The following is a 67,291-nucleotide window of genomic DNA, read 5'->3' as shown; positions in this document are numbered from 1 at the left end:
CACTAGGGGGCCGCGGCCCACAGGTTGAAAACCACTGGCCTACTGTAAATAGGATCTATTGCTAAATAAAGTATGTTAATTCCACGTATTTTTCTTACTCTATTGGCAGATCATTTGTAAAATAAGAAAAATGGACTTAAAATATTATTATTAATATTATTATTTTATATACATTTTTTTGCCCATGAGATACCATTAAATGATAGTTCATTAATCTAATGTTCTGCCAGTTTTCACCTGTGATATTATAACACTGAGAAGAATTACATTTGTATCGAGTCTGAAGTATGCAGACGGCTTTTTGGCAGGAGCTGTTGCCGTGGTGAATCATAATATCGGCACTCAATTGATAATGGCTTTTTATAGTTGTGGTCCATGCGCTTAACTCAGTCAATTTAGAGTTGATTAAACCAACTCATTTCAGCTGTTCTGTAACCGAAAACTCAAGAGTTTCCCATCTCAGAGTTAGTCAATTCAAGAGTTCAAGTTTAATCTCAGAGTTGGTTGAACCTCCTTAGTGAAACGGGGCCCTGGCGTGACACTCACGCTTGGACTTCAGCGTGAGATTGATGCTGAAAGCGTGAGTGTCACACCAGATGCGTGAGAGTTGGCAACCCTGTCCATATTATTTTTTATCGATGCCATTCGAATTTACAACGACGACAGGGTAAGCAACCATGGGTCTCTATTATTCATAAAAAAAACAATGCCTATATACATAATTGTCAGAGAAAACAAACATATCAACTAACATCTAATTACTTAAAGTAATATCATATGTTATGGATGACCAAAAATTAAGCACGGATCAACCAGATTAAATAGAAAGTAGAAGGACACGTTTCTTTCCTTCAAAACGTACAAAAAAAGATGGTTTTCACTGCAAGTGACGTCACTTGCATTCAACACTAATAAACCGGAAATGCGTTTCCAGCAACAGTTCGTTCGCCTTGTCATACATACCCTAGTGAAAAATAAATATATCCTAATTAAATTTATTTGAAATACATATATTTTATGCTAAGTATAACTTACTACACAAACAAACGTATAATGTAGTCTATATAAATACCCTGCTTGGAATACTTGATATGTTTAAAGTATACTCTCATTCATTTTCACGAACGAGATGAATCAGTTCATTCAACTCTTTCACCTATGAGAAGATCGTATTCGTTCACTACATTCAACAAGTCACATGCTCCGTCACATCTTGAGTAACTCTTTTTGACAGGATGAAACAGTTCACAGAGCTGTTCACGAGCTCCACATGCACTGCTAATAGCGCCGCGCTCGCGCGCTGCTGTGGGAGGAACTTCATTGAATGAGAAATTAGTCTTTACTGTCTGTGGTCAGTGGATTACGTAAACGAGAACGATTCGTTCACCTAATAGATTTGTTCACGAACGAACCATACGAAGGTCTAAGTGGCAACGTAACTTCCGTGATGTCCCCGATGGGCGGGTCGGGGCGGGTCAAGAAATTGTACTTTATTTGCAGGGTGGGCTGGAGCGGGCCAAATAATTTAATAAAAGCGGTTCCCGGAGGTTGAAAAAACCCCGACCCGCGCATCACTACTGCACACACTGCTTAAAACATGTAGTTATAGAGAAATTATAAATATAATTAAGTATTGATACTTTGCAGAAAATATCGATACCAAAATAGAAGCTTCTGAGTATCGATATATTGATACTGCAGCATCGATGTGCACATCCCTATTCAGGAGTCACCATGGAAACTAAGGATGAAAAGTTACGTGCCAAGTACTTCTCCGAAGCAGAGTTAGAAGTTTAAATGTTAGATTATGAGGAGTTCAAGCCCATTATAATGATGAAAAAATAAAATAAAAATACAGCTGCATATGTGAGGGAAAGACAATTGGCGTGGCAAAAAATAACTGACAGAGTAAATGTGCAAGTTTACTTATTTGATTACATTTTAAATATGCTTACCTTACTTTTGTTAATTTGCAAAACAAACAATTGTCTTTTTGAGCATGTGGCATGACTCGACAAGCATTTACTTTTCTCTAGATCAGTTTCTTAAGAATACAGTGCAATGTACATTGACAAGAAATATTTAGGCCTCTTGTTTTATAAGGTGTAATCCTTCTGGAGCCAAAATAACTTTCCCAAGTCAAAATGAATCCCAAAAACATTCTCCAAAAAGTTAATATTTTATTTTAACTGTTGTAAGATCAATGTCTTAAGTTTCTTTTACAGTATTCTTCCTATATAGCTAATAGAAAGAAGGCTGAGGCCGTCTAACAGGAGGGGGTCCAGCTCCACCTCCTCTCACCCCATCTGAGGAGTTGGCTCTTTCTCTTAATAAAGGTCACCCTGTGGCACTTCGTCAGACTTCGCTTCCTCCCACAACTCAAGTGACATGGTACAATGTAGGTATACCATATTAGTACTTATGATTATTTAGTCATACGTTTGGACAAAATGATCATTAACTCTCTTCATTAGGAAGAAGACTAAATGCTTCCCAAATGCAGTCATTGTTTCACTTGTGCATTATGCATACATTTTCTATTTTACAGTATATGCTGTATACAGTTATCTTTTTTTTATTAAGTTGGCTTGAGAAAGCCAACTTACTGAAATCCTATTTAAACTTATTATGTTGGCTTGGCAACAAGCCAACATACTGATATGCTATTTAAACAACTTCTTTTTATTATTATTTTTCTGAGACTAAAAATTCCAAACGTATCTCCTCCTAGGGCTTTAAAGCCACAAGCCCCAAACTCGGCAGACACCTGCGGGATAGAGCGGTGGTGTGTGCTATATCTTTTCAGAATGATCAGACTTAAAGTTTTTTTTTTTTTAATTAATTTTTAAATGTTTAATACATTACCCATAGACTTACATTGTCTGAGGAAAATTGCGCCCCTACAGTTGCAATACCCGGTCTAAGGTTTCATTTCACTTTTAAATCGGTCAATACAAGTAGATAATACTATTTCCCTCAAACTGACAAGCTAAACCAACATATCTGATTATTACAGGGGTCAGGGCTCATTAATAATTGATTTCTGGGCAGAGAGCAGTCAGAAAGACGAGAGAAGAATCACGGCTGGTCAGCTCAGGCATTGTCTCCACGGAGCTCACAACGAGCGAATTTATTCTTATTTAAGACCTTTTTAAATTAAATTATATCGGCAATTGCAGGAAATCTACCCGTTAGAACACACCAAGAGCTAAATTGAGATGTTTCTGAACTGTTTAAAGTAATAACATGATATATTCGCGGCACCCAACTGGCCGCGAGCTCGCGATGTATTCTCTGAACACTTGAAGTCCACATAGAGAATTTACAGCCTTTCACATTAAAACACTGCAGCGAGACAGCACAAAACAATTAGAAGAATATATTATACACATGAAAATGACTGTTTATATGTGCTTGTGAGATTTTCTCTGTCAGGCTGAAGGTCACAGCAATTGATCGGCACTGCACAACAAAGCAGGGAACTACACTGCGACCAAAATGGTCACATATGCATCACTGATTATTTTTGTACCTACTTATGTGTTATGCTATGATTTAATATGAGCATTTATTAAAACAGAAATGTGTATTTTAAGAATACGTTTTATAACGTGCTCCGAGCATTCAACACATCAAGTTGGCTTCAGCCCCTTCAGCGATGCGGGAAAGCTGAACTGAGCAGCTGGTGACTCGCGCGGTGTTCGGTCTGCACGAGAGAGAGACCCGCGTCTCACGAACAGCAACACTGAACCGAGCTCTCCTTCAGGACACTCACGTCCTCCTGCACCTGAACGAACAAATACAAATCGCAGTTTAAACATGCAGAAAAGGATGTGAAAGAGATTAATTCAGCACCGCGGTATTCTGGTGTTCAGGGAGCGAGACGCGTCTCAAAGTCTTCTTGCTTTTGTACCGACAACAAATACAAACAAAATATGTTGAAATACCCGTCTTGGAAAGTGTTTTCGAAAAAGTATGTGGTTATGTCTCAAGTGAAAGTAAAGAGTTGCAAAACAATCGTATGTGTATCATTATAATGGATGCGTTTGTCTCTTAAAGTGACCGCGCCTAATTTACTAGCTCTGCTGTCGGTGTCTTTAATGTATGAAAATGAAAGTAAATCACTCACTGCTCTTGATTGAATTACTTTGTAGTTTTAACAAGAATTTATCCACAGTCAATCCAAAAATCAGATAGAATTATTTTACTAGTGGGTGCAGGACCTGCTAAATTTGCATTAAAATGTAAAGATAAATTACAACTGTTTTATTAGTCTTCTTAATGCATTTTAATTGTCCATAAATAGTGCTACAATATATAAACATGTAATTTATTGCTAGAACTATAAATATAGTTACCATATTTTCCGGACTATAAGTCACACTTTTTTTCATAGTTTGGCTGAACCGAGAGAAATGAACCAAGAGAAAACATTACCATCTACAGCCGCGAGAGGGCGCTCTATACTGCTCAGTGCTCCTGTAGTCTACACTGAGCAGTATAGAGCGCCCTCTCGTGGCTGTAGACGGTATTGTTTTCTCTTGGTTCTTGGTTCTGAATAAATGCGACTTATAGTCCAGTGCAACTTATATATGTTTTTTTCCTCGTCATGACATATTTTTGGACTGATGCAACTTATACTTAGGTGCGACTTATAGTCCGAAAAATACGGTAAATATATTTGATTCTGCGAAAGTTAAACTCTTTTGCAAGTTTTATACAAAGATACTATCCTTACTAATACTGATATTAAAACACATTTTATGCTTAACATAAACAAAAAATTTGCACTTGGCAATAAAGACGCTCTGAACATAATGTTTCATTATTAAGTCTTAGTATTGATGAGGTTGTAGTCCGGTACACACTTCCTACTAGTTTTAAAGGTAAAAGCACTGCGTTTTTCTCGAACCTGAGGAGTGTGGCACATTGGAACACGAATCCCAGGAAGTGCCTGTGATAAGAGCGGAATATGAAAGTATCCACCTTTCAGATCCACCGTCTGCATGTGGTACTAAATACATTTTCAAAATGTATTATGCCAGGGATAGGCAACTCCGGTCCTGGCGGGCCACTGCCCTGCAGAGTTTAGCTCCAACCCTAATTAAACACACCTGAACAAGGCAATCAGTGTTTTCGGGATTACTAGATAGATACAGGCAGGTGAGTTTTTATGAGGACTGAAGCTAAACTCTGCAGGATAGTGGCCCTCCAGGACCGGAGTTGTCTATCCCTGTATTATGCCAATACAGATTTTACATGAATTCTGGAAAATACACACAATATCATCAGATAAAGCATATTCCTATACCTTTTGTCAGAAAAGGGTGAATGATACTACTGGCATGGCCAAAATAAACCTTTCAAATATAAAAAATATTTGTTGAAAGTTACTTTAACCTCTTAGTGTTATTTTACTTAAGTGCAATTAGAAAGTTTTAAAATGATCATAGCCTTCTTATTTAAATTTTTTTTTTTTATATTCTATTGATGTAAGCCTTAGGCTACTACAGAGCTCACTAAATGTTATATTAAGGCTATCATTGTTATCATAGAAATGTTTGTATAGAGTGATAAAGTCAAAAAAGTTCACGAAAAGTAAAAGTTATTTTCCCTCTGTATGACCCATTACGGTTTTGCAGATAATGCAAAGGCAGAATACAGTAACTTCCGAATAAGGGTCAAAGGTCAAGTTTGAGCTCTATTTTTTATGTAGATAAATATATTCATTATAACAACTACTTGGCAAACTTTCAGAGTCCTACCTATCATACAATTGGCTAAACAACAACAAAAAAACAACATTTTTCTCAATTTCACACTCTGGTGAGTTAATGTCTTTTGCCTTTGTAGGGCAGTACAAATTTAGCTACAACGAGCAGCTAATCAAGCTTTTCAGGGTTACCTGATAATTATAGGCAGGCGTGTTGGAACAGGGTTGGAACTGAGGTCTTCAGGACAGGTAGCTCTCCAGCAGCATGGTTGGAGATCTCTGCATTAGACGTAAACTGGTGTATAATTGTAGAAAACTTAGTACAGCACTGGGTAAAGTAATTTGTTTATTTGACTATTGTTTTATTACTACAACATCTACAGAATTACCACAACAAGTCAACATACTTTACTATGTTATAGTTCAAAATACTATAATATTATTTACAATAAATTACTATTGTATTTTGTTATAGGTCAAAACAATTAAATGTACTAAATAACAGTTAAAAAAAGACTCACAAATACGTGGCCACCATGGTTTTCTAATGAACTCATCCCCAAAATGAATAAATCATACTGCTCACAAATTCTAAAATTGTTACCTTGATTTAACAAATCATACCTAGAAAATATACTAAGTAATTTATAGTAAATACTATAATGTTCTTGAACCATATTAAAGTACTTTAACTAACTTGTTATGGTAATTTGTTGTATTAATATGTCAACTCTAGTAATAAACAAATTACTTTATCCAATAGTCTGTACTATGTACTATATAAAAGTATACTATAACAGTTTATCAGTTCACTATAGTCAACACTACAATACGCAGTAGCATTTAGTTTTTTCAGTCTATGCCCCAGGTGTCAAACTAGGTTTCTGGAGGGCCATAGCCCAACAGAGTTTAGTTCCAACCCTGCTTTCACACACACACACACACACACACACACACACACACACACCTGCAGTTTTCAAATAAGCCTAAAGTAGGGGTGGGCGGATCGATCTAAATATCGATAGTATCGATGCCAACACTGGTATTGGTATTAGATCGATACAATTGTAATTAATTTAAATATCTCTCACCAACGTTCATTATACTTTGCTCGTGTCTTCTACCTCTACAATCCTGAGCAAATGCTACTTCCACATCCTGGCCCACTTTTTCTACTCCTGCTGCTCTGCTGTGAGTCGTCGTTGTGTCGTCACGTGACTCACTGACACAACGCGCCGAGGAGCAGCGAACAGAATGACCGAAGCTGATAGCACATTGAAGTCCAGAAGGGGGGGCTCAGGGAATGTAATTGCACGGGTATATTTGTTCTTTGTTTGTTCTTCAGTAATAATTGTGTGCACTTTATTCTATTTGCTTTTAAAACCAGAAAAAAGGGTAAGATTTTTGTTATTCTTTATTTTAAAAAAAAGACAGTACCTAATAACTAATAATTTTGTGGACTTCAATACATTAATAAAAAATATTGCCTAAATAATTGATCATTCATTCACCTCAGAAATAATGACATAGACCTACTGCTCTCCCCTACACAATTTTTTTTATATTATTTTTTTTTAAGTAAAAAGTATTGTTTTGATATCGGCAATACTTACCCTATATGTATTTGGTATTGGATCGATACCAAATTTTGCAGTATCGCCCACCACTAGCCTAAAGGACTTGATTAGCTGATTAGATGTTTAATTAGGGTTGAAGCTAAAGTCTGCAGGGCTGTGGCCCTCCAGGGTAACACACAAGAAAAAATAAAACTTATTTTATTACCACATGTTCCCAAAACATTCTTAACCCTTAAGGCGCCAGGGTTTTTTGGAAAAAAAATCAAGATTTCAAAAGCTTGTGGCTTAAAAGGGCTTAACGATAGAGATCTACTGTCAATTAGAAAAATGTTTGGCATGATCGAAAGTTTATGTGGGGTGTAAATATACTCATCTAATTTGCATATTATGACGTCACCAGGGGCGGCCATCTCGAATTTCATAATATTCAGGAAACATTAGATATTGAATTGATGCTTGAACATATTTGCAGGTTTGTGTGTGTGTCTTTTTTATCCTCATTCCAAGTTAATCAGAAAAGAGGAAGCCAACAATGAAACAGGAGAAAGTACTAAATTATTACTATATTACTACACTATATAGTAGTAAAACACATGTGAACAGTAGCCTACTTTTTGATATTTGATTGTTGTTGTTTTTGTTTTTTTGTCTTTTTATTCTCATTCCAAATGATCAGAAAAAAAAATGGAAAAAGTATTACATTATTACTATATTACTGTGCCATAGTAAAATACATGTGCCTATTTTTTGATCAGTTGACCAGCTATCTGCCCAATCAGGTATCTATGTGACACAGTTGGTAGTTCTTGAGAGTATGGTTCCTCTCATTTATTGCATGACACAGCGCAGAGCGCACCTTCTCCACATAGACTGTACCTGTACTGTCTGTCGGCCGCGCATTAGAGCGTGCGCGATCAGCAAAAGCTCTCCTATGGACACTATGACCACGTTCACCTCTGTCACCCGCATCCCTGTTGACCAAAGGTTCGAAATGATCGCTTGTTTGTGCTTCGTGAACACTCTCGCCTTGCACGGCGGCACCGTTGTGCTGCAAAGATGTAACGTGAGACGCGCGATCATTAGACAGCCGATCGTCATTTCCAAAAGGCAAATATTCCCCTTCAAAATCAGAATTAGCGATCAACATTTGCAACACATCCTCGCGGTACAACTTTGTATTAGCCATCTGCCGATTTTCTCTCACCATTTACATTCATGCTATGAAATGAATTGCTTCCGGATCAATGACATGAGAGCTCACTTGCTCTGCTATTTCCTTGAACAGAAACATTATGTAATGTTGGTCTAGAATCAAAGTACTACATGTCTGCCATCTAGTGGAAGGGAATACAAATGAGATATTACACCATATAAGGAACTACAGTCTATTTTATTAAGTATGACGTCTTGTCGCAATTTTGCGACTTTGGCGCTTAGAGGGTTAAACAATCCATCAATTGAATAATTAAGGATTGTTTAATTACAGTACTTACATTTAAGTACAGACCAAAAGTTTGGACACACCTTCTCATTCAAAGAGTTTTCTTTATTTTCATGACTATGAAAATTGTAGAGTCACACTGAAGGCATCGAGGGCTATTTGACCAAGAAGGAGAGTGATGGGGTGCTGCGCCAGATGACCTGGCCTCCACAGTCACCGGACCTGAACCCAATCGAGATGGTTACCGGTTAGCTGGACAGCAGACTCAAGGCAAAAGGGCAAACAGGTGCTAAGCATCTCTCGGGGAACTCCTTCAAGACTGTTGGAAGACCATTTCAGGTGACTACCTCTTGAAGCTCATCAAGAGAATGCCTTCAGTGTGAATCTACAATTTTCATAGTCATGAAAATAAAGAAAACTCTTTGAATGAGAAGGTGTGTCCAAACTTTTGCTCTGTACTGTATATCTGTAGCTACACTTTCTTAACTTAGTAGGCTACTATTCTTATTTATATTTTAACAGTTTATCAAGTGAAAGAAATGTTTAATTGCTTTTATTAAGCACTATATAGTAAGAAACACATTTTACATTAATACCATTCCTAATGTAGCCTACTTCATATAATCAGATAGGCTCTTACGGTCTATGGTTAGGCTAGGATCCACTTTAGTGGCCATTGCAAGTGAAGTCGTAGGTCATAGACTGCAGCTGTCAATTTGGAGTGACGTCACTTAATGAAGCAGGACACATGTCCGTGCAGCAAGATGTCCTCGGCACAAAACAGTAAGACCCATTCAGAAAAATATAATAACCTCCATGTTTTCCTTGGTTGATAAAAAATAAAATAAGTTGAATGGATAACGTTAAAAAACAATGTAGGCTGTAGGCCTAAAACCCTATTCTAGCCTACTGTAGCCATGTGGCCAACCTTGATATCTTTTGGAAAAAAATGTAATGTTTATTGTAGCCTACATTTACCAAGTTTATTTTTATTCATATTTTCAATTAAGGCTAGGCTACTTTAACTGCTCAGCAATACTTTAGGTAAACTTTATATACATTTAAAATAGGCTAATAATTGAAAAAGTTAGGATTAAACCACTGCTTTTTAATTGACTTAAAACATTTGTGGTAACTTGATAGCTAGCAAATTTAAAGTATCAAATCTAACTGCGAAATTAAACTAAAAGGCTAGCCTGCTACAGAATAACAATACAAGAAAAAAAATTACTCAGAAAGTCATTTATTAACAAAACCAAACAACTAATTGGCAATAATAAAAAAAAATAATAATAATAATAATAAAAAATAGGCCTAGCCTACTAATGACAAAGTGAATAACAATCACTCACCTTGTTTAAAATTTTAGAACCACATTAAAAAACAGGGACAAACCATAGAACAAAAAAAGGAACACAGAACAATCAAGTGCAGTGAACACAGGCTACATGCACTAGGACGAGTAGCAATATAAAAAATACAATCACCATAACAATAAAATTTTGCTATAAATGTGCATTTTAACTAGCCGTATTTTTTTTAAAGGAGCATTTCACCCGTGGGAACATTGATCTTCATTGAAAGTGGGTCATATATGTAGTCGAAATCTATTAAAATTTTCGAATTTGGTGCCTTTTTTGACCGAGTCATTACAGAAAGTAACTTTAGGGCTCATTTGTATGGAAAACCACAACTCCCACAATGCAACACATTTGCACAGCTCCACAAGCCACTCCCACTCCCAAGACATTGAGGACACAGTTAGCGATGTATGGTATTTACGTGCCACAGTAGTAAACAATGCCACAGTAAGCTTTTTGTGCATTAAAAAAGGTACTGCACAAACAGTTTACAGTTGACGTTACGTAACTTATTAACCGGGAATCATTTCGTAATAATAATGCTTGAAGAAATTGTGTAAAATTGAAACACTTACTTTACAGTTAGACGTCCATTTGTCCCTGCAGGCTTCGGCTGGCGTTTCCAGTTTACCTTCGGAATTCTGAAATATGTCTCCAGGACGCCTCTGTCCATATGCGGGGCGAAACTAGGATGGTTCACAACGCAAACATCCGTGTCCTTGTCTGCCTCAGACATTTCTTCGAGGAGAAATTGGCATCTTTGAAATTCTTGGCAGCAGACGGACTCTAGCTCTGTGTCCGTAGGCGCACAACGAGAGCACAGGCACCACCAGTCCGCGCCAGCTCGAGCACGCCCGGGCTCCTCGGACGCAACAGGCAGGTCTCCGGCCTCGGCTGCAGCCGCCGCCTCCTGTTCCTCCATCAGCCTCAGCTGCTCTGTGCGATATTGTGGCTCGTATAGATAGCCACGAACATCTGTTTCGAGCAACAGACTTTGAAAATCCTCTTCCATATCATGAGTTGTTCCTCCAGCCATTCTCGTAAATCTGATTCCATAAGCGCTTATTAGCTTAGCTACATAGCTTCCAAACAAGATGGCGGATTTTCATTTTCGTTTCTGTAAGTTTAGTCGCACCCACTGATCTGTAATAGGCCTGTAGGGTGAGTGGGTCCCACCCCCTGGAATAATAATAAGCTAGTGTGTGTAGTCTCTACACTTTTCAATGAATTTTGACTTCCTGCTTATTATGACGCAAAATGACGATTTTTACATCATAATAAGCAGGAAGTAAAACACTTAAATCCTTATTTCTCCCATCTCAGGGAAAAATAAAGGAAAAATTCATGATCATTATAATATATGACTGGGTTTCTAACAATACAAAGCTAAATGCAAATGGGTGAAGTGATCCTTTAACATTAGCTACTTGACTCAATTAGCCTACTGCCGTCCTGAACACGCCAAGCCACCTTCAGAACCGGCACCAGCGACCTCACCATCCACCCCACCTTCAGCACCAGCGACAGGAGCACCCTCAACAACCACGCCACCTTCAGTACCACCACCAGCGACCTCACCATCCACGCCACCTTCAGCACCGCCACCAGCACCCTCACCATCCACACCACCTTCAGCACCAGCGACACGAGCACCCTCACCATCCACGCCACCTTCAGCACCGCCACCAGCAACCTCACCATCCACGCCACCTTCAGCACCAGCGACAGGAGCACCCTCAACAACCGCGCCACCTTCAGCACCGCCACCAGCGACCTCACCAGCCATGCCACCTTCAGAACCGCCAACAGCGACCTCACCAGCCACGCTACCTTCAGGACCAGCGACAGGAGCACCCTCAACAACCACGCCACCTTCAGCACCGCCACCAGCGACCTCACCAGCCACGCCACCTTCAGAACCGCCACCAGCGACCTCATCAGCCACGCCACCTTCAGCACCAGCGACACGAGCACCCTAACCATCCACACCACCTTCAGCACCGCCACTAGCGACCTCACCAGCCACGCTACCTTCAGCACCAGCGACAGGAGCAACCTAACCATCCACGCCGCCACCAGCGACCTCACCAGCCACGCTACCTTCAGGACCAGCGACGGGAGCACCCTCAACAACCACGCCACCTTCAGCACCGCCACCAGCGACCTCACCAGCCACGCCACCTTCAGCACCGCCACTAGCGACCTCACCAGCCACGCTACCTTCAGCACCAGCGACAGGAGCAACCTAACCATCCACGCCGCCACCAGCGACCTCACCAGCCACGCTACCTTCAGGACCAGCGACGGGAGCACCCTCAACAACCACGCCACCTTCAGCACCGCCACCAGCGACCTCACCAGCCACGCCACCTTCAGCACCAGCGACACGAGCACCCTAACCATCCACGCCACCTTCAGCACCGCCACTAGCGACCTCACCAGCCACGCTACCTTCAGCACCAGCGACAGGAGCAACCTAACCGTCCACAACACCTTCAGCACCGCCACCAGCAACCTCACCAGCCACGCTACCTTCCGGACCAGCGACGGGAGCACGCTCAACAACCACGCCACCTTCAGCACCGCCACCAGCGACCTCACCAGCCACGCCACCTTCAGAACCGCCACCAGCGACCTCACCAGCCACGCCACCTTCAGAACTGCCACCAGCGGCCTCACCAGCCACGCCACCTTCAGAACCGCCACCAGAGACCTCACCAGCCACGCTACCTTCAGCACCAGTGACAGGAGCACCCTCGACAACCACGCCACCTTCACCATCCATTTCAATCAACCCAAGATCATCTTCCCAATCTTCATTCTGCTGAGCTGTAGTCGGGTGGATTATGCAAGTCACCAGGGAGACATCATTGATGGTCATTTCGAAATCAGAACGATTAAAGAAATGTTCATCAATGGACTCCAGATGAAATCCACCTCACCAGCCACGCTACCTTCAGCACCAGCGACAGGAGCAACCTAACCATCCACGCCGCCACCAGCGACCTCACCAGTCACGCTACCTTCAGGACCAGCGACGGGAGCACCCTCAACAACCACGCCACCTTCAGCACCGCCACCAGCGACCTCACCAGCCACGCCACCTTCAGCACCAGCGACACGAGCACCCTAACCATCCACGCCACCTTCAGCACCGCCACTAGCGACCTCACCAGCCACGCTACCTTCAGCACCAGCGACAGGAGCAACCTAACCGTCCACAACACCTTCAGCACCGCCACCAGCAACCTCACCAGCCACGCTACCTTCAGGACCAGCGACGGGAGCACGCTCAACAACCACGCCACCTTCAGCACCGCCACCAGCGACCTCACCAGCCACGCCACCTTCAGAACCGCCACCAGCCACGCCACCTTCAGAACTGCCACCAGCGACCTCACCAGCCACGCCACCTTCAGAACCGCCACCAGCGACCTCACCAGCCACGCCACCTTCAGAACCGCCACCAGCGACCTCATCAGCCACGCCACCTTCAGCACCAGCGACACGAGCACCCTAACCATCCACACCAACTTCAGCACCGCCACTAGCGACCTCACCAGCCACGCTACCTTCAGCACCAGCGACAGGAGCAACCTTCAGGACCAGCGACGGAAGCACCCTCAACAACCACGCCACCTTCAGCACCGCCACCAGCGACCTCACCAGCCACGCCACCTTCAGCACCAGCGACACGAGCACCCTAACCATCCACGCCACCTTCAGCACCGCCACTAGCGACCTCACCAGCCACGCTACCTTCAGCACCAGCGACAGGAGCAACCTAACCGTCCACAACACCTTCAGCACCGCCACCAGCAACCTCACCAGCCACGCTACCTTCAGGACCAGCGACGGGAGCACGCTCAACAACCACGCCACCTTCAGCACCGCCACCAGCGACCTCACCAGCCACGCCACCTTCAGAACCGCCACCAGCGACCTCACCAGCCACGCCACCTTCAGAACTGCCACCAGCGGCCTCACCAGCCACGCCACCTTCAGAACCGCCACCAGCGACCTCACCAGCCACGCCACCTTCAGCACCAGCGACACGAGCACCCTAACCATTTGCACCGCCACCAGAGACCTCACCAGCCACGCTACCTTCCAAGATCATCTTGCCAATCTTCATTCTGCTGAGCTGTAGTCGGGTGGATTATGCAAGTCACCAGGGAGACATCATTGATGGTCATTTCGAAATCAGAACGATTAAAGAAATGTTCATCAATGGACTCCAGATCGTTGGGTGAATGCTTTATGCCATATTTGTCAAAGCAGTAAAGCATAAATCTGACAGAGTCAGCGAGTTATCTCCCTGATCTGTCGTAAGAACTAGGACTCCGCAGTAGGTTGACTTGTAGAAAGATGGCCTTTGCATTAGTTTGCAAGCTTCACATCTCTGTGTAATTTGGAATAAAATTATTCTGCAGGCTGTGGCACTTCGGACAGCGATGTCAGGCTATAATTTGAATACCGGAGACGACACCGCGCAAGGTCGCAGAGGAACCGCTGTCGACAGGATCGTCGTCTTGATCAGGTACGTCCAGTGGTGGGATTTCTTTAATTTTGCTGGATGGAGTTGTCATTAAACAAATTTCTCCACTTTGCTCTCGTGTAGACAAATTTGAAAATGAATATGATTTCATTGTTTGAATTTCAGAAATAAGGCTGTCCCAGAGCGTGAGCTTCATTTCTCCAGTCCCGTCGCTGACCCATATCTCCTTCAGTTCGCACTCTTCTTTCTTAACCAGCACGATTTTGCTAACCGCTGCACAGGACATCACTTTTGCTTCCAGCTCGCCTACCTGCAAGTATATAAAAACAAACAGTTTTATAACATAGGTCTTTTTGACAACAGCCTATATTAATTTAAAACAAGATATAGCATAGGCTACTTACATTTTGTCTGGGCCCCAGAGCTTAACATCGGCTACGCTCAGCCTTGTACTGCTTGGAGGTGTGCTTCTGGAGAAAGGAACGCTCACATCAAGACATGTGGTTCTATTACATATCACATCGAATCCATTTGGATCGGAGTAGCCTGCAGAAATACAACAAAAGACAGAGATCGTTTTTCCATCGAGAAGCTATGAAACTCCCTCCTTCCGCCCTGAATCACAGCGGTAAAATACTTATTGTAGATCATTGTAGATTGAGTTTTACGCAGGAGAAACGTGTAGATACCCTTCTACGTCCCAATCCTCCTCTCTACGTTGCACAGGACTGGCCATAGTTATCTCAGGTAGCTATTGCCTACTCTCTCCAGCGTTCGATCGACAATGGTGCAGATACTCAGCCAGCAAAGTATAATATGACCTGATGTTATTGATAAGTAACTTTGAACCTACATGATATCAAAGCAATGTTTTATTTGACCTTAACATGAAAGGCCTGCACAAGTTCTAAACACACACTCACGTAGGCATACCTATGACATCTGTGAATGTTGAAAAAAAGTCATTGAACTTAGACTCTCATTGCTGAACATGCACACTTGTTATGTCTGATTCTAGTCGCTTTGATGTTAGATATAAAATCGTTGATTTAAAGCCTAGTCTATACACTCACCTAAAGGATTATTAGGAACATCATACTAATACTGTGTTTGACTCCCTTTCGCCTTCAGAACTGCCTTAATTCTATGTGACATTGATTCAACAAGGTGCTGAAAGCATTCTTTAGAAATGTTGGCCCGTATTGATAGGATAGCATCTTGCAGTTGATGGAGATTTGTGGGATGCACATGCAGGGCACGAAGCTCCCGTTCGAGCACATCCCAAAGATGCTCTATTGGGTTGAAATCTGGTGACTGTGGCGGCCATTTTAGTACAGTGAAGTCATTGTCATGTTCAAGAAACCGATTTGAAATGATTCGAGCTTTGTGACATGGTGCATTATCCTGCTGGAAGTAGCCATCAGAGGATGGGTACTTGGTGGTCATAAAGGGATGGACATGTCAGAAACAATGCTCAGGTAGGCCATGGCATTTAAACGATGCCCAATTGGCACTAAGGGGCCTAAAGTGTGCCAAGAAAACATCCCCCACACCATTACACCACCACCACCAGCCTGCACAGTGGTAACAAGGCATGATGGATCCATGTTCTCATTCTGTTTACGCCAAATTCTGACTCTACCATCTGAATGTCTCAACAGAAATCCAGACTCATCAGACCAGGCAACATTTTTCCAGTCTTCAACTGACCAATTTTGGTGAGCTTGTGCAAATTGTAGCCTTTTTTTCTTATTTGTAGTGGAGATGAGTGGTACCCAGTGGAGTCTTCTACTGTTGCATAACAGCCTTCTGGATGTATTTTGCTTTCAACATTGCATATTAAATTAAATTAGATTCATGCATTTAGCAGATGCTTTTATCCAAAGCAACTTACAGTGCATTCAGGCTAATATTTTTTACCTAACATGTGTTCCCTGGGAATCGAACCCACAACCTTGCACTGCTAACGCAATGCTCTACCACTTGAGCCACAGGACACATATATGCTCATTCCCTCATCATTGGGCAATCCTGGAGTGTGGCCTGAGGGAATCCACAGTATTACAGCACAACATCACACAAGCCATGACACAAAGTTTTGGAAACTAAACAAACGAAAGCAATATATGTCTTCCATAGATGTAATGTTCCTTCTGTACTTTAGCGTTGCGTAAAACACCATTATAATCTCCTTTGTGGTCGAGAACATTGCTTACATAGGCTACGGGTAACAGTGAAGATGTTAAATTAAACGTACACACAATCAGGTTTTCCACATGCCCCCATATTCAAAACTTCTACTTATTACCTGCTTCGTTTCTGCAGATCAGTTTTTGTAACTGAATTACTTCATCCACCTGTTGCTTTGGTCTTAATCAACAGCTGCATGCACCACCTGCAGGTGAGCGACTGACAGCAGATGGAGATCATGCATCAGTGCTCTACTGCTATTCCTGCAGCTCCCGGATGTGCAATGGCGAATTATCTGCCGAATTGTAACCACTGAATTTGTGGAAGCAAATTTAGAAAGTGAAATAAAATGAACCGAAATTTGCCTGTTGAATATTATACATCGTATTATTTTAAACTGATTGAATATTTTGAAAGTGAATTCTGGAAGGTGAATATGAATTACTAATATTTTTATTATGAAAAGGTGTGTGAAATATTTTGTACTGAAATATTCACAGCTTAAATGAACAACTATGTTAAATTTCAGGACCTAATAATGTAAGCCCCGGAAATAAAAGGCATTAAAATGCAAGTACTGTTAATGCAATGCATTATTTAATATTTTTTCAGCATTTCAGCATGCTTTTTTGTTTCAAAGATGTATGGCATTATTTTACTTCCATATGTGATGACCAACTTCCCAGAGTTGGATTTGAGGAATGCAGTTGGGAAGCGTTTTAAACAAGAAAAAAAACCAATCATTTTTAATTTTCTTTAAGCTATATTAAGTTTTATTTGTTAAAATAAGTAAACCAACAAAAGGTTTAATCTTTTTTTATGTTTCAATTTATCTGTGATGTCAAGTGTGATAACAGGCTCTTGAATTGTATTCGAATTTTTATATTTATATATATATATATATATATATATATATATATAAATTCTAAGTATTTAAAATACATTCATTTTTATATTTTTATTATTTAAAAAAAAAATACAGTTTTTTCTAATCATATTTATATTTAAGTGTATTGTATTTATATAATTTTATTTTGTCATGAATTATTTTGGATTCGTATCATTTTGTATTGTCTTAAGTTGTCAAAGTTGTAAAAAATTTTATTTTTCTTAATAAAAGCTGTATAGTTAATTTGTTTGGGTGGACTGCCATTTAGTTGTCTATTTGATGTATATGTAGTCATTAATAGGAGTCCAATTGATGGGCTATGATCAGACGTCTATTAAATTTTCACTGACAGCCCAAATTTAGCCTCTAGCCTAGAAATTTGGGCTGTGTTTGGACAGCTATTAGACGTATTTAAAAACTGAAAATTGCTTGCTGGGTAGTCTCCACACTGGTATCCGTGTTTTGTTCTCATTCAATTCAATTCTGCGCATACCAAAACTCAAATAAAAGTGGAAAGAAGTATTGGGGTATTAAAAAGGAGGTGGTCACAGCACATTTTAAATTGTTTGATTGATTATTATGTCAGTTTAGACAGGCTAATATTTCAGATAAAGTACAAGTTTTGAATACACCCCAAATGTGCTCTTTAGGAACGGCAGTGGAGCCAGAGAGAGCACACTTACCTCTGAGAAACGTCCTGCTCCAGTCGTGCTTGTGAATCAGTCTCTTGTTCAGCCAGTTCAACCATTTCATCATCAGACTCTGGCTTGAATTGGTGAGGTACAATCAATACTAGCTTTACTTGGTTTTGACACGTCTCCAAGGTTTTCATTCGATCATGGCAATCTCTACGACTCTGGACTAATCACAAAGGACTGTGCCATCTGACCAATCACAGCAGTCCTCGTGGAAATGAGAGGTTTAGAGAGACTGATTCTTTGAACTGCTTCACACAAGTCATTTACGAATCATCTAGAAATTAAGTCAAATAATCTAGAAATTAGGTTAAATTATTATTATTATTTAATTATTATTATTTTTTTTTAAGAGACTCATAACACAATATTAGCAACATTAAAATGGCATTTTAAATTAAAAATTTTGCATTCATGCACCATGTCATTCCAAACCCGTAAGACCTCCCATTTATCTTCTGAACACAGTTTAAGATATTTTAGATGTAGTCCGAGAGCTCTCAGTCCCTCCATTGAAGCTGTGTGTACGGTATACTGTCCATGTCCAGAAAGGTAAAAAAAAACATCATCAAAGTAGTCCATGTGACATCAGAGGGTCAGTTAGAATCGGCAATTTAACCGTCAATATGACTACTAGGCAACATTTCAATGATGTTGAAGGAGTCAGTGATGCGCGGGTTGATCCAAAATGAGCGGGTGTCTGCAGTCACCCGCAGTTACGAGCAGTGTTGGGCAGTAACGCGTTATTAGTAACTCGTTACTGTAACGCAGTTACTTTTGACAGTAACTAATACTGTAATGCATTACTTTTTAAATAAATTAACTACGTTACCATATGGTGCATTGTCCGTTACTTTTTAAAAAGTTAATTAATTTTTGACTGAAGTGCAGCCTAACCTGTTTGCAGCAGCGACGCATTGTGGGATTGTTTATGGCCGCGTATCCCTTTCGCGATATGTACGCCTGATCAATCACTGATGGAATGGCGATAGGGATAAGTGTGTGCATTCCACCAGGATGTAATCCCCGGTATGGCGCAGAAGGGTGTTGGTGACAGTGTGGACGCACCTCCACACAGAGGTCTTGATTAGGCCGTAGCCCTCTCCCACGACGAAGCTCCCTGTAGCAAAAAAAAAAAGCCTGGCAAGCGCAGGTCTGAGAAGGTCCAGCAGCTTCATAATGAGTTGTCTTGGGAGGGGAATTTTTTTTAATATAGCCACGTCAGGCAAAATGACGAAAGGGCTTAAGTTTTGCCTAATAAAAAAATTGACATGGACTAAACATCTCCGCCAAACGACTCCGTCTTTGATTCAATACAAGGACAGTTTGGATCGCTGCCATTGTTGGTCGCTTACTGGACACCACCATGCTTACCCATTTCTAGATCTTAGCCATTTAGAGCCAAATTGTTTGCCAGATTTTAATTATCAAAAGTGATTGCCAATTTAAACGCATTAATTACATTACAAAATAGCCTAGGCTAATTACCACCATATTAGTTCTGATACCACATAAAGTCAACTTCATAAATAGGCCTGTATCCATTGCAAACATATTTTATTATGAATCTTAAAATGTCCATAACATAAAATCATTGTTGAGCCACAACATTGTCAACATACAATAGTTTTTCACTGCTGCACAGTGGTGGCGACTAGCGTCTTGAGCTCAAACAACGCTAAGAGAGAGCTTAAGAATGGTCCAGACAAAACTTACGAAAGTGTGACTTACAGAAGATATACTTAGCGTACGAACATGTCAGGAATAGTGCCATAAGGTTAAGAGAGAGGTTAAGGAATAGGTTAAGAACTACTTTGCGATAAGAACGTTTTTGGGAACCGGGCCCAGATTAGTTTGATGGATAATATCGGATATATGTTGGGAATTAAATTTATATTTGATCACTTTAGACAACAGAGAGTGATAGTAAGATGGAGATTCAACAGAAAAGCGAAGCTACATGGAGCTAGGGCTGTGCAAAAAATCGAATGCGATTTTCATGCACATCTCATCAGTAAATGTCTAGAGATCGACTGATATGGGTTTTTTTCTATAGCCGATGCCGATGTTTAGAGGTCAGAGTCAGCCAATGGCCGATATGTGCTGCCGATTTTTAGGGCCGATATCTTGAAGTTTTCCCCTTCATTTGCATGCTAAAATGAAACACTAATAATAAGTGGATGCACAACATTTCTAAACTTATCATCAATTATTGAGCACTGACTTGAACCATCTCTCGAATCTTAATTTTGTGCACTGCACGGTATTAAAATAAAAAATGTATCCAAAGTTAACCAAACAAAATCAATAAACTGACCAAGTATTAAATATATAAAACATATATATATATATATATATATATATATATATATATATATATATATATATATATATTACCTAAGTCAATCATTTGCATTAAAGTTTTAGAGTATTTATCAAGTAGAATTTTTCAAGTTTGTTGTAAACTTAAATATACGTTTAAATAAATACAATTTTTGAAATAAAAATCAATTAAACTGAAAAATATAAAAAAAATAAATGTATAAAAAATAAATAACAGTAGTGCTGCAAACACACTAGCAACCAGCAACATTTGTGTTTGGTATAAATGACACAGAACATCTAAAGTGCGTTCTAATTTCAAACTTACATCGCAGTCTGTTCATTATTAAAATAAAGTACAGCCAACCAAACATTTAAAAGGTTACACTGGTCAGTTTAAATAGACCGTAGTATACCGGTCCACTCTGCTGTTATGCCAAGGAGGTTTTTGCTCATGTGTAGAGGATGATCTTTCCTTCTAGTTTACGTTAAATAAATAAAAAATATTATAGTTTAACATTCAGATACATTGCGAATATGGAAACATTTGGATATGTGCAGAACGAGACGTGAGCAATAACCTCCAAATACATCTAGTCAAACCCACGCTCGCTCGTCCTCGTATGGATCGGATCATTTTTCGGATCAGCAAAAAAAAAAAAAGTCCAAGACAAATAAACATACGTTTTGTCTTTTTTTATTAACATTAAATTAAAATATATGAAATCAAATTTAAAGTGCACATATCTTCTTTTTAACATAATAGCCCGACTTCTCATTTTCCAGTGTGCTGTGATGAAGTGAGCAGTTATCGTCACAGAGCTCTCCGTCCCCCTGGACGTCCACCCGTCTGTTGTGTGCGCAACAGAGGATGCTCGGGATAGTTCATCCACAACTTTTTTCTTCTCCTGTTCATAAAGATCTGGCACAATCTTTTCACTCTAACCTCTTTCCTTCATCATTATATCTGACAGGGAATCCAAAATGCGCGGGGCGTTCAAGCTTCTCCGTTCCTCCGCTCGCCATTACCACTGAGTGTGGACTGAACATGCGCAACTTTTTTTTTTTCATAAATCAATCCGGGGGTCACGTGTGTGCCGAACCGAAGATATTGATCAATGATGATCCGTTGCACCACTACTATAGTGTGTCATTTGAAAACATTGCAGTTGCATTTTAAAATACAACAACAAGCACCACGAAACCATTTAAAGAGGCGCATTCAGCGGTCTTCCTTGACGGGAAACAGTCAACAAAGTAAAATGATCTCCAACGTATGGCGCGCTCTCTTCATTTTATCAAATGATCATAATCACATCTATTCATTTTATAGTCCTGCTACTAGCATTTTATTCTGACTAAAACCCCTTTAATTCGGGTGAGAAAGCTTTTTTTCCCAAGTGGCTTTTGCACATAATAATAATACCGCTACAGACGCATTTTGCAGCATTAAGGTAATTAATTGATCATTAATTTAAACGACGATCGATCATGGAAATTTTGGAATATTGACATCCCTAAATACAAATGAGTTGGATGGAAAACTGGTTATTGTCTGCATCAAACCATGCTTCCGAACAAATGTCATTCACCGTTCTGGGCAGCTCCAGGACAGCTGTCTCTCCGAGCACACTGCTGTCTGTGAGCGGGGCGGAGTAACGTCAGAGACAGTTTACTTTGGTAACGTCATGCTGCAGTGTTTGTTAGAGCTGTCAACTTCTCCACCCCATTTACAGAGTGAAATTCACTGACTACCTTTATCTCCCAGGACTGTTGTTGAATCTTCCAAAACTTTTGGCTTGGGGTGCTTCACATGCTGCTGCAGCAGCACTTTCCACCGCACCAATAACACGGGGCTGCCCGCCGACGTGCCTGACTTTAAATCGGCGCTACTAAACACGGATATCGGCCGATGCCGATATATAAAAAAAATGACAAATATCGGCCCGATATATCGGCCGACCTCTATAAATGACGCTCCTGTAATTAGAAGTATATCTCCAGCACGTGCGTTCAGATCAGGGTTGCCAGGTTTTCACAACAAATCCTGCCCAGTTGCTTCTCAAAACTAGTCCAAAACCAGTCCAATCGTTGCGGAAGCAACCCCAATACAAATAACGTGATATTTAGCCCCTAAAAGGCAAATTTTACCAAGGCAACCCTTCCAAAATATGTATATTTTAACCCCGGGAAGCAATTTTTATCAGGGAACCTCCTGGAAACGCGATTGGCCTAGTTTTGGACTAGTTTTAAGAAGCAACTGGGCAGAATTTGTTGTGAAGACCTGGCAACCCTGATCTGAACGCACGTGCTGGCGATATACTTCTAATCACAGGAGCATCTTTACTGATGAGATGCGCATGAAAATCGCATTCGATTTTTTTCACAGCCCTACATGGAGCTACAACCACACATTGAGCACTTATACACATGATGACAACTGAATGACAAGGAGAACAGGAACTTGGAGAATATACCGGAGTGATCACTGGAAAGTGGGAGCACAGGTAAGCAGTCTATACTCAATAGAGTGGCCAAATGCGCCGTTCATCCCGGCCAGGATTTTCTAATTGCCTAAAATATCCAGGTTGTGTGACATTCATGAGCTATATAGAGCAGAGCAGTCAGAATCAGAATGAGCTTTATTGCCAAGTATGCTGGCGTATACAAGGAATTTGTTTTAGTGACATAGGCTTCCAGTACACAGAGACAACAACACACAGACAAAAAAAAAAAGTGTATAAACAATTGTGCTATAAATGATACTGGAATAGGATTGAATAAGATGCAGGGATGTACTAGGATGGAGGGGTAACAAATAAATATGCTTGTACAAAAAAATGTGTAATATCCTTATAAGTGGGGAACATTTAACTGTTCATCAGGTAGATTGCCTGGGGGAAGAAACTATTCTTGTGCCTTGCTGTTCTGGTATTTGCGGCTCTGAGGCGCCGGCCAGATGGCAAAAGTTCAAAGATGGGGTGACTTTGATGTGAGGGATCCAGAGTGATTTTCTGAGCCCTTTTCCTCACAGTTCTCTGTAGTCTTCTGATGTCTGATTTTGTTGCTGAACCAAACCAGACAGTTATTGAAGTACACAGTACAGACTCAATGACGGCTGAGTAGAACTGTTTCAGCAGCTCCAATGGCAGGTTAAACTTCCTCAGCTAGCGAAGGAAGTACAACCTTTGTTGGGCATTTTTCACAATAGAGTCAATGTGATTGAGTCAATAGAGTCAGTGGAAGTCGTGGCCTAATGGTTAGAGAGTCGGACTCCCAATCGAAAGGTTGTGAGTTCGAGTCCCGGGCCGGCAGGAATTGTGGGTGGGGGGAGTGCATGTACAGTTCTCTCTCCACCTTCAATACCACGACTTAGGTGCCCTTGAGCAAGGCATCGAACCCCCAACTGCTCCCCGGGCGCCGCAGCATAAATGGCTGCCCACTGCTCCGGGTGTGTGCTCACAGTGTGTGTGTGTGTTCACTGCTCTGTGTGTGTGCATTTCGGATGGGTTAAATGCAGAGCACAAATTCTGAGTATGGGTCACTGTACTTGGCTGAATGTCACTTCACTTTCACTTTCATTGTCCCACTTCAGGTCCTGAGAGATGGTGGTTCCCAGAAATCTGAATGACTCCACTGCAGTCACAGTGCTGTTAATGATGGTGAATGGGAAAAGTGCATGGGGGTTACTCCTAAAGTCCACAATCATCTCCACTGTTTTGAGCGTGTTCAGCTCCAGCTCCAGGTTGTTAAGACTGCACCAGACAGCCAGCTGCTCAACCTCTTGTCTGTAAGCAGACTCATTACCGTCCTGGATGAGGCCGATGACTGTAGTGTTGTCTGCAAACTTCAGGAGCTTGACAGAGGGGTCTTTAGACGTGCAGTCGTTGGTGTACAGGGAGAAGAGCAGAGGGGAGAGAACACATCCCTGAGGGGCACCAGTGTTGGTGGAGCAGCTGTTTGACATGAATTTCCCCAGTCTCACTAACTGTTGCCTATCTGTCAGAAAGCTGGTGATCCACTGACAGATAGAGCTAGGAACAGAGAGCTGGGTTCTAATGCTTTCGATTCACTCTCTCAAACCTACTTTGGTGTCTTCTTTTGATTGGTGTGCAGCAATGAGTCAAACGACCGAACAAACATGTTTGTATCGCTTTGATCGTTCCTTGTAGTTCTCACCTTCTCATGCGCATCCCCACAATTGGTCAATTATGAACAATACCTGCATGTTATTGGTCAAACTGCTTTGGATGTCAACTGTCTTAGGTCTTCTTTGTCGCATCTTCCTCTTTATGATGCGCCAAATGTTTTCTATAGGTTAAAGATCTGGACTGCAGGCCCGGATCTGCATTTCAGTACCTGGATCATTCTTCTACGCAGCCATGATGTTGTAATTGATGTGGTATGTGGTCTGGCATTGTCATGGTGGAAAATGCAAGGTCTTCCCTGAAAAAGACAACGTCTGGATGGGAGCATATGTTGTTCTAGAACTTGGATTTACCTTTCAGCATTGATGGTGCCTTTCCAGATGTGTAAGCTGCCCATGCCACACGCACTCATGCAACCCCATACCATCAGAGATGCAGGCTTCTGAACTGAGCGCTAATAACAACTTGGGTTGTCCTTGTCCTCTTTAGTCAGGATGACATGGCGTCCCAGTTTTCCAAAAGGAACTTCAAATTTTGATTCGTCTGACCACAGAACAGTTTTCCACTTTGCCACAGTCAATTTTAAACGAGCCTTGGCCCAGAGAAAACACCTGCGCTTCTGGATCATGTTTAGAAATTACTTCTTTTTGACCTAAAGAGTTTTAGCCGGCAACGGTGAATGGCACGGTGGATTGTGTTCACTGACAATGTTTTCTGGAAGTATTCCTGAGACCATGTTGTGATTTCCTTTACAGTAGCATTCCTGTATGTGATGCAGTGCCATCTAAGGGCCCGAAGATCACGGGCATGCAGTATGGTTTTCTGACCTTGACCCTTACGCACAGAGATTGTTCCAGATTCTATGCATCTTTGGATGACATTATGCACTATAGATGATGATAACTTCAAACTCTTTGCATTTTTTCTCTGATAAAATCCTTTCTGATATTGCTCCACTATGTTTCGAAGCAGCATTGGGGGAATCGGTGATCCTCTGCCCATCTTGACTTCTGAGAGACACTGTCACTCTAAGAGGCTCTTTTTATAACCAATCATGTTGCCAATTGACCTAATAAATTGCAAATTGGTCCTCCAGCTGTTTCATATATGTACATTTAACTTTTCCTGCCTCTTATTGCAACCTGTCCCAACTTTTTTGGAATGTTGAACTCTCATGAAATCCAAAATGACAATATTTGGCATGACATTTCAAAATGTCTCACTTTCAACATTTGATGAGATTTTGTATGAGATTTGTAAATGATTCCATTCCTTTTTTGCTCACAATTTGTACAGTGTCCCAGCTTTTTTGGGATCAGATTTGTACAAATATTAATATGACAAGTTCTCACATTCAAATCAACAAGTTCTCGAGTTTTGCTATTCTTTTACTTTCATACTTAAAATGTTTCCACCTTTTTCCACCGAAAGTTTAGCTTCCGGTCTCTTTTGCGTTCAGCTATTTTAGCTGTACAAAACAGTTCATTTAGCTGCTTGATACTGACAATTGATATGTTCTATCATTTTATTTTAATCTGTTATTAAAGGAAGTCTCACCCATAGGCTTACTTACACGTCGAGGAAAAAGGTGGATAAAAAAAAAGGGAAAATTGGGAGGGGGCCTATATAAAATAAAATATCAGTACAAAATATTATCCAATTATTCAATAGCTGCATGATAACCTTACTAGACATACTCTGTCACACCACACAAGAGAATATGTCCAGATCAGGTATAGGCAACGTGGTCCTGGAGTGACGATGTCCTGCAGAGTTTAGCTGAAACCTTGAAAAAACCAACACCTGCCTGTAGCCCTTGTGATTTTGAAGACTTTAATTAGCTTGTTCAGGTGTGTTTGATTAGGGTTGGAGCTAAAATCTACAGGACAGTGGTACCCAGAACCAACGTTGCCTATCAGTGGTCTAGAGTGTTGAAATTAATAATCAGTTATCACCTTCAAGATATTTAAAAGGGTTTTCATATCTGTAAGAATCTCTTCGGTTTACCAGCAATTTCACATCAGAATTTCTCCATATGTAGCACACTGCTAAACTCTGTTAGCCACATCTCAAATTTGTGTACAAACTCTTTCGTTCACATCTTCAAAATAGTATTTTATTTGCTATTGTCATCCCATACTGTGAGTTTGACTGGGACTATAGGTTTCCAAATATGGAGACCAGCCGAATTCTCAAGTGTTTCTTGAGGCTTCCTCCTGTTGAGCAAAGTTCTCTTTCCACAGAGATGGAACATGAAAGGCTTTTCTCAGACGTGAATTTTAACATGATTCTTAAGATGTTTCTTCTCGGTGACACTCATTTCACACTGATGACATTTTAAAACTGTTCTCTCTTGAATGAAACTTCATGTGATTATTAAGGCTTTCTTTATATCTGAAACTCTTTCCACACTGACCACATGCGAACAGATTCTCTCTAGTTGTGAATCCTCATGTGATTCTTTAGGTATATGTTATGTGAGAAATTCTTTCCACAGAGTTTGCAGATAAAAAGTTTCTCTCCAGTGTGAATACTCATGTGGACATTAAGGGTATTTTTCTGTTTAAATCTCTTTCCACACTCAGGGCATATGAATGGTTTCTCTTCACTGTGAGTGCTCTTGTGAATCTTAAGATCTTCCTTTCGTGTGAAACTCTTCTCACACAGCTCACAAGTGTAAGGTTTTTCTCCAGTGTGAAATCTCACGTGGACATTAAGGTGATTTTTCTGTGTAAAACACTTTCCACACATTTTGCAGGTGTAAGGTTTCTCTCCAGTGTGAATTCTCATGTGGACATTAAGGGTATTTTTCTGTTTAAATCTCTTTCCACACTGAGGGCATATGAATGGTTTCTCTTTATTGTGAATGCTCTTGTGAATCTTAAGCTCTCCAATTCGTGTGAAACTCTTCTCACACAGCTCACAGGTGTAAGGTTTCTCTCCAGTGTGAATTCTCATGTGAACATTAAGGCTATTTATCTGTGTAAATCTCTTTCCACAATGAGGGCATATGAATGATTTTTCTTCACTGTGAATTCTCTTGTGGACATTAAGGTGATTTTTCCGTGTAAAACACTTTCCACACATTTTGCAAGTGTAAGGTTTCTCTCCAGTGTGAATACTCATGTGGTCATTAAGGGTATTTTTCTGTGTAAAACACTTTCCACACAGTTTGCAGGTGTAAGGTTTCTCTCCAGTGTGAATTCTCATGTGGACATTAAGGGTATTTATCTGTGTAAATCTCTTTCCACACTGAGGGCATATGAATGGTTTCTCTTCACTGTGAATTATCTTGTGGACATTAAGGTGATTTTTCAGAGTAAAACACTTTCCACACACTTTGCAAGTGTAAGGTTTCTCTCCAGTGTGAATTATGTTGTAATTAAGGGTTTTAGTTTGTATTTTCTGAGTCTTTTCAGTCTGTGAACAACTAATTGATTTTTCTTCAGTTTTGAAATCATGATGTTTCTCATTTTGATCTTTCTCTTCTGTTTCATTCAGTCCTTGACTCTCCTCTTTCAGTGCCATCAGGTCTGAGGTAAAAAGAGACAAATACTAGTTTAATTACACAAAACAATAGACAACTAAACATTTAGACTAATGCTGTCAATCGATTAAAAAAAATTATTGCATATTTTCAGAAAATAAATTACATATTAATATATTTTTATATTGTAAACTTCACACTGAATCTCCAAATTAATGTAGAAACAACATAAGTCATGTCAAGGCTGCTTTATTGTCAATTCTTCCACATGTACAGTACATACATACAGAGAATTTAAATTGCATTACTCTCAGACCCTCGGTGCGAACAGGTAACACTAACAGTAGAACATTAAATACAGATAAAATATAAATTAAAGCTGCAAGAAGCGATGAAAGGACCCTCGCACCCGGGCTCAGCACCACCGGGTTGCCATAGGAGAACAGTGAATGTTGGGCCATATGCTTATAAAATGGTAAATATTTGAGCCACATTTCCTGCTGCCAACAGTTGGCGCTATGATTATAACTGAATATCGCCATGTAAATATGTTCAAGCCAGGACTCTGCAAAGTTTTGGTCAGATTAGACATTGCATGTTTAAGTTAGTGTAAAAGAAGTAAATTCCTGTTGCCAACAGGTGTCGCTAAGACCAAATAAATATTGGCATAAAGATCAGTTGAGATCAGGAATCTTATCAAACGTGAAGTTTAGGGCAGATCAGAAATTTTATGTTATATATGTTATAAGTTTGTTATAATTTTAAGTTATTTAGAAGGAGTTACACCGCACTCACGATCACCAAGGTGCCAGACAAACAAGACTGAAAATCTCAAATAATAAACTGTCTGCACATTTGAATCCTTAAAGCATATTTAATCACCAAGCATTCAGTCAAACGACCTGATGATTAAGTTATTTAAAATAATATTTCCTGTTGCCAGCAGGTGGCGCTATAATTAATTTAATATTAGCCTTTAGATGTGTTCAGGCCAGGATTCTAATCAAATGTTTGAGGCAGATTGGACATTGTATGGACAAGTTATAGTAATGTTCTGCTTCACTGCATTAATAGCATGTTTTAACACTTAGCTAAGTGTTGCTAGCTTTTAGCATGCTTCTAAAATGTTGCCAGCCTATTTCACACGTTGATGCTTTTTATTATGTTGGTAGGAGTCCATAAATGTAAACCATGTCACTTCCTGTTACCAGCAGGTGGCGCTATGACTATAACTGAATTTGGGCATGATGATGTGTTCAGGACAGGACTCTTGTCAAATGTGTGAAGTTTGGGGCAGAACGGACATTGCTTGCCTTAGATACAGCAACTTTCTTTATCACTGCATTAGTAGCATGCTTTAGCACTTAGCTAAGTGCTGCTAGTATGTTTTAGTATGTTTCTAGCATGTTGCCAGCCTATTTAGCAGTTGCTGACACTTTTTAATATGTTCCTGGGAGTCCAAAACAGTGTTAACCATGTCACTTCTTGTTGCCAGTAGGTGGTGCTATAGCTATAACTGAATATGGGTATGTTGATAGGTTCAGGACAGGACTCGTCAAACATGTGAAGCTTGAGGCAGATTAGACATTGCTTGCCTGGGTTACAGCAACTTCCTGTTTCACAACAAAACAACAAAATTTGTCAGGCTGCCAGAGAGACACCCCTTGACAAAAACTCAAAATCTTCACAATTTAACATCACAAAGGTCTTATGATGATCCCCACCTCACCAATTAATCAAATCACAGTCGCGATCTGAGACATTGTGATTTTGCTAATCGTAAAGCCTGCGATGTGGACATGATATTACTCTGTTCCAGAGCTGTCAGCCTTGAGTGACAGTCTTACTAACCAATAGAGTGAGCGCACCTCCGTTCTCCCCAATCAGCTCTGCTCTAACCAACTGTGTAAACGCCCACCATTAAAAAAAGAGAGAGAGTGTTTGTGTGTGATTATGGCACCTGCAGGGTCGACAACATAATGTAATATGAGATTACTTGGCTTCGAACTGATAGACACCAAACAAAAAAGGTAACGTTAATTTACAAGAGCTGTGTCACAACACATATCAAGAGCTCCCTTATCGGTTCTGCTTTCAGTACCTGAGAATTAGGGCTGCAACAAATGATTATTTTGATAGTCGATTATTCTAACGATTTCTAGAACGATTAATCAACTAATCGCTGATTATTTCACTGATTAATCAATAGAATTTGATCGATTTATTCAGCTCTTGCAATTAGTTAAAATACTGTTTTACATAAAAGAGTCTAATCACTTCAGCTTTGGGAAATAATATTATGTAATTACAATTATTATACAATTAATTTATACAAATAAATATATTTGACACAAAATGAGATGACATAGAAACCTTCTTATTTACCATTTAATTACTATATGAAAATTAACTGAAGGACACATCATTCTGCATAACATCTCCTTTCGTATATATATATATTTTCGTTATATATATATATATATATAAAATTGAAAATAATCTTTTATCTCACAACTGTTGTAATTATGGCTTAGGTGAATTGTGCTTCTGAAACGAAAGGCTACATCCAAAAATTCAAATGATCATTACCGACTCGTTTTCTTTCTGTTTATTTTCGTGAATTTAAATGTGTGCAGCCTTTGTCGGATTTAGCCTTTCGTTAGAGAGACTCCCATAGATAAGCTTTGTTGAACTGAAAAATACTCTGAAAGAGGAGTCGATTCCCCTTGATGGAATCGATTCCAACCTTTGGAATCAAGGAATCGATTCTTTTTGGAATCAATTCCCAGCTGGTAGAATTTCTGAAGATCATGTGACACTGAAGACTGGAGAAAATTCAGCTTTGATCACAAGAATAAATTACATATATATATATATATATATTTAAATAGAGAGCATTTATTTTAAATAGTAAAAATATTGCACAATATTACTGCTTTTGCTGTATTTTGGATCAAATAAATGCAGGCTTGGTGAGCAGAAGAGACTTCTTTTATTAAAAAAAAAAAAAAAAAAAAAAAAAAAACCTTACCATTACCATTTTTTTTTTTTTTTTTTTTTTTTTTTACCATTCAAAAACTTTTGACTGTAGAGTAATCTCTCTTAAAATACTTTACTGGGTTATGATATTCAAAACAGTCCTGAGCTAGCTTTGATCTTTGCAAACCAAACTATCACTTTAATCAAATATTTAATAATAATGTTTAATACTGTAAAACTGCTTGATTTAAGGTATTGCCAAATGCCATTCAGTTTGGCTCGGGTGCGTTTCTCTGAACAGTGCTGAGTGCTGTGTCTCTTCTTCTTCACTTGAATTGCATCGAGGAGGGCTGAATTACAGTCTTGCGCTACAGCGCCACACTGGTCAAACCGCATTATTGCAGTTAAATGAGGTCTAAATGAGGTCAAAATTTAAATCAAACGACTACTCAACAAAAATATTTGTCGACAATTTTTTATTGTCAACATTGTCGATAATGTTGACTTGTCGTTTAAGCCCTACTGAGAATAAAATATATATTCTTATGTTTTTATTAGTACATGAATGTTATCTTGCACATTTTATCTCCCAAAAAGTTTCTAACTTGATAGAAGTTTATAATGCATGTCCGCTATTTCCAATTCTGAAGAGCGCACACACAGCCTGTGTCTCTGAATGCTTCTCATGCTCGCTCCTCTCTGCCTCGTCTCATGGAAGAGCCATTTAAACTTGTCGCACACACGCAGCCTGTCTCTAATGTTCGGTTACGCCGCCTTCACACTGGCAGTTGAAATCAGCTCCGATACGGCTATGAAACGACCGGAAGTCATTCATTTCCTATGGAGATTCGCAGACCGCATGCGAATGGATACGAACCGGGTCCGAGCGAGTGCGGTGCGAAAAAAAATTGTGTCCGTTGGTCATCCGGATGCGTTCAAAATATTGAACTCTTGCGAAAGGCTACGGACGGTTCCTATCCGACAATTCCAGTGGAAGTTGTCGTTGCTATGGTACTGATAAACAAACCTGAATTCTTAACTTTTAATAAAATAAATAATGATTTTATAACGATAAGTTGTCATGTCATTTTTTTATTTTCATGATTTTCTAACATTATAAGGGCAGTTAATACAATTAAAATGAATAATTAAAGATTGTGGCCCCCGCTCTCGGACACACTCGGTCTCTCTCGCTCGAGTGCAGGGTTGTTGCAGCCCCATATACCACTAACGTTATATCACATTTAGCTGACCTGACATGTTAACGTCCTGGGCAACTTTCCTCCACTCAGCAGCCTTCCTGATGTCTTTATAACCCTCATCAGAGAGATCATAGAGTACTGCACATTCAGATACAGACAATATCAATCGTTCTAATCTCTCCGCCATTTTTGTTCTACTCTCTTCCGAAGCTTTTCAGCGGTGTAGTACGACGTCCACTTGGGGAGTATTGCGTATTACAAAGCTGATTTCAACTGCCAGTGTGAAGGCGACGTTATACTCGCACAGGTCTCCACGAGCGCATCTAGCAACATAGATGAGACTTGACCTGCCTGGCTCTGCTTAAAAAAAAAATTTTTGGCTCCACTTTAAAAACAAATCAGTCTTACTGTTTTGACAATTTCACTTGGATGAAATTAAACATTCAGCACATTTTTTCCAATTGTTCTTAAAATCCCAAATACTTAAAAATGAATTAATCAGCCTATGTAACCTATGTAATACTTTAATAATTGACTAAAGTATTACAGTTCTTTATTTATACAAAATAAACAAATATTTCCTGTGAAATTCAATAATTAAGTAAATTCTGTAAAAGTAGTAATACAATTATAATATTCCCTGCTAAAAAACAAACAAACAAAAAACAATAGAACTCCTCCCAAAACACAATAGAAATTTTCATGGATTTAAGGGTTATAATGGGAATTATTTTAGGCTTTAATGTAAACTATAATGGGGTCTACTGGTATATGATGGATTCTATTGGTGGGATGAAAACTTTCAGATGGGAAACAATAGAACAACAGTAATTCCTATGGAAATAATGCCCAAAACACACTACCGAAAAATTATTTTGTAACTGTTTTAATGGAAACCATGCAAATTTCTGTGATTTTTTTTTCAGCAAGGTAACGATACCCATACTGTGCTGCACACTATTGAAAATATTAAGCTGACGTTTGACATTGCAAAATTAAAATCGCAAATCAAATCACAATTGAAATATCTGTGAAATAAATCGCAATTAGATATTTTCCCCAAATCCCACAGCCCTTATATTGAGTACTGAAGATGTCACTTCCGCTATGCTTGTCATAATTTTTGTATTTGATGTGATAATGAACATAGCACATCTGAGATTTAATAAATAACAATATATTAAAATAATAAATTATCTTTTATTACAATTTTTCCACACTGAGCCTGTAATTGATTGTATTTTTAGGACCTTAATATGGGTACAGCAAGTGTAACACTTAGCCCATAATAATGTAAGGTCCTGATCACTCTAAGCACTTTTGAGTCAATAATAGTAAGAAATATAACTTACTACACAATCTGAAATTAATGTTTATTTAGATAACATTAACACAATTGAGAATTAAAGCTGCAAGCAGCGATGAACGGGCCCTCGCACCCGGGCTCACCGGCAGCGAGTGGCTCTAGTAAATAGGTGAACGGTGAGAAATATGCGTTTAAACTCATGAATATAAGTGGAATATATCAAAGTTTATTCCATATATGTGCCAATCTTCCTGTTGCCAGCAGGTGGCGCTATCATTATAATGGAATATTGGCCTTCAGATGTGTTCAGGGCAGGACTCTTATCGAACATGTGAAGTTTGGGGAAGATCGAACATTTTATGCCTGAGTTACAACAACTTCTCTTGCTGTGGCGAGACATCAAATTTTGACATGGCGCAATGGACACGCCCTTTAACAAAAACTCAAGATCTCCACAATTTAACATTGCACAGGCCTTTAGATTAGACTGACCACAAAAAATACATTAATGTCAAAAGATTTATAGGAGTAGTTTGTTGCAGCGTAAAACATGTCACTTCCTGTTGCCAGCAGGTGGCGCTATGACTATAACTGAATATGGGCATGTAGATCTGTTAAGGGCAGAAGTCTTATCTAATATGTGAAGTTTGGGGCAGATTGGACATTGTATGTCTGAGTTACAGCAACTTCCTTTTTCATGGCGAAACATCGAAATTTGCCAGGCCGCCATGGACACGCCCTTTAACAAAATCTCAAGATCTTCCCAATTTAACTTTGCAAAGGCCTTTAGATTTAACTGACCAAGTTTGAGGTTGATCTGAATAAATCTCTAGGAGGAGTTTGTTAAAGTACAACCCCTGAAAATGCCAAAAACAACACCAATTTTGCAGAGAACATTCTAAATAACTGACTTCCTGTTTGGAAACGGATTTCGTACCAAGAGACTTTTTCGTAGATATTGGTGTGTTACATGTGTGTACCGATTTTTGTACATGTACGTGAAACATAGCTTGAGGCGCACTCCGTTGAAAGTGTATATGCACTCAGTTGAAAGTGTATAGGTGGCGCTATCGAGCCATTTTGCCACACTCAATGGAATATTGGCCTTCAGATCTGTTCAGGCCAGGACCCTTATCACACATGTGACGTTTGGGCAAGATCGGACATTTTATGCCTGAGTTATAACATCTTTTATTCCCATGGCGACACATTGAACTTCGTCACGGCGCCATGGACACGCCTTTTAACGGAAACTCAAGATCTTCACAACTAAACATCACACAGGTCTTTAGATTAGACTGACAACAAAAATAACATTGATGTCATAAAATTTCTAGGAGTAGTTTGTCGCAGTGTAAAATATTTCACTTCCTGTTGCCAATAGGTGGCGCTATGACTATAACTGAATATGGGCATGTAAATATGTTCAGGTCAGGAGTCTTATTAAACATGTGAAGTTTTGGGCACATTGGACATTGTATGTCTGAGTTTATAGCAACTTCCTTTTTCATGGCGAAACATCGAAATTTGTCAGGCCGCCATGGACACGCCCTTTAACGAAACCTCAAGTCCTTCGCAATTTAACATCGCAAAGGCCTTTAGATTAGGCATACCAACTTTGGTGTTGATCTGAATTAATCTCTAGGAGGAGTTCGTTAAAATACAACGCATGGAAATGACAAAAATGACACAAAATTTGCTCATAAAATTAAAAATAACCGACTTCCTGTTGGGTTTCGGATTTTGCTCCAAGAGACTTTTTTGTAGGTATTGGAGAGATACATGTGTATACCAATTTTCATACATGTACGTGAAACGTAGCTCGAGGCGCACACCGTTGAACGTGTATAGGTGGCGCTGTCGAGCCATTTTGCCACACCCACTTCTGAAACCCATATCAGACGTAAATTTTCGCCAGTTCTGAGGTGTGTGCAAAGTTTCATGACTTTTCGAGCATGTTTAGGCTCTCAAAAATGCGATTCATCTTAGAGAAGAATAATAATAATAATAATAATTAAAGCTGCAAGCAGCGATGAACGGGCCCTCGCACCCGGGCTCACCGGCAGCGAGTGGCTTTAGTAAATAGGCGAACGGTGAGAAATATGCATTTAAACTCATAAATATAAGTGGAATATAGCAATGTTTATTCCATATATGTGCCAATCTTTCTGTTGCCAGCAGGTGGCGCTATCATTATAATGGAATATTGGCCTTCAGATGTGTTCAGGCCAGGACTCTTATCACACATGTGAAGTTTGGGGAAGATTGAACATTTTATGCCTGAGTTACAACAACTTCTCTTGCTGTGGCGAGACATCAAATTTTGTCATGGCGCCATGGACACGCCCTTTAACAAAAACTCAAGATCTCCACAATTTAACATTGCACAGGCCTTTAGATTAGACTGACCACAAAAAATACATTAATGTCAAAAGATTTCTAGGAGTAGTTTGTCGCAGCGTAAAACATGTCACTTCCTGTTGACAGCAGGTGGCGCTATGACTATAATTGAATATGGGCATGTGGATATGTTAAGGGCAGAAGTCTTATCTAACATGTGAAGTTTGGGGCAGATTGGACATTGTATGTCTGAGTTACAGCAACTTCCTTTTTCATGGCGAAACATCGAAATTTGTCAGGCCACCATGGACACGCCCTTTAACGAAACCTCAAGTCCTTCGCAATTTAACATCGCAAATGGCTTTAGATTACACTGACCAAGTTTGGTGTTCATCTGAATAAATCTCTAGGAGGAGTTCGTTAAAGTACAACCCCTGAAAATGGCAAAAACAACGCCAATTTTGCAGGGAAATTTCAAAATAACCGACTTCCTGTTGGGATTAGGATTTCGTACCAAGAGACTTTTTTGTAGGTACTGGTGTGTTACATGTGTGTACCGATTTTTGTACATGTACTTGAAACGGAGCTCGAGGCGCGCTATGTTGAAAGTGTATAGGTGGCGCTATCGAACCATTTTGCCACACCCGATGGAATATTGGCCTACAGATGTGTTCAGGCCAGGACTCTTATCACACAAGTGAAGTTTGGGGAAGATTGGACATTGTATGTCTGAGTTATAGCAACTTCATTTTTCATGGCGAATCATCGAAATTCGCCAGGCCGCCACGGACACGCCCTTTAACGAAAACTCAAAATCTTCGCAATTTAACATCGCAAAGGCCTTTAGATTAGGCATACCTACTTTGGTGTTGATCTGAATTAATCTCTAGGAGGAGTTCGTTAAAATACGACGCATGAAAATGACAAAAATGACACAAAATTTGCTCATAAAATTAAAAATAACCGACTTCCTGTTGGGTTTCGGATTTTGCTCCAAGAGACTTTTTTGTAGGTATTGGAGAGATACATGTGTATACCAATTTTCATACATGTACGTGAAACGTAGCTCGAGGCGCACACCATTGAACGTGTATAGGTGGCGCTGTCGAGCCATTTTGCCACACCCACTTCTGAAACCCATATCAGACGTAAATTTTCGCCAGTTCTGAGGTGTGTGCAAAGTTTCATGACTTTTCGAGCATGTTTAGGCTCTCAAAAATGTGATTCATCTTAGAGAATAATAATAATAATAATAATAATAATAATAATAATAATAAACGGAGCAATTCCAAGAGGGTCCTCACACCATCGGTGCTCGGGCCCTAATAATAAACGGAGCAATTCCAAGAGGGTCCTCACACCATCGGTGCTCGGGCGCTAATAATAATAATAATAATAATAAACGGAGCAATTCCAAGAGGGTCCTCACACCATCGGTGCTCGGGCCCTAATTAAAGCTTCAAGCAGCGATGAACGGGCCCTCGCACCCGGGCTCACCGCCAGCGAGAGGCTTTAGTAAATATGCGAACGGCGAAATATATGTATTTAAAGTCGTAAATATAAGTGGAATATGTAAAAATCATTTATATGTGCCAGTCTTCCTGTTGCCAGCAGGTGGCGCTATCATTATAACGGAATATTGGCCTTCAGATGTGTTCAGGCCAGGACTCTTATCACAAATGTGAAGTTTGGGAAGATTGGACATTTTATGCCTGAGTTACAACAACTTCTCTTCCTGTGGCGAGACATCAAATTTTGTCATGGTGCCATGGAAACTCCCTTTAACGAAATCTCAACATCTTCCCAATTTAACATCGCAAAGGCCTTTAGATTTAACTGACCAAGTTTGATGCTGATCTGAATAAATCTCTAGGAGGAGTTTGTTAAAGTACAACCCCTGAAAATGCCAAAAACAACACCAATTTTGCAAAGAACATTCTAAATAACCGACTTCCTGTTGGGATTCGGATTTCGTACCAAGAGACTTTTTTGTAGGTACTGGTGTGTTACATGTGTGTACCAATTTTTGTACATGTACGTGAAACATAGCTCGAGGCGCACTCCGTTGAAAGTGTATAGGTGGCGCTATCAACCATTTTGCCACACCCGATGGAATATTGGCCTTCAGATCTGTTCAGGCCAGGACTTTTATCAAACATGTGAAGTTTGGGGAAGATTGGACATTTTATGCCTGAGTTATAACATCTTTTATTCCCATGGCGAGACTTTGAATTCTGTCATGGCGCCATGGACACGCCCCTTAACGAAAACTCAAGATCTTCACAATTTAACATTGCACAGGCCTTTAGATTAGAGTGACCATAAAGACATTGATGTCAAAAAATTTCTAGGAATAGTCTGTCGGAGTGTAAAATATGTCACTTCCTGTTGCCAATAGGTGGCGCTATGACTATAACTGAATATTGGCATGTAGATCTGTTCAGGTCAAGAGTCTTATCCAACATGTGAAGTTTGGGGCAGATTGGACATTGTATGTCTGAGTTACAGCAACTTCCTTTTTCATGGCGAAACATCGAAATTCGCCAGGCCGCCACGGACACGCCCTTTAACGAAAACTCTAAATCTTCGCAATTTAACATCGCAAAGGCCTTTAGATTGACATACCAAATTTGGTGTTGATCTGAATAAGTTTCTAGGAGGAGTTCGTTAAAATACAACGCATGGAAATGGCAAAAATGACACAAAATTTGCTCATAATATTAAAAATAACCGACTTCCTGTTGGGTTTAGAATTTTGCTCTAAGAGACTTTTTTGTAGGTATTGGAGAGTTACATGTGTGTACCGATTTTCATACATGTACGTGAAACATAGCTCGAGGCGCACACCGTTGAACATGTATAGGTGGCGCTGTCGAGCCAATTTGCCACACCCACTTCTGAAACCCATATCAGATGTACATTTTCGCCGGTTCTGAGGTGTGTGCAAAGTTTCATGACTTTTTGAGTATGTTTAGGCCCTCAAAAATGCGATTCATCCTGGAGAAGAAGAAGAATAATAATAATAATAATAATAAACGGAGCAATTCCAAGAGGGTCCTCACACCATCGGTGCTCGGGCCCTAATAATTAAAGCTGCAAGCAGCGATGAACGGGCCCTCGCACCCGGGCTCACCGACAGCGAGTGGCTTTAGTAAATAGGTGAACGGTGAGAAATATGCATTTAAACTCATAAATTTAAGTAGAATATATTAGGGCTGCAACTAACGATTATTTTGATAATCGATTAATCTGTCGATTATTTTTACGATTAATCGATTAATCGGTTTATGTACTTATATTTTAGTTTTTTTTTCATTTTTTCCCCAAGTAAATTATTAATAAATGGTCTATCATTCAGCATAGATTTAAGAGATTTTAACCATTTTGCACTGTCATATCCTCATCAAAAATATACCTGGAGTTGTTTTATTGTGTTAGTAATCCTTTGTCGAACTCTTCTGCGATCAAAACACTGACCCATACTCTAGCAAATTTCACAAGGAGATTTCAAATAATGTTTTCACCATGGCAGTCCTTAGAGCTCCTAAAGTAGTTTAACATCCCGAACAAAGCTTATTAAGGAATCTTTCAGAACATATTTTCACGAAGGATAAGGATAAAACAGAATAAAATTGCAGTGCATTGTATTTTATTATATACTGGGAAAAAGCTTTATAGCTTTTGCTGTGAAATTGTAAACAATCCTTCAAAAAAAGTGCCAATGGCATGAAACCTGAATGGAACTCACAATTTAAAGTAAAAATCCATCAGAAGGTTGTCCAGAAAAAAAAAATAGGACACACACAAAAAACCTGCTGTGTGAAAAAGAGCAGTGAATAATACTTAGAAAAAAAAGTGCATTTCAAATATCTACATTTACCTCTCTCATTCAGTCATAATTAGGCTGCACGACTGAATTTTGAACTGGTAAACGACAAACTGATCACAGAACATGTTTGTAAAGCTTTAAATGTTAACTGTTAAAAAGCAATGTTATCAGCTTTTACGACTAAACATTTGCAAACAACATTGTACTGGAGAATCTGCACAAATGAAAGTCTTAGGGGCCGTTCACAAATCGCGCCTAAAAACGCGTGGAAAACGCTAGGCGCACCGCTTTCTCCTTCTTTCCAAAGCGCTCGTGCAGAAGCGCCCCTGAGGCGTCTGTCTTTGCTAAGCAACCATGACGTGCTCTCTCCTTGAAGACGCGGAAATTTCAGCAAAGGATAAATGGATTTGCAGCTCAAAAAATCACTTGCAGTAGCTCTGCTACTAAATTTATTTCAAAATGGAAATCCATATACAACTATGATCAGCTGTTCCTTTCATCTTGACTGAGCTTTTAACGTTGTTACGGGAAAGGATGAAGCTGATTGGTTAGTTCTTGTCACATGACCCGCGGTGCGGTTGCTGCATTCTGAAAAGTTGAAATGTTTTTAACTCGATGCGGTGCGGTGTTGGAAATAACGAACTTGAGCGCGCAAAAGACGCGATATGTGAACGTCCCCTTAAACAGTGCAGTAGTGCAGAGTTTACAGGTTACTCTTCTTTTTTAAAGGCTCAATGTAAAGTACTCCCACATCACGCTGAATGCTGCAGACATAGACCTGTTCGGGAAGCACGTGACATAAAACAAGGCCAGCTATTGGCTATTCGCTACTTCTCCTGTTGTACTGGCTGAGTAAAACCTCCGGTGGCTCATTACTGCCACACTTTGGTCACCGCAGATTTGAAATATGCACAAAATGAGCCGCTTACGGCAAATAAAAGTTATTTAGCAACGAATCGATGACTAAATTAGTTGACAACTATTTTAATAATCGATTTCAATCGATTAAATCGATTCGTTGTTTCAGCTCTAAAATATATCAATGTTTATTCCATATATGTTCCAATCTTCCTGTTGCCAGCAGGTGGCGCTATCATTATAATGGAATATTGGCCTTCAGATGTGTTCAGGGCTGCACTCTTATCGAACATGTGAAGTTTGGGGAAGATCAAACATTTTATGCCTGAGTTACAACAACTTCTCTTGCTGTGGCGAGACATCAAATTTGGTCATTTTTGCCATGGACACGCTCTTTAACAAAAACTCAAGATTGCCAAAATTTAACATTACACAGGCCTTTAGATTAGACTGACCACAAAAATACATTAATGTCAAAAAATCTCTAGGAGTAGTTTGTCTCAGCGTAAAATATGTCACTTCCTGTTGCCAGCAGGTGGCGCTATGACTATAATTGAATATGGGCATGTAGATCTGTTAAGGGCAGAAGTCTTATCTAACATGCAAAGTTTGGGGCAGATTGGACATTGTATGTCTGAGTTACAGCAACTTCCTTTTTAATGGCGAAACATCGAAATTTGTCATGCCGCCTTAATTTCGCAAAGGCCTTTAGATTTAACTGACCAAGTTTGATGTTGATCTGAATAAATCTCTAGGAGGAGTTCGTTAAAATACAACGCATGGAAATGACAAAAATGACACAAAATTTGCTCATAAAATTAAAAATAACCGACTTCCTGTTGGGTTTCGGATTTTGCTCCAAGAGACTTTTTTGTAGGTATTGGAGAGATACATGTGTATACCAATTTTCATACATGTACGTGAAACGTAGCTCGAGGCGCACACCGTTGAACGTGTATAGGTGGCGCTGTTGAGCCATTTTGCCCCACCCACTTCTGAAACCCATATCAGACGTAAATTTTCGCCAGTTCTGAGGTGTGTGCAAAGTTTCATGACTTTTCGAGCATGTTTAGGCTCAAAAATGCGATTCATCTTAGAGAAGAAGAATAATAATAATAACTAAAGCTGCAAGCAGCGATGAACGGGCCCTCGCACCCGGGCTCACCGGCAGCGAGTGGCTTTAGTAAATAGGTGAAAGTGAGAAATATGCATTTAAACTCAAATATAAGTGGAATATATCAATGTTTATTCCATATATGTGCCAATCTTTCTGTTGCCAGCAGGTGGCGCTATCATTATAATGGAATATTGGCCTTCAGATATGTTCAGGCCAGGACTATTATCGAACATGCGGAGTCTGGGGAAGATTGAACATTTTATGCCTGAGTTACAACAACTTCTCTTGCTGTGGCGAGACATCAAATTTTGTCATGGCGCCATGGACACGCCCTTTAACAAAAACTGAAGATCTCCACAATTTAACATTGCACAAGCCTTTAGATTAGACTGACCACAAAAAAATACATTAATGTCAAAACATTTCTAGGAGTAGTTTGTCGCAGCGTAAAACATGTCACTTCCTGTTGCCAGCAGGTGGCGCTATGACTATAACTGAATGTGGGCATGTAGATCTATTAAGGGCAGAAGTCTTATCTAACATGTGAAGTTTGGGGCAGATTGGACATTGTATGTCTGAGTTACAGCAACTTCCTTTTTCATGGCGAAACATCGAAATTTGTCAGGCCGCCATGGACACACCCTTTAACGAAACCTCAAGTCCTTCGCAATTTAACATCGCAAATGGCTTTAGATTACACTAACCAAGTTTGGTGTTCATCTGAATAAATCTCTAGGAGGAGTTTGTTAAAGTACAACCCCTGAAAATGGCAAAAACAATGCCAATTTTGCAGAGAAAATTCTAAATAACCGACTTCCTGTTGGGATTCGGATTTCGTACCAAGAGACTTTTTCGTAGATATTGGTGTGTTACATGTGTGTACCGATTTTTGTACATGTACGTGAAATGGAGCTCGAGGCGCACTCCTTTAAAAGTGTATATGCACTCTGTTGAAAATGTATAGGTGGCGCTATCGAGCCATTTTGCCACACCCAATGGAATATTGGCCTTCAGATCTGTTCAGGCCAGGACCCTTATCACACATGTGAAGTTTGGGCAAGATCGGACATTTTATGCCTGAGTTATAACATCTTTTATTCCCATGGCGACACATCAAACTTCGTCACGGCGCCATGGACACGCCTTTTAACGAAAACTCAAGATCTTCACAACTAAACATCACACAGGTCTTTAGATTAGACTGACCACAAAAATAACATTGATGTCATAAAATTTCTAGGAGTAGTTTGTCGCAGTGTAAAATATTTCACTTCCTGTTGCCAATAGGTGGCGCTATGACTATAACTGAATATTGGCATGTAGATCTGTTCAGGTCAAGAGTCTTGTCCAACATGTGAAGTTTGGGGCAGATTGGACATTGTATGTCTGAGTTACAGCAACTTCCTTTTTCATGGCGAAACATCGAAATTTGTCAGGCCGCCATGGACACACCCTTTAACGAAACCTCAAGTCCTTTGCAATTTAACATCGCAAATGGCTTTAGATTACACTAACCAAGTTTGGTGTTCATCTGAATAAATCTCTAGGAGGAGTTCGTTAAAGTACAACCCCTGAAAATGGCAAAAACAATGCCAATTTTGCAGGGAAATTTCAAAATAACCGACTTCCTGTTGGGATTAGGATTTCGTACCAAGAGACTTTTTTGTAGGTACTGGTATGTTACATGTGTGTACCGATTTTTGTACATGTACTTGAAACGGAGCTCGAGGCGCGCTGTTGAAAGTGTATAGGTGGCGCTATCGAGCCATTTTGCCACACCTGATGGAATATTGGCCTACAGATGTGTTCAGGCCAAGACTCTTATCACACATGTGAAGTTTGGGGAAGATCGGACATTTTATGCCTGAGTTATAACATATTTTATTCCCTTGGCGAGACATCGAACTTCGTCATGGCGCCATGGACACGCCTTTTAACGAAAACTCAAGGTCTTCACAATTTAACATCGCACAGGCCTTTAGATTAGACTGACCACAAAAAAGACATTGATGTCATAAAATTTCTAGGAGTAGTTAGTCGCAGTGTAAAATATGTCACTTCCTGTTGCCTATAGGTGGCGCTATGACTATAACTGAATATGGACATGTGAATCTGTTCAGGTCAGGAGTCTTATTAAACATGTGAAGTTTTGGACACATTGGACATTGTATGTCTGAGTTATAGCAACTTCATTTTTCATGGCGAATCATCGAAATTCGCCAGGCCGCCACGGACACGCCCTTTAACGAAAACTCAAAATCTTCGCAATTTTACATCGCAAAGGCCTTTAGATTAGGCATACCAACTTTGGTGTTGATCTGAATTAATCTCTAGGAGGAGTTCGTTAAAATACAACGCATGGAAATGACAAAAATGACACACAATTTGCTCATAAAATTAAAAATAACCGACTTCCTGTTGGGTTTCGGATTTTGCTCCAAGAGACTTAGGTATTGGAGAGATACATGTGTATACCAATTTTCATACATGTACGTGAAACGTAGCTCGAGGCGCACACCGTTGAACGTCTATAGGTGGCGCTGTCGAGACATTTTGCCACACCCACTTCTGAAACCCATATCAGACGTAAATTTTCGCCAGTTCTGAGGTGTGTGCAAAGTTTCATGACTTTTCGAGCATGTTTAGGCTCTCAAAAATGCGATTCATCTTAGAGAAGAATAATAATAATAATAATAATAATAATAATAATAATAAACGGAGCAATTCCAAGAGGGTCCTCACACCATCGGTGCTCGGGCCCTAATAATAATAATAATAATAATAAACGGAGCAATTCCAAGAGGGTCCTCACACCATCGGTGCTCGGGCCCTAATAATAATAATAATAAACGGAGCAATTCCAAGAGGGTGCTCGCACCATCGGTGCTCGGGCCCTAATAATAATAATAATAATAATAATAATAATAATAATAATAATAAATGGAGCAATTCCAAGAGGGTCCTCACACCATCGGTGCTCGGGCCCTAATAATAAACGGAGCAATTCCAAGAGGGTCCTCACATCATCGGTGCTCGGGCCCTAATAATAATAAAAATAACAATAATAATAAACGGAGCAATTCCAAGAGGGTCCTCGCACCATCGGTGCTCGGGCCCTAATAATAATAATAATAATAATAATAATAATAATAATAATAAATGGAGCAATTCCAAGAGGGTCCTCACACCATCGGTGCTCGGGCCCTAATAATAAACGGAGCAATTCCAAGAGGGTCCTCACATCATCGGTGCTCGGGCCCTAATAATAATAATAATAATAAACGGAGCAATTCCAAGAGGGTCCTCACACCATCGGTGCTCGGGCCCTAATAATAAACGGAGCAATTCCAAGAGGGTCCTCACACCATCGGTGCTCGGGCCCTAATAATAATAATAATAATAATAATAATAATAAACGGAGCAATTCCAAGAGGGTCCTCACACCATCGGTGCTCGGGCCCTAATAATAATAATAATAATAATAATAATAATAATAATAATAAACGGAGCAATTCCAAGAGGGTCCTCACACCATCGGTGCTCGGGCCCTAATAATAATAATAATAATAATAATAATAAACGGAGCAATTCCAAGAGGGTCCTCACACCATCAGTGCTCGGGCCCTAATAATAATAATAATAATAATAATAATAATAATAATAGGAGCTATTCCAAGAGGGTCCTCACACCATCGGTGCTCGGGCCCTAATAATAATAATAATAATAATAATAATAATAATAATAATAGGAGCTATTCCAAGAGGGTCCTCACACCATCGGTGCTCGGGCCCTAATAATAATAATAATAATAATAATAATAATAATAATAAACGGAGCAATTCCAAGAGGGTCCTCACACCATCGGTGCTCGGGCCCTAATAATAATAATAATAATAATAATAATAAACGGAGCAATTCCAAGAGGGTCCTCACACCATCAGTGCTCGGGCCCTAATAATAATAATAATAATAATAATAATAATAATAATAGGAGCTATTCCAAGAGGGTCCTCACACCATCGGTGCTCGGGCCCTAATAATAATAATAATAATAATAATAATAATAAACGGAGCAATTCCAAGAGGGTCCTCACACCATCGGTGCTCGGGCCCTAATAATAATAAACGGAGCAATTCCAAGAGGGTCCTCGCACCATCGGTGCTCGGGCCCTAATAATAATAAACGGAGCAATTCCAAGAGGGTCCTCGCACCATCGGTGCTCGGGCCCTAATTAATCATAAACATTAATCAATGTTTTAAAAGGGTCATGACATGATAAATAAAATTAGCCTTTATCAGTTTGACAATTTGTGACATCACAAGAGTGTGGATCGAGACATTTGCAGAACTCTGGAAGGCGCATAAGTCTGAAATAGCGAGATTAAGTTCTTCAGTGCAGAGTCAGTGGTTGTCTTGTATACAAGTGCCTTGATTTTGATGCTAGTGGCTATCGGCAGCCAGTGCAAACTGATGAAGAGAGGTGTGACATGCTCTCTCTTCAGCTCAGTTGCAGAGGCTCAATAGTACATGGCGGAAGGCCTGCTAAGAGAGCAATACAATAGTCCAGTCTGGAGAAAACAAGAGCGGTGTGGCCTGCTCTAATAGGAAGGGTCTAATCTTCCTAATGTTGTATAAAGCAAATCTGCAGGACCGAGCCGTTGTAGTAATATGGTCTGTGAAGCTTAGTTGATGATCAGTCACAACTCTAAGGTTCCTGGCTGTCCTAGAAGGAGTTATGGAGGACGATCCTAGCTGTAAAGAGAAGTTGTGATGAAGTGCTGGGTTGGCAAAGACCACAACTCACTCTTCACAAGGTTGAGTTTAACCCTCTGCAGTCGATTAACGCGGATACACGTTATGAGGCATTTTCTCCTGATTACCATGAGAAGAACTTAAATTACACTTTCAGATTTAATCGTACAGATAAGAGCAATACATCAATCGAATCTGTAAAGGGTCTACTTTTTTAGTATTAAATTCAAAAGATCAAGTCACAAGCCAAAAAACAACAACAAATCTCCACTTATCTTGATCTTGATGGAGGGATTCACCATCACATACTTTTACACAGTTAGGAAACTAACTGTTGCTTTCACAGAAATAGTTTTTTGGTTAATAATATAATAGCCTTCTATTAAGACCAGAGGTGGGTAGTATAACGAGTTACATTTACTTCGTTACATTTACTTGAGTAATTTTTTGGGGTAACTAATACTTTTCGGAGTATATTTAAAGATGGGTACTTTATACTCTTACTTGAGTAAATTTTTTGGGAAAAATCTGTACTTTTACTTCGTTACTGTGTGTTACGCTCCTCTCGTTACTTTATCTTAATGCAATAAATGTTATAAATGCTTCAGTTTGATCCAAACGCGCCGTCTACTTTTCTCTGGGCAATGAGCGATGCCCATTCGCGAATGATTCATTCTTTTGAGTCAATTCTGTTCAAAGGCTTGATCAAACCAATTGGCAAACGAGTGAATTGGTTCATGAATCAGTTTGAATGAGTTGTTCAGTTCCCTGCCGCACGCGCTGAGCGTCTGAAGTGGTTCACTCGGAGTTGTAACGTTTAAGAACAGAAAGAGCGTTGAAAACGTGGCTGGAACTGCACTGAATTGAAATCTGCAAAGGCTATTATTTGCTAGCGATGGAGATCCTTATTAGATGAACACCGCGTGTGATGTCTGCTGTTCAACAGGTAATAACTTGGGCTACATTCGATTACAGTACACGATACCACTGACATTAGTTTGTTGTACGTGTGTGGCTTATAACAGAGGGGAGTCAAGTTGAATGCAGCTTCCAAAAGACCAAAAATAGCCGATTAAGATTTTATTAATTTTAATACAATCACACTGGTGCAAGTACGTTCAGCAAGTCATATCATCAGCTGCTAAATTCAGATCTGTGATTGCTTGCTGGCGCTGAGCCAGAGATAGATGCGTTTATACAGCGCTGCGCATTATAACCAATCACACATGATTCTTTTGAGCTTATTAAAGCATTGGCCAATCAGAGGCGTTCAGATGAGTCATCGCTAAAATCCCGGTGCTTCCTTCACTCGCTCGCTGACTGAATACCTCTTTCTGGCGAATTCTCTCGTCAGAAACAACAAAGTGCAGATGTGTGTACGAATCTTTAATTAAGATATTGATTTCACAGTGTTAACAGTTTCAGTGATTTTAATGGGAGTTTCTGAGAGTGATTGAAATCTAGACTGTCAGTGAAAACTATCTTTAATAATGTAAATGTTATTTGCTCTCTTTCTGAACAATGAAAGATTAGTAGCAATATTTATATCACATTAACTTTCAATGTTAAATTCACATTTAATATAAAGTCAGTCGTATTAAAAATATGTTATGGCATGACACCTATATCTGTTACTTAAGTAAACAGACAGGGTTTTATAATAAATTACATAAATTGGGAGTAAAGGCTAATGAAATATATACATTTATACACGCACACATACATTACATACATTTTATCTATATATCTAAATAAAAATAGGCTCAGTATATATGACCCAAAGTAACTAGTAACTAACTACTTGAGTAGATTTTTTATCCGATACTCTTTTACTCTTACTCAAGTAACTATTCAAGACTAGTACTTTTACTTTTACTTGAGTAAATATTTCTAGAAGTACTTTTACTTTTACTTGAGTACAGTTTTTAGGTACTCTACCCACCTCTGATTAAGACTACTTTTATTAATAACTGGAAATATCAACACTAGAGTTTAATGTGTTCTGTAGAGCTGGACATTTTAATAATGATCAACTGAGTTCAGCTTTGAGAATGAAAACTAACCTGTTTGTTCCCCAGTCTCTTCATGTTTGACTCTGAATGTGTCTTCAATCTTCACGTCTTCTCTCTCCTCTTTAATAAACTCCATCTTTATAACAGTGTGTGTCTCAGTCTCTTCATGTTTGACTCTGAATGTGTCTTCAATCTTCACGTCTTCAGTCTCCTCTTTAATAAACTCCAGCTTTGTAACAGTGTGTGTCTCAGTCTCTTCATGTTTGACTCTGAATGTGTCTTCAATCTTCATTTCTTCTCTCTCCTCTTTAATAAACTCCATCTTTGTTTGTTCCTCAGTATCTTCATGTTTGACTCTGAATGTGTCTTCAATCTTCATTTCTTCTCTCTCCTCTTTAATAAACTCCATCTTTGTTTGTTCCTCAGTATCTTCATGTTTGACTCTGAATGTGTCTTCAATCTTCACGTCTTCTCTCTCCTCTTTAATAAACTCCATCTTTGTAACAGTGTGTGTCTCAGTCTCTTCATGTTTGACTCTGAATGTGTATTCAATCTTCATTTCTTCACTCTCCTCTTTAATGAATGCCATCTTTATAAAAGTGTCACATGGACCTCAGTTTATCTGTGATTAAGATGAGAATTAACAGAAATAATCAGCACTAGTTCAGTAGTCAGCACACTGCTAAAGGAGTCAGAGTTAATGGACTTAAAATGACATTAAAAACAACATTAGCATTCAAATTAATAAAAGGACACAAATTGGTTTACATTTGGAATAAGATGTATGTTTAGTATTGATTGATGTGTAGATTATATTTAATAGATTTCACTTTCAGGAAAACATTTGATATAGATGGGGAGGATTCCACCAGGAGGAACATTTAATTTAAAAGTCCGTAAAAGTGACTTTGTGCTTCTTCTATCAAGATCTGTATACTACTCATCAATATATATATATATATATATATATATATATATAATTGTTCTAATGCTCACCAAGTTTGCATTTATTTGATCAAAATACAGTGTAAGTATTGATTGATGTGTAGATTATATTTAATAGATTTCACTTTCAGGAAAACATTTGCAGTTGGTTAGTAAAAGTTATCATTAAACAAGTTTGTGTTTGTTTTCATCACATTTACTCTGTTTTAAACAGCAGATGACGTCAGCGTGCAATAGATTCATGGCGGTTTTCTCCAACACTACTAACCAGTGACCGAGGTTGTGTTTAAAATGAACTGAATCACTATAGGGAGCGAAATGAGACGCACTGTTTCTGTTACTTCTGTGTACAACACTTTACAAGCATTAACTATCATTAATAACACTAGTTAAAGCATTACAATGTGACACGGGTTCAGACTTGTTTTCACAGTGTACTATACGACTCTCTAAATGAGTTTAGTCGATTGAAACACTTTAAACTATTAAAATCACACACCTTTCTTCAGCCGAATCACAGTCGCGGGAGTGCGCACAGCCTTATGACGTCACACCGCCAGAGCAAAATAAAAGTCTTTTTTTCTAAAAACATATAATTTTACATTTAAAAACAAATGTAATATAGTACAGGAGCAATCGAAAAGACAGCAAAAATATTTAACTGTTTAATCAACTGAATTATCATGACAATATATTCATCTTGTTCAATCTCAGTTTCTCCTCAGAATATAACAGGCAATAAATCAAATTTCATCTTTATTTAGTTAAAGTGCATTATTTTAATAGATTACAATGATGGTAGGTTTAAAACATTTGCTTTTGATTCTCTGAATGGCAATCTTTACTTAATTAATATATCTTCTAAATCAGTGGTTCCCAACCTTTTTCAGCTCGCTGCCCACACAACCAAACACGTATGTTTGCGCGGCCCACTGCAAAAAAATTCACTGATCCGCTATTGTTGGGTTAATAACTTAGTACTCAGAAGATAGATTGTTAACTATTTATTGAATGAACTAGGGCTGTGCGATATGGACAAAAATGTGTACATAATATATGTATGTTTAGTGTGTATTTAAAATATGTATATATAAATGCACACACATGCAGTATATATTTATATATTTTTACTGTAGGCCTATATATTTACATGTGTATATACGTTTTTATATTTACATTCTTATATTTTATATATAAATATATTTAAAATATAAATATAACATATTTTTCTTAAATATATACATGCATGTGTTTGTATTGATATAGATGGGGAGGATTCCACCAGGAGGAACATTTAATTTAAAAGTCCGTAAAAGTGACTTTGTGCTTCTTCTATCAAGATCTGTATACTACTCATCATATATATATATATATTATTGTTCTAATGCTCACCAAGTTTGCATTTATTTGATCAAAATACAGTGTAATAGTAATTTACAGTTATAGTGTAATTTAAAATACCTGTTTTCTATTTTTATATATATATATATATATATATATATATATATATATATATATATATATATATAAAATGAATTAATGTAATTTATTCCTGTGATGAAAAAGCTGAATTTTCAGCAAGCATTCTAATATGAGAATATTTTTGTGGAAACCATGATATATTTTTTCATGATTCTTTGATAATTATAAAAAAATGAAAAGAACAATGAAAATATTTGAAATCTATATTTTTGTAACAATATCTTTACTGTCACTTTATCAATTTGAAGTGTCCTTTCTGAATTAAAATATTAATATTTTATATTAATATTTCATGTTAGCCTGAATGCACTGTAGGTGTTTCTCAATGTCAAGGATCCTTCCTTGGCAGGACGTGTCCTTCCAAGTCACTTCCTTCAGAGGCTAGGCGAGACTCCTCTTAAGCATTCGGAGAACACGTAAATGGAACAGGCTAGCAAGTGCACATAATTGCGTCATTACGTCAGTGAAAAGGTCCGTTTGAATAACGCTGTATCGTTAAATTACTTTGGATAACTTAACTAGTTATTTATAAAAGAAATGCCGATGACGCAACCAATTGTTAAATGACAGGTCCGGTTCAGTTAACCATTTGTATTTGTATAATTTAAAATATCAATATGGTAGTAATTTGTACTGGCATTTAAATGTTAAACTTTACTTATATTTACTACAGTTATAACAAATGTTTGGTAACGTAAATAAAAACTGTTAATGCTCCGACTCCGCTAACGTTCGACATTTTTGAATTTTTGAACAAGATAGCAAAGCTGCGCGCATAGGATTGTGGGTGATTTGAGAGCTTGAAGAGCGCGAAGGATACACATATGCATCTTTTCCTGTGTATGGGATATTCTTCGAACGAAGGACTCAGTCCTTGGTTGAAATTCCGAGGATCCTCGACATTGGAACAGTCCTTCGACAGATGTCGATGACGTAGCATCCTCGAAATACTGGCTTCCGAGGATCCTTCCTTCACATTGAGAAACACCTTGTAAGTCGCTTTAGATAAAAGCATCTGATAAAATGCATAAATGAAATATATAAATATATATATATATATATATATATATATATATATATATATATATATATATATATATATATATATATTTATTTATTTATTTATTTTGGATACAAATCATGATCGATCAATTAATTATTCAATATTTATGAAAGGAAAAAAAGGAAAAAGTAATATTTAATAATATAATACATTAAATTCGCATCAGCTCTTCAGCACGTGATTAATTCTAGCCAATGAGAGCAGGAACTGCCGGAACTCTGCATAGTTAATGAGCTGTCATTCCGACTTCAACTGAAGCTGGCCAGCTCCGCTCAACCAGGTAAGCTTTTTACATTTCTCAGTTAATTTCTTAATTTTTAATTACAATTTGTAAAATTCGTCAAAATAGTTGTGAATTAATTATTTAATAGGAATTAATTTACACATTTTATTTTGATTAACAATGTTGCTAGTGGCGTTTTTAAATGACCAACAGTTTTAATGGCAGACTTCAGATTATTTTCTGAGGTAATGTAATCTCTGGTAATATATCCTTTCAAATTGCACATTAATTCATTAAATTAACATGTTTTACGTCCATTGCGATGTTAATTAGGTTTAATTTCCTTTTCGGTTTTGTTGTTGTTTTACAGCGAGCAGTAACATTAGGCCTAACGTACATAACGTAGTCTAATGGAGTTACGTTAAGTCCGTATAATGTCTCTTATAAAGTCCTAAATAGCAACATAAACGAAGATTAATATACCATAATACAATACCTCGGCTATACAAGCTTACCAAATCTCGTTATCATTAATGTATGGCTGTTCATAACTGATAGATTTCGGTAAACTCCATGCTGTCAGGTAATGTTACATTACGAGACTGCTTCGCAAACAATATACATTTGCTTAAAGATTATTCCAAAGATACAGTCATTTTTCTATCATTTTAATCTTACTTAAAAAGAATAGATTATAAATATCTTTAGGAAGACACACACTTCAGACAGGTGTGTGGACAGACTGGAGATAAACTCTGCAGAGACAAGCTCCAGTCTCAATCCTGTACTGCTGAAGCAGCTGATTGAGGTCTTCAGGATCACCACACACTTCAGACAGGTGTGTGGACGGACTCGAGATAAACTCTGCAGAGTTAAGATCCAGTCTCAATCCTGTGCTGCTGAAGCAGCTGATCGAGGTCTTCAGGATCATCACACACTTCAGACAGGTGTGTGGACAGACTGGAGATAAACTCTGCAGAGACAAGCTCCAGTCTCAATCCTGTACTGCTGAAGCAGCTGATCGAGGTCTTCAGGATCACCGCACACTTCAGACAGGTGTGTGGACAGACTGGAGATAAACTCTGCAGAGACAAGCTCCAGTCTCAATCCTGTACTGCTGAAGCAGCTGATCGAGGTCTTCAGGATTACCGCACACTTCAGACAGGTGTGTGGACAGACTGGAGATAAACTCTGCAGAGACAAGCTCCAGTCTCAATCCTGTACTGCTGAAGCAGCTGATCGAGGTCTTCAGGATCACCGCACACTTCAGACAGGTGTGTGGACAGACTGGAGATAAACTCTGCAGAGTTAAGCTCCAGTCTCAATCCTGTACTGCTGAAGCAGCTGATCGAGGTCTTCAGGATCACCGCACACTTCAGACAGGTGTGTGGACAGACTGGAGATAAACTCTGCAGAGTTAAGGTCCAGTCTCAATCCTGTACTGCTGAAGCAGCTGATCGAGGTCTTCAGGATCATCACACACTTCAGACAGGTGTGTGGACAGACTGGAGATAAACTCTGCAGAGTTAAGCTTCAGTCTCAATCCTGTGCTGCTGAAGCAGCTGATCGAGGTCTTCAGGATCACCACACACTTCAGACAGGTGTGTGGACAGACTGGAGATAAACTCTGCAGAGTTAAGCTTCAGTCTCAATCCTGTGCTGCTGAAGCAGCTGATCGAGGTCTTCAGGATCATCACACACTTCAGACAGGTGTGTGGACAGACTGGAGATAAACTCTGCAGAGTTAAGCTTCAGTCTCAATCCTGTGCTGCTGAAGCAGCTGATCGAGGTCTTCAGGATCATCACACACTTCAGACAGGTGTGTGGACAGACTTGAGATAAACTCTGCAGAGTTGAGCTCCAGTCTCAATCCTGTACTGATGAAGCAGCTGATGAAGGTCTTCAGGATCATCACACACTTCAGAGATGAGTGGACAGACTTGAGATAAACTCTGCAGAGTTGAGCTCCAGTCTCAATCCTGTACTGATGAAGCAGCTGATGGAGGTCTTCAGGATCACCACACACTTCAGACAGGTGCGTGGACAGACTTGAGATAAACTCTACAGAGTTAAGCTCCAGTCTCAATCCTGTACTGCTGAAGCAGCTGATCGAGGTCTTCAGGATCACCACACACTTCAGACAGGTGTGTGGACAGACTGGAGATAAACTCTGCAGAGTTAAGCTTCAGTCTCAATCCTGTACTGCTGAAGCAGCTGATCGAGGTCTTCAGGATCACCACACACTTCAGACAGGTGTGTGGACAGACTGGAGATAAACTCTGCAGAGTTAAGCTCCAGTCTCAATCCTGTGCTGCTGAAGCAGCTGATGAAGGTCTTCAGGATCACCACACACTTCAGACAGGTGTGTGGACAGACTGGAGATAAACTCTGCAGAGTTAAGCTTCAGTCTCAATCCTGTACTGCTGAAGCAGCTGATCGAGGTCTTCAGGATCACCACACACTTCAGACAGGTGTGTGGACAGACTGGAGATAAACTCTGCAGAGTTAAGCTCCAGTCTCAATCCTGTGCTGCTGAAGCAGCTGATGAAGGTCTTCAGGATCACCACACACTTCAGACAGGTGTGTGGACAGACTGGAGATAAACTCTGCAGGATGCTGGTCCTTCAGGACACCACTTGTGTAAGTGATCAACTTAACAGTCATCCTGCATCTCTTCTCAATCGAGTCAAAATAAAAATACATTTTAATTTGTATTGATATATGCAATATTTCACTGATATTGATTGATGTTTCCTGTTTATCTCCATTTAGTTTGTGTCAGATGCAGATAAAGAGTCACTAGGAACAGTTCACTGCATCTTTTGTCATGTAAAAAAAAAAAATAAATAAATAAAAAAAGTGACGTGACATTCAGCCAAATATGGTGACCCATACTCAGAATTTGTGCTCTGCATTTAACCCATCCGAAATGCACACAAACACAGAGCAGTGAACACACACACACACTGTGAGCACACACCCAGAGCAGTGGGCAGCCATTTATGCTGCAGCGCCCGGGGAGCAGTTGGGGGTTCGATGCCTTGCTCAAGGGCACCTAAGTCATGGTTTTGAAGGTGGAGAGAAAAATGTACATGCACTGCCCCCACCCACAATTCCTGCCGGCCCGGGACTCGAACTCACAACCTTTCGACTGGGAGTCCGACTCTCTAACCATTAGGCCACGACTTCCCCTAAAAGTGAAGTGACATTCAGCCAAGTATGGTGACCCATACTCAGAATTTGTGCTCTGCATTTAACCCATCCGAAGTGCACACACACAGAGCAGTGAACACACACACATACACACTGTGAGCACACACCCGGAGCAGTGGGCAGCCATTTATGCTGCGGCGCCCGGGGAGCAGTTGGGGGTTCGATGCCTTGCTCAAGGGAACCTAAGTCGTGGTATTGAAGGTGGAGAGAGAACTGTACATGCACTCCCCCCAACCTCAATTCCTGCCAGCCCGGGACTCGAACTCACAACCTTTCGATTGGGAGTCCGACTCTCTAACCATTAGGCCACGACTTTCCCAAGTACACTTCAATGTATTTAAAGCTGCATATTCATGCATCAGGTTAAAGTCATTAGTTAATTTTTAAAGTGCTAATTTTTAAAAAAATGAAAGGTCTGTCATTTACTTATACCTGTATTACTTACTGTATTACACACTCTCCCCACTGTGACCACACCCAGCCCACACTGTGTACATACATGTGCTCATCTTATGGGCACACAATTGGTCCTATTGGTGGCCCACTCAGATCTACATTTGAAATCTTTTCTTTGAAACATTTGAAGGGCTATCTGGCCCTTCGCCTTACCCCTAGCCCTCAAACCAAAAGAAAATCGAGACACCCCTACCCCTTCACATGAACGCGTAAAACGGAGGGGTAGGGGAAAGTGTAAGGGCTAAGGGGTAGAATTGGGATTGGGCCTAATTGTAGCAGTGCCTCAGGTGTTGAAATAGATTTGTTATACATTATACAGGTTCACATATACTCTTTCTGCAGTGTATACAGTATGTTTATGCACTACAGAAGCAGCAGCGAGAAGGCATTAATGTAACGTGAAAGCACATTAAAATCGTCATCACACGCAGATTTCCTTTGCTCTGTCACCAGTGTTTGGAATAACGGCGTTTAAAAGAACGGCGTTAGGTAACGACGTTATTTTTTCAGTAACGGGGTAATCTACAGATTCAAACAGCAGCAGCAGAAATGGCGAGTCAGGAGCAATCCGATGAAAAGTTGGCATTTTCAAGGTGGAGATATAAGCACTACTTCAAATTCATTGTAGTCAAAGGCAAGAACGTGCATGTAATGTGTGACACACGGATCTACAAAGCTAGTGGCCAAAAACACTTTTCTTACAAAGTGTGCAGGATAAAACTCTTGCTGTCTGTTGACGTGCAATAAATCTCGAAAGTTATGTACGAACACCTGTCTGTTCTACTTATTTCAACTGACTTGTGAAAACTGCAAAAAAAAAAAAAAAAATTCTTTGACATATAGCAACTTTTTTTTTTTTACAGTAACGCAAATAGTTACTTTCCCTGGTAATGAATTACTTTTATTATAGAGTAATTCAGTTACTAACTCAGTTACTTTTTGGAACAAGTAGTGAGTAACTATAACTAATTACTTTTTTAAAGTAACGTTCCCAAATGTGTCTGTCACAGAACCAGACGTGCTTGCTCAGATACACGCTGCTCTCATTCGGAGAGAGTGTGCACATTTAAAACATGTCTCCTCTCACTTAAACTGCATCCTGTGCACTCACAACTCTCTCTATGCTCATGTGCTAGATATTAATTATTTTCGCACGTTTTTATTTCTAGCTTTTTACCATGTGCAGTGTGAATGCTCTGATCCGTTAACATGGGCTTGGAAAAAGGCGCATCACAGACAGTGTGTGAACCTGAAGTTAGGCATATGCCAAGTCTGTTCTGTTCTCGCGCTAGGTGCGCTGCATTTTGATTGGCTCTGATAGCATACTGCTGGAGGTCAAGGCCGCGGAAAGTCAAGCTATAAAGCGATTTAGAAATCGCGCACACTCAAATCGTGATTTTATGATGATTTCTATTAATCACACAGCCCTAGGATGAACTGGCAATGAACAGAAAATAACTCAGGCTGGCACCGCTCAGCAAGACGGGAAAACCAGATCCAGGCAGAGCTCAGCAGCAGGTAGACAATCAGCGGAGCAAGCAGTCAGGAGGGAACATGTTGACAGCCATTTATGCATGTTTCAATTTGTTGTTTTGTAGCATATGCAGCAAAAATATAAATTGGGTGTTTATTCTTAAACCAATCAGCAAGATCGAATTGTGGAAGCATAGTTACAGTTTAATATTTATTTTTTGTTATTTAATTATATATATTAAATGATGTCATTATTTTATGACTTAGACATTTTTACACATATTAAAAATATTATTATCTATTTTAATAGTAATTGGCGGCCCACCTGCGTGACCCACTAGGGGGCCGTGGCCCACAGGTTGAAAACCACTGTTCTAAATGTTAATATGATTTACATTTTCCCAGGTTATCTTAATTAAAAATGGCAGTACTTAATCTGTGCTAAAATGTGATTATATAAGTCTCGTAATAAATAACCTATGAAGCTGTCAAATTTTCATTATTGGACATTGATTTACAATTATAATTTTCCTCCCAATATCAGCTCTCTATGAATAACACTGAAAATGAACAAATCTGTCTTGAATCAAAAGGATATGATCAGTTGTCAGTTATAATCATCAACATTTAAATAAATAAACATTTGAAATATATCAGTCTGTGTGTAATGAATGAATATACAATAGATAGACATCCAAAATGTCCTTTTTACCGCCGCGGGTACCGCCGCCGCGGCGTCTTTAAAGTGCATTTGCAGCTTTTGACCGCTGAGTGGTGCTTTAACCACAAGTTATCAAACAAGTGCATCAAAGCACATTTTCGCAAATAGACGTCAGTTTTGCCTCGCTGATGTGTTACATTTGACGGCTTCAGTCACGGAAAATGAAAGAAAAACACTATCGTTTAAATATTTAATATATTTAATATGTAATTGTAGCAAAGTTCGTTGGATAGAAGAAAGGGGACAAAGGGGTCGGCTGGACTGCTGACAGGTTTATTATAAACAAAAAGAACTAAAAAGTTACAAACACCCAAACGGTGACTCTTATTCTGACACGTCAACACTACTTTCGTTTCACTCTTTCCGGTTTCCGTTTCCGGCTTGGGTCAGCAGTCCGTCTCTCTCTCGCTTGCTTCCGACTCTCCTGGCGTTTTATACTCTCTCCACGTCAATTACTAGAACAAGAAACAGGTGATGATAATTTTTGCCCAAACCACTCACTTACCGCTCGTCTCCTGATTCTCTCTCCCGCTGCAGACTTCGCTAAACCATGCCTCCCCTGCCATATACCCCCACCGCCGACTCAGGCCGGGGAGCCATCCGGCCTGCAGCCCCCCCCCATTTCTGGAGAGGAAGTCGGCCACCGCCATCTGAACACCCGACCTGTGGATCACCATGAACTTAAAAGGCTGAAGAGCTAGATACCAACGAGTGATCCGCACGTTGGTATCCTTCATGCGGTGGAGCCACTGCAGCGGAGCGTGGTCCGAACAGAGGGTGAACTCCCGTCCCAGGAGATAATAGCGGAGGGTGAGGACGGCCCATCTGACAAGGCACTCTTTCTCGATGGTGCTGTACTTAGCCTCTCTCTTCGAGAGCTTCCGGCTAATGTACAGCACCGGCCGTTCCTCCCCCTCTATCTCCTGGGACAGGACTGCCCCCAGCCCCCTGTCCGACGCGTCTGTCTGTAACAGAAAAGGGAGAGAAAAATCAGGAGAGTGTAACAACAGCCTGCCACACAGAGCAGCCTTGACCTGAGTAAAGGCCTGCTGACACGGCTCCGTCCACTGGACCGTATCTGGCACCTCCTTTTTAGTAAGGTCAGTCAAATGGCTGGTGAGGTCCGAATAATTAGGAATAAACCGTCTATAATATCCCGCCAGCCCCAAGAACTGCCTTACCTCCTTTTTGGTCTTGGGACGTGGGCAGGTCGCAATAGCGGCTGTCTTATCAATTTGGGGACGCACCTGCCCATGCCCCAAGTGGAAGCCCAGATACCTAACTTCCACACGCCCAATCGCACACTTCTTTGGGTTGGCCGTGAGCCCCGCTCCCCTCAGCGACCTCAGGACAGCCCTCAGATGCTGCATATGCCGCTGCCAATCATTACTAAATATAATGATATCATCTAGGTAGGCAGCCGCATACGCAGCATGGGGCCGCAGAATCCTGTCCATGAGGCGCTGAAAGGTAGCTGGGGCCCCGAACAAGCCAAACGGAAGGGTAACAAATTGGTGTAACCTAAACGGCGTTGTGAAAGCTGTCTTTTCTCTGGACAATGGAGACAAGGGGATCTGCCAATAGCCCTTTGTTAAGTCCAATGTCAAATAAAAGCGAGCCGTGCCTAGCCGATCAAGCAACTCGTCGACCCGCGGCATTGGATACGCATCGAATTTCGACACAGCATTCACCTTGCGGTAATCTACACAGAATAGGACTGAGCCGTCCATTTTCGGAACTAAAACTATCGGGCTCGCCCAGTTGCTATTATATTCTTCTATTACCCCCATGTCAAGCATAGCACCTAAGTCAGCCTGAACTACTTTTTTCTTGTGCTCAGGTAAACGACACAGCCGGCTGCGAACTACCACGCCTGGCTTGGTCTCGATATGGTGCTGAATCAGGTTAGTACGTCCCGGTAGGGGCGAGAAGACGTTGGCAAACTCTGCCTGCAATTTCGTTAAATCAGTGAGTTGGGACGGCGAGAGGTGATTTCCACCTGGAGCCAGGGCAAGGGATTGTGGTTTGATATTCGCCTCTGGCCCGAGATCATCCTCTCCGCCAATCACCGTTGCCAACATCACTGATTCCGCCTCATTCCATTTTTTAAGGAGATTGAGGTGATCTGACGGGACCCGTTCCTATCGGACCGTATTACCTCATAATCGAGATCTCCAACCTGTCGTGCGACCTCAAACAGTCCCTGCCACTTAGCCATTAATTTGGAGCTCGACGTTGGGAGTAATACAAGTACTTTCTCTCCCGGTGCAAATTTGCGTAACCTAGTTCCCCTGTTATACAGCTGGCTCTAGCGGTCCTGGGCTTGTAACAAATTATCCATTGATAGCCGCCCCAATGTGTGGAGTTTTGTTCTCAAGTCCAGCACATACTGAATTTCGTTTTTGCCCTGAGATGGTCCCTCCTACCAAGTTTCTCTCAGTACGTCGAGCACCCCCCGGGGCTGGCGTCCATAGAGAAGCTCGAAGGGGGAAAATTCAATTTTGTCCGAGCGTCTTGGGTCACTCGATACAACTGGTCTTTTAAAATGGCAAAATACGGATAGGAGAGCGGGAGGGAAGGTTGGAGAGACTGGCCATCGATGGCGCGGACCTGTTGAAACGCATGTTTTAGGGTTATTATCGGATTATCGGATGCCGGAGATGGGGACTAACCGCCACCTCCACACTATACGGAATTAAATTATAATTGGAACAACCGGATACTCCACCACATCCCCGTGTACGCACTGCACCTTAACCACGCGGCTTGTATCCAATGCCCCCGGTTGAATCAGGCTTTGATGGATTGAGGTTTGGTTACATCCTGAATCCACCAAGGCCGGATATGTACCCCCCTTGATACTCACTGGTATTTGGTACTCGCCAGCCTGACCGGGGGTGACCTGTGGGACGTCCGGGACCCGAATCATCGTCCCCACCTCCATCACTGGACACCTGTCCACGAAATGCTCCGGGTCCCCTCAACGCCAACAGGCCAGCCCAGACCTACCCGCCGCCCCATGGGCAGGGAGTGTATTGGAGAATTGGCACAGAGAGAGCGGAGAAACGGAAGCACTGTCCCCTCCGGCAGCCTTGGACTCGAGAAATGGCCGGGACACGAGGAGGGCCGGGTGGACGGGACCTAGGGAGAGGGACAGGGCGAGAGAGAGAGGGGGGAGAGAGGGAAGGAGAGAGAGCGTTAGTAGGTGGGGGTGCGCCGACCCCTGGGCACGCCACCATGTGGTCCTCCGCTCTGCCGTCTTTTTGGGAAGCCGAGCGATGAACTGCTCCAGCACCACCAGGTCGACGACATGCTCCACGTCGCTTCCCTTGGCTAGTAGCCACTTGCGGCAGGAGTCCCGGAGCTGTTGGGCCATTGCGAAGGGGTCGACCGGCTTCGCCCAAGTCCAGGGACCGGAACCGCTGGCGGTGTTGTTCGGGCGACCGGCCGACCCGCTGGATGACGGCCCTCTTTAGGTCGTCGAAGACCAGGAGGTTCGCCACCGGAAGTTGATGGGCGGCCACCTGGGCCTCTCCAGAGAGCAGGGGAATGAGGCGCACTGGCCACTGCTCTAGGGGGCACCCGCAGGCCTCCGCCGACTTTTCGCATAGCTCCAGGAAGGCCTCCGGATCGTCCTGGGGCCCCATCTTGTGCAGCGATAGGTGCATGGGTGCGGCGGGCGGCCTCAGCGCGAACCTCCCGATCGATCCAGCTCCGGAAACTCTCGCGGTCCTCCTGCTGGGCCTGGACAATGGCCTGGAAATGCCTCTCCTGATCCGTCCTTAGGTCCAGCAGGGCCTGGTGTTGTTCGCGGTGAAGGACCTCGAGGGAGGCGATGAAGCGGCGTGAGGGCCGGACTTTGCATGGCAGCGGCGACGGTCCTACTTCCTCCCGGGTTTTGGCACCAGTGTAGCAAAGTTCGTTGGATGGAAGGAAGAAGACAAAGGGGTCGGCTGGACTGCTGACAGGTTTATTATAAACAAAAAGAACTAAAAAGTTACAAACACCCAAACGGTGACTCTTATTCTGACACGTCAACACTACTTTCGTTTCACTCTTTCCGGTTTCCGTTTCCGGCTTGGGTCAGCAGTCCGTCTCTCTCTCGCTTGCTTCCAACTCTCCTGGCGTTTTATACTCTCTCCACGCCAATTACTAGAACAAGAAACAGGTGATGATAATTTTTGCCCAAACCACTCACTTACCGCTCGTCTCCTGATTCTCTCTCCCGCTGCAGACTTCGCTAAACCACGCCCCCCCTGCCACAGTAATATTCACAGATGAAAGTTTGGTATTTATGAAGTTATGTGCATTTCTTAGAACGAATTCAAGCAGGATAAATGTAAAGCCTGTGCCTGAGTCTGTGCTTATATTTTCTCTAAGCTACATGGTATTAAACCATATTTTAGATTTGACACATTTAAAAGGTGTGCAGTATTATTTATATTATATGAATTATGTGTTATATTATTCTAAAGAAATTGTGGTTTACTTTGCATCAGAGCATTAAAAGTGGTAGCCTATTTTAGGGGGTAGGCTACATGGATTAATATGCAATGTCAATATTTTCATATATTATGCCTATATTTTAATTTTTATTTTAAAATTCCTTCAATGAAAACAACATGCATTTTTGTTATTCGTTACATGTCCTTTATTTTGACAGATAACTTCTTGGGAAAAAGACATATGTCTGTACACTGATTAAGAAATTGTTGCATGTTAATAAAAGGTGAGGCACTGTATAATTTCGTTCCCATTATTTAATGAGAAATTAATAAATTAAACCTGCACGATTTCGCTAAATCTTTGAAACTCTTAAGAATGGATGGATTAATAAAAGTTCTCAAGTTTAAACTCAAGTTCTCTCATTATAATCAACAAAATGCACACAACGTAAAAAAAGAGCTTTATTAATTGATAACTTAAGTGATTTTAGAGGAAGCCTTCTTGACTTGCTTTTAGGGCTGGGCGATAGCATATGGCCTAAAAAAATCCCAGATTTTTTCAGAAAAAAATTCTGATTTATGATTTAAATCGATTTTAAAATCAATATTCAAAGTGACAAAGACATTTTTCAAAACAAGTTTTAATATACAACCCGAATTCCTGAAAAGTTGGGACGTTTTTTAAATTTTAATAAAATGAAAACTAAAGGAATTTCAAATCACATGAGCCAATATTTTATTCACAATAGAACATAGATAACGTAGCAAATGTTTAAACGGAGAAATTTTACACTTTTATCCACTTAATTAGCTCGTTTAAAATTTAATGCCTGCTACAGGTCTCAAAAAAGTTGGCACGGGGGCAACAAATGGCTAAAAAAGCAAGCAGTTTTGAAAAGATTCAGCTGGGAGAACATCTAGTGATTAATTAAGTTAATTGATATCAGGTCTGTAACATGATTAGCTATAAAAGCTTTGTCTTAGAGAAGCAGAGTCTCTCAGAAGTAAAGATGGGCAGAGGCTCTCCAATCTGTGAAAGTCTGCGTAAAAAAATTGTGGAAAACTTTAAAAACAATGTTCCTCAACATCAAATTGCAAAGGCTTTGCAAATCTCATCATCTACAGTGCATAACATCATCAAAACATTCAGAGAAACTCTGTGCGTAAGGGACAAGGCCGGAGAATTTATTGGATGCCCGTGGTCTTCGGGCTCTCAGACGACACTGCATCACTCATCGGCATGATTGTGTCAATGACATTACTAAATGGGCCCAGGAATACTTTCAGAAACCACTGTCGGTAAACACAATCCGCCGTGCCATCAGCAGATGCCAACTAAAGCTCTATCATGCAAAAAGGAAGCCATATGTGAACATGGTCCAGAAGCGCCGTCGTGTCCTGTGGGCCAAGGCTCATTTAAAATGGACTATTTCAAAGTGGAATAGTGTTTTATGGTCAGACGAGTCCAAATTTGACATTCTTGTTGGAAATCACGGACGCCGTGTCCTCCGGGCTAAAGTGGAGGGAGACCTTCCAGCATGTTATCAGCGTTCAGTTCAAAAGCCAGCATCTCTGATGGTATGGGGGTGCATAAGTGCATACGGTATGGGCAGCTTGCATGTTTTGGAAGGCTCTGTGAATGCTGAAAGGTATATAAAGGTTTTAGAGCAACATATGCTTCCCTCCAAACAACGTCTATTTCAGGGAAGGCCTTGTTTATTTCAGCAGGACAATGCAAAACCACATACTGCAGCTATAACAACAGCATGGCTTCGTCGTAGAAGAGTCCGGGTGCTAACCTGGCCTGCCTGCAGTCCAGATCTTTCACCTATAGAGAACATTTGGCGCATCATTAAACGAAAAATACGTCAAAGACGACCACGAACTCTTCAGCAGCTGGAAATCTATATAAGGCAAAAATGGGACCAAATTCCAACAGCAAAACTCCAGCAACTCATAGCCTCAATGCCCAGACGTCTTCAAACTGTTTTGAAAAGAAAAGGAGATGCACCATGGTAAACATGCCCCGTCCCAACTATTTTGAGACCTGTAGCAGAAATCAAAATTGAAATGAGCTCATTTTGTGCATAAAATTGTAAACTTTCTCAGTTTAAACATTTGCTATGTTATCTATGTTCTATTGTGAATAAAATATTGGCTCATGTAATTTTGAAAGTCTTTTAGTTTTCATTTTATTAAAATTTAAAAAACGTCCCAACTTTTCCGGAATTCGGGTTGTAGTTCTTTATCATTCATTTACCAGTCAAATGTATAACTGAGACAACATGATAAAAAAAACAGTAATGTTATTATCTTAATGCTGGAAAGACCTTTATTTTATTTTATTTCATTATTATTTTTTTATTTGTTAATACTAACCATCATGCATCTAACCATCCACTCGGCGTCCAGTGTATACATCACTGGGTTTTGTTGTCTTTTGTTGGATCACTCACTCGTGTCCGGTGTAGACCTGGCGTGCATTTTTTAATGGGTTATGTTACAGCCCTGTCTGTTTTAATGTTTTTCTTTTTTATTAAATATCTGTATTGACTGCATGGTCATATCATCATATTATTTACTGCCATGCGACCTACAAAAGTAAAGCTTGGCAAGCCGATGAACGAGCATTGCTGCAGGTTGCTTTTGGCGGATATGCTGTGCTTGTGTTCCCGCGGTCGTCTTTATTTCGTCGGGTGAAACATCTCTAACACTCGCAGTCTGTGAGCAGCAACAACTTCTCCTCCGTGCTCAGAACATTTAATAATCAACTTTTAATGCTCCGATGCAAAGTAAACCACAAGTTCTTTTGAATAATAAAACACATAATTCATACAATATAAATAATACTGCACACCTTTTAAATGTGTCAAATCTAAAATATGGTTTAATACCATGTAGCTTAGAGAAAATATAAGCACAGGTTCAGGCACAGGCTTGACATTTATCCTGCTTGAATTTGTATTAAGAAATGCACATAACTTCATAAATACCAAACTTTCATTTGTGAATATTAAATATAAAATATATGAAATATTTAAACTATAGTGTTTTTCTTTCAATTTCCGTGACTGAAACAGTCAAATGTAACACATCAGTGAGGCAAAACTGACGTCTATTTGCGAAAATGTGCTTTGATGCGCTTGTTTGATAACTTGTGGTTAAAGCGCCACTCAGCGGTCAAAAGCTGCAAATGCACAAAAATTATTATTTGATGTTCAAAACATTTATGTTGTTAAAAACTGAATACAACTCATATTTCATGAATAGAAAGCTTTAAAAAAAACGTCTGAAATACAAGTCTTTTGTAACATTACATATGTCCTTATAACTTTTAATTAATTTAAAACAACCGTACTAAATAAATCTATAATTGCACCCTTAGTATACCAGAGAGAGAGAGAGAGAAAGAGAGACACACGCACTGCACTGATCATAGCCTATATGTTTGGTCAATTTAGCATCAAATCATCACGACTTGCTTAAAGTAAAATATAGAAATAAAGTAGTTTACACATATCACATGTTAGTTTAAATGTTTAAACTAAATAAATATGCGCCGTTTCCAATACTGTGTGTGGAAGCTGAACCGGGCTCTGCAGCACATGAAGGCGCCAGCCGATCACTTGCATTTTTCTAACTGTGGAAACAACTTAAAAAAACGTCTACACTCACAATATTGACAAAACGTCATGCTTTTATAAAATGAACAAAAACGCTTTCTACCGTCTCGTCTAGAACTCAAGCTCTTCACAATGATGAACCTAAACTCAAAGAAGCATGATTAAAAAAAAATTATGTGTGTGTGTGTGTGTGTGAGATTAGCCCCCATCAATGTCTACGACACTTATCGCCCTGATCAGGCATATGCTGTGGCACTATCACGCAGTCTGTAATAATATGACGTTAGCAAATATTAGTGATTTTTTGCAAACATTTCTTTGAGTAACATGACAGTTAATATTAACTCACAATTGAAAGTAACATAAAACAAATAATTACTTTTCGTTAAAATCTTTATTTATGCCAAAAAAGCTTGCATTTATGTGTGTTTTTGTTCCCCTTCATTTGAAGTGTGGTCCTGAAAAATCTTCGTTTGAAGGGCTATCTGGCCCTACCCCTTACCCCTACCCCTCCAACCAAAAGAGAATCGAGACACCCCTACCCCTTCACGTGAACGCGCGAAACGGAGGGGTAGGGGAAAGGGGAAGGGCTTAGGGGCAGAACTGGGATTGGGCATAAATATAGCCTTGATGCGCATAAGAGAATCCATTAAAAAATATTACCAATCTAAAAGATATATACCCGTTATATATATATATAATAGGCCTGTGTGTGTATGTCCCTTATTCTGTCCCTTATTTTTCTATGAAAAAACACGAATGTCCCGTATTTTCATTTTCTAAATTGGCAGCCATACTGTTAATCCACTTACACGAACTAAAATGGGCTGAAACTATTCAAACACGTTTTTATCTTTCATAGGGATGTCGTGGCCTAATGGTATTATAGGTGTATAGGAATTGTAGGTGGGGGGAGTGCATGTACAGTT

The 67,291-nt window shown here is 40.1% G+C and overlaps 1 protein-coding gene across 2 annotated transcripts; it reads right to left on the bottom strand.

The window, feature by feature from the left end:
- Window positions 1-26,440: 26,440 nt before the first annotated feature.
- On the bottom strand, window positions 26,441-49,336 carry LOC132099174 (gastrula zinc finger protein XlCGF57.1-like). Of its 2 annotated transcripts, XM_059505622.1 has the most exons (3): window positions 48,770-49,336; window positions 27,254-28,367; window positions 26,441-27,050 (listed from the first exon to the last, which is right to left on the bottom strand). In XM_059505622.1, exons 1-2 carry the CDS (start codon window positions 49,305-49,307, stop codon window positions 27,271-27,273), a joined length of 1,635 nt encoding a protein of 544 aa, XP_059361605.1. In that variant the 5' UTR covers window positions 49,308-49,336; the 3' UTR covers window positions 26,441-27,050; window positions 27,254-27,270. The 2 variants fall into 2 exon arrangements, with proteins under 2 accessions (XP_059361605.1, XP_059361604.1); XM_059505621.1 differs by having other exon boundaries at window positions 26,441-28,367.
- Window positions 49,337-67,291: the final 17,955 nt, after the last annotated feature.

This window comes from Carassius carassius, chromosome 22, assembly GCF_963082965.1.
Source record: "Carassius carassius chromosome 22, fCarCar2.1, whole genome shotgun sequence".
In the NCBI taxonomy this organism is placed as follows: Eukaryota; Metazoa; Chordata; class Actinopteri; order Cypriniformes; family Cyprinidae; genus Carassius; species Carassius carassius.
This window is presented reverse-complemented; position numbering and strand designations above follow the sequence as displayed.

What these genes read in the sequence shown, in the direction of transcription:
- LOC132099174 (XM_059505621.1), bottom strand. Translation starts at nt 49,307, where the DNA reads ATGGCATTCATTAAAGAGGAGAGTGAAGAAATGAAGATTGAATACACA. An exon ending in AGAGACTGGGGAACAAACAG is followed by an intron (nt 28,368 to 48,769) that starts GTTAGTTTTCAT and finishes TTTTTACCTCAG; the next exon opens with ACCTGATGGCACTGAAAGAG.